The sequence below is a fragment of the Epinephelus lanceolatus genome, chromosome 14 (assembly GCF_041903045.1).
Source record: "Epinephelus lanceolatus isolate andai-2023 chromosome 14, ASM4190304v1, whole genome shotgun sequence".
In the NCBI taxonomy this organism is placed as follows: Eukaryota; Metazoa; Chordata; class Actinopteri; order Perciformes; family Serranidae; genus Epinephelus; species Epinephelus lanceolatus.
Genome location: NC_135747.1, coordinates 39131993 through 39204081, shown reverse-complemented (window position 1 = coordinate 39204081; position 72089 = coordinate 39131993). Strand labels below are relative to the sequence as shown.

At 39.8% G+C, this 72089-nt stretch overlaps 2 protein-coding genes across 3 annotated transcripts; both read left to right on the top strand.

Annotated features, from left to right (window-relative positions):
- Positions 1-33268: 33268 nt before the first annotated feature.
- esd (esterase D/formylglutathione hydrolase) lies at positions 33269-38075 on the top strand. The gene is made up of 9 exons (XM_033615505.2): positions 33269-33387; positions 34399-34473; positions 34984-35072; positions 35439-35537; positions 35659-35783; positions 35862-35981; positions 36101-36199; positions 36452-36619; positions 37651-38075. Exons 2-9 carry the CDS (start codon positions 34406-34408, stop codon positions 37729-37731), a joined length of 849 nt encoding a protein of 282 aa, XP_033471396.1. The 5' UTR covers positions 33269-33387; positions 34399-34405; the 3' UTR covers positions 37732-38075.
- A 3616-nt stretch (positions 38076-41691) lies between these two features.
- On the top strand, positions 41692-71697 carry itm2bb (integral membrane protein 2Bb). 2 transcript variants are annotated; one of them, XM_033618061.2, is made up of 7 exons: positions 41692-41920; positions 61870-62037; positions 65409-65477; positions 66904-67053; positions 67664-67774; positions 68407-68557; positions 70868-71697. In XM_033618061.2, the coding sequence occupies exons 1-7, from the start codon at positions 41837-41839 to the stop codon at positions 70954-70956; spliced, it is 822 nt and encodes a 273-aa protein (XP_033473952.1). In that variant the 5' UTR covers positions 41692-41836; the 3' UTR covers positions 70957-71697. The 2 variants fall into 2 exon arrangements, with proteins under 2 accessions (XP_033473952.1, XP_033473953.1); XM_033618062.2 differs by having other exon boundaries at positions 41699-41920; positions 61870-62001.
- Positions 71698-72089: the final 392 nt, after the last annotated feature.

Genomic DNA, 72089 nt, shown 5'->3' with positions numbered 1-72089 from the left:
TCAGTGGACTCGCAAGAATAAATTGTGTTTCTGCAAACCGCAGATACCTTTTATAACTCTTTATTTAAAGTATTTTTAAATGTTTAGACAAAACATAAACACCATAGAGAACATTGTGCGGGGGCACACCGGTTAAGTAATCATGAGTCCACGTGTTAAATGTCTTCATGGTAAAGCTGTGTTTATGTCTTCTGAAATAAAGATGGTCCACTTCTCTCATTTTCTGGGAATATTGCTGCTCTAGACCTCAGGGAAAAAGTCCATTATAGTCCATTAAATTAAATATCTCCTTGATTATGTCCATCCATCGTTTCAGGCTTGGAGGCTCAGATTTGAACCAGTTCTTTGTAAAATACTTTTTTGCCAGCAATTAAGTATTTTACACAGATTTTTATTCATCACATCTTCCCTTATTGTATCAAAATAAAGGACGTTAACATCACTCGGTATTTCATATCCAAAGATCTCTTTTACAACTGAACATATTTTCCCCAAAGTATTTTGATTTTTTGGACATGTCCAAAAATGTGAGAGTGATTGGCATTCATGTGTCCACACTGTCTCCAACACTGCTGTTGTGACTGGGATACTTTGCCCTTAATGTGGGTGTGACAAGGAGCAGATCAAGTTATTCCAGCCTAATTCTCTCCACCTGCAGATACCTTTTAATTTGTACATTACTTCTTTATGTTTCAACAACGCTGTGGTTAAGGGTGGCTAAGTTTAGGCACAAAAACCACTTGGTTATGGATAGGATAAGATCATGTTTTGGCTTAAAAAGTCAATTTGGAAGCGCAGTCCTTGCTGGAAAAGCAGTGATGTCTCTGTAGAAAACTAAACGTTTTTTGTGACACTATCCACAGTGGAAAAACAGCAACAGATAACTGAAAAACACCCATGTTTGGGGGCTAAAAAGCCGCTGAAAATGCAGTAATGACTTGCTAAGAAATAACCTGCTTAGTTGTTTGTTGGCCTTTAACATATATTGTATAAATAATAGACATAGCTAATGTGATGCCACCCACTGGTTTGTGGACTCTATTTTTGAAGTCCCAAGTTCAGCATTTTGACCATCGTCACCTGTTTTTTATGGTGCCAGAAGTGACCATATTTGGATGAGAGGCTGGAGCTGTGGAGGAGCGAGGGGTGGATCTGACTAACACACTGCAGCTATGCTTCACAGACAGCCTGTCAATTAAGCGTTCCCACCTTTAAACATGTGTACCTTTGGGCCTTAATTTAAAAAAACAACAACAATGTATAGTTGTCACTAATGTTGAAATTAGCTACAGAGACTAAATCTGTTTTTGGTACCAGGCTGTAAACATGTTTATTTCTGCTGTAAATTTGGACATCTTAAGATGAGGGTCTATGGGGATTGACTCACTCTTGGAGTCAGTCTCAAGTGGCCATTAGAGGAACTGCAGTTTTTAGTTTCAGTGTTGGCTTCATTTCTCATCCTTGAAGGTTGCTGCTTGTTCTTTACTGCAGCCTGCCAGGCATCTCACCTAGGTGTCCAACTGTCCTCTCCATCTGCTGATGACAAAGTCAGCTCATCTCCTACATCACTTTAGAGACACTGATATGATACGTATGAAGCATATAAGGGATAATGTCCTTGGAGTGATCTATTATTAGTTTTAATGGCCGATGTGGAGGCGTGAACAGATGGTTGCCTCTCGAAGGCCAGTAAAGGATGGTGAGTGACTGTGGTATAAGTGGGATAATGTCCTTCAAGGTGTCCATTATCAGAGAAATAAAAAGTGAGAATATCCATCTGTATTTTCATGCTTCACGTAATCAGACTGTAAAGCTTTTCACAAGCTGCCGAGGGTTTTCCTGATACCTGGAACAATCCTTACCTCCCCATAAAGTTCTTATGCAATGAAAACGTATTCATTACTTCAGTATATAGGACGAACCTTAGATACAACCTATCAGCGAGAGATATTTCTAGTCCGCTCAGCTCGTAGAACCCTTTGGTCCAGCTGTTAAGAACTGCTATTAGCCAGAAAGCTAACATTATGCTAGCAAGAGTCAAAGTCAGTTATGTTGCGTACAGTTGACGAACAGTAAATATAATTTGATGGTATGTTAAAAAATAAGATTAGCTAGCTTTTCAGCCACGTCATTGTAACCAAATCAATATCAAGATTTTCACGAACAAAAGATACACCTTGTGTGACGTTACTGTCGGCTGCAGCCTGAAATAGCGAGCTGAATAGCAGATGAGATGATGGCTTGTGTTCAGAGGGGCAGTGTAGTACCTGCAGCGTGTTACAGTCTCCATCCTGTGGTGTTCAGACGGTGGCAATTCATTCAGATGACAGGATAAGTTTCTTACATTGTGTAAAATAGTTATTGCAATTACCAATCTACACTCAGAGGCCACTTTATTGTATGCACATGTAAAATCTGATGCAGCTCAGCCATAAATTCTGCCTTTACAAAATAATAATGTTCAGAGAGGTGTTAATTTAACTGTTGTGGTTTGTAGTGTCCTTAAACAGAATTTTATTACATTCAGAGTTACAGAGAAGAGGAGAAGAGAAGATTAACAGAAAGACATTTAACTACGACACCACCTCTAACTGCGACCGAAGTCATCAACATCTTTTGGCTGGTATCCACCTCCTCCATCAGCTGAAGCCAAATAGACCATATGAAGCCATTTTGTTCTCGCCCCAGTCCGAAGAATCAGCAGAATACAAATGGGGCACAGAAAAGGTCGGGAAAGGTCAGAGCTCTTATCGAAATTGTGTGGGTGTGGAGATGATGCCATTTGATGTCCCACTTTTACAGCATGTCAGTGGCATTCCTGCCTCGCTTCGTTTCTTGACTAACAAAAGTGTATCCACCCTCAGACTGCTTCCTTGAAGCATCTCCGGCTATATCACAGGTTGTGAGATACGGTCAGAGTAAAGGCAGTGATGGAAGCAGACCTGGTTCACTTCCTGCACTGAACTCCCTCTGAAACCACTTCTGTTTTCACACATTTGTTCCTGTGCGGATGCAGTGTTTATTTCATTAACAAGCACATCGACCTGATTTTCCATGGTGAAGATGAGTCGTTGACGAGCTAAAAATAGATCTTTGATAATATGGAAAAATACTTTGTAATATGTTCTAGGAAGTGGAGAACCGGTGTGCGTCTCATTCCATATGAGCGGTATGAGTTCAGGGCACCAACAGCTTGATAAATGCCAGAAAAGTCGGTGCCAGGATGTTTTGCTAGCCTGCAAACACTCGGACTACAGCATTGTCATCCTTTGGGTGCGAGCTGTGAGCTGTAATTCAGCAGTAAACAAGCAGCTGTATCTATTTTTGTACATAAAAGGAGAATAAATGAGCCTTAAGATGTAATGATTTTTTGTTGACTGAAACTGGTCTAAAACTTTGAAGGTTAAAAACTAAAATAATAATAATAATAATAATAATAATAATAATACATTTTATTTTATATAGCACCTTTCACAGAAATAAAATTTACAAAGTGCTTCACAAAATACAATCAAACAATCACATTTCTAAAGAGACCACAGACCAAGAAAGAGAGTTCCATAGTGATGGAGCCATGACTTCAACTGCAGGAACACCTTTTGGGTTGAGTCTGGAGTTCGGGATAGCCAGCAGGTCCTGAGTATGTCTCTAAATGAATCCTGAACCTGATAGGAAGCCAGTCTAAAGAAACTAAAATGGAAGTGACACGTATTGTCCTGCTGGACCTGGTTAACAGCCTTGCAGCAGCGTTCTGGATTATTTGAAGGTGGTTCAGATAAGATTTGTTTTGACGAGTAAAAAGGGAATTACAGTGGTCCAGTCGGGGGAGACACAAAATCATGAATAACCATCTCTATCTCAGGTTGAGACACCACAGACCTGAGCTTCGCAATAGTTCTTAGTTGCATAAAACAAGTATGATTTAACGTGATGATCAAAATGCATGGCCTAATCAAAAATAACACAAAACTCCTAAAATGTGACCACACAGCTGACAAAAGGGCCCAATACTCTGGGCAACCTCTGGAGCTCTACAATCTGAAGCAATTATCAGAACCTTGATCTTGTATGTGTTTAATTATAAGAGGTTGTTTGATATCCAGTCCTTGATGGCTGTCAAACAGTTGTGAAGAACAGCAAGTTTGTTGGGCTTAAACAAGACATACAGTTGAATGTCGTCGGCATAACAGTGAACTGGCTAATAATTTGACCTATTGGAAGCATGTATAAAGCAAACGATATAGGACCTAAGACAGAGCCCTGAGGTACACCACAGGGAAAAGGAGTGGTATCAGACCTGAAAGGACCAATAAACACAGAGAGGAAGGTGCAAAACCAGTCAAGGGCACTCTCAAAAATACCTACCCACTGTCTAAGCCTTTCAATCATGATACTGTGATCCACGGTATCGAAAGCTGTGCAGCAGCACCAGCACAGAACATTCACCCAAAGCAGAGGACATCATTATGTCATTTGAGGGTCTAAGAAGAGCTGTTTCACTTAAACTAATAAACATCTTCATCTAAAGACTGATACATAATTTTGGCAGCTATTTTAGATTAACACTGTATGTATGAAACAAACAAGATGCAAAGTATTAAAGAAACTGAAAAACAAACTAACACAATCAGCTGTTAGGTATTCACACATCCCTCACTTCTCTCCAAGGCTTTAATTATGGATCACAGGAAGTGTCTACATTCACAACTGTAACTGATAATTACAAACTTTATTTCAACAAAAACTTTCAAAACAAAGTGCTTTACGTGTGAAAATAAAGATAACATTAAATAGAATCAGGCCGGTGAACGTACAGAGAAGATATAAAGAGTGAAGTAAACAAACCGATAAAAGTAGAAGTTAAATAAACGTGTGTCATTAACGAAAGGCTTTTTAAAAAGAACCTGCAGCTACTATTTGAGAATCGGTAATTATTTCAATATCAGCTCTAATTTGATCTTTTGCCTCGAGTGCTGTTAAAGCGTGAAACTCGTTCACTCACATTCAAACGACAAATTATGAAAGAAGAAAAGCAGGAATCCAAGAAAGAGACAGAAACAAAAGAACAAGAGAGTACAGATAATAAAGAATAAAAAGAAGAAACTGGGACAGCAGTATATTAGGGAAGAAATGACTAACGGGTGGAGAGGAAACAGCTCCTTCAAATACAGTTTTGATTGAAACCTTTCAGAAGCCTTTGAGTCAGCAGCAGATTTGTGTCTGAGAGCGACTGATGAACTCAGTCACTTCAAATCCTGCAGCTGAAATCATTCCTTCAGTCTTTTCCAGCTCATTGTTGAAAGAACAGACTGAGTGGATGTCAGATGATGGAAACTTCAGTCTGATGATCCCAAATTTAACAGGCTTTTCTTTCTGATATCCCACCTTCAACACTGAAGCGTGGCGCTTCCTGGAAGTTCGTCTTCCCACAGTGATTCCCTGGAATTCACCTCCTCCGCCGCCGTCGCCGTCGCGCTGACACGTGGGACAGACGGCAGCTGCTGCGGAGAAGGAATCCTGCAGAAGAGCTGAGTCTGTGTGCACTGCTGACCACTGGAAAACACTCAGCCTGCAGTTAGCTTATTTTAACTCTGCTGACACCTCACATTAAAAGGAATTGTTTCACATTTTGGCAAATAAGCAGGTTTATATTCTTAGTTACAATACGGCTCAAATTACAACAAAGCACCAGCGAAGACGACCTACCACCACAAGAAAAGAGAACAAAAATTGTCACAGTATCACAAAAGCTACTTGTCTTATTTTTTCTTGTATTTATTGTCTTATGTCTTAGGTGTGCCCAGAGATGTTCCTCGTGTGAGTATAAATAAGTAAAGGACTCTGAAAATTCTGCACAAAAGAAGTGTAAAAAATGACAGTTTGCTGTTTCATGGGGGATTATGCGCCTGACTGGGACCACCAGTGACTTAAAAACAAACATGATTAATGAACATGTCAGTGAGCTTTAGAGGTGCTGGCTGACTTCAAACAGAGCCCCTGTTTCCAGTCTTTATGCTAAGCTAAGATAACAGCTGCTGGGTGTAGCTTCATATTAGTGTATACAGACCTTGGGCGAGGAAATGAACTATTTCTTTAGATAACATCCAGTTTAAAATGGACACATTGGGACCATGATGGTTGTGGATGAAGGGACTTCGCTGAGGGAGGTGCTTAAAGGTAGTCCAGATACATTTCTGTCCATGATATTGAGCTTCAGGAACAGTAGGTTTTCAGGTTTTCCATGTCAATAACAATCATTTACCGTCCCTGTTATATAGCGGCTGATCTCGTCCTCTGCTCACAGGGCAAAGAGCTCCTGGACCTCATTGTTTTCCCAATTTGCAGACATTTTTGGCCACTGTTTTTCTTCAAGTTAGCTGCTAACTGCTACTTTTTAAATGTCCCGCAGTGGGTCTCATATATAACATGCCATCACAACATCACACCCTTCCAGTTCATGGTCTTGTCCTATCAGCTGTCCTGTTTATACAGACATTGTTGCAGAATTGTACTACCTCCGCTGCCACGATTGTACCTGTAATAAAGAACATCCATCCATCCAGCCATTTTCATCCACTTATCCAGGGCCGGGTCGCAGGGGCAGCAACACTTTCCAGCCCTTCCTGGGGGACCCCGAGGCGTTCCCTGGCCAGATGAGATATATAATCCCTTCCGCATGTTCTGGGTCTGCCCCAGGGCCTCCTACCAGTGGGACGTGCCCAGAACACCTTCAACAAGAGACACCTAGGAGGATCCTGATCAGATGCCCGAACCACCTCAACTGACCCCTTTCAACACAAAGGAGCAGCGGCTCTACTCCGAGCTCCCTCCGGATATCCAAACTCCCTACCCTATCTCTAAGGCTGAGCCCAGACACCCCACGGAGGTTTTGGCCGCTTATATCCATGATCACATTCTTTCAGTCACTACCCAGAGCTCATGACCATAGGTGAGGGTTGGGAGGTAGATGGACCAGTAGATCAAAATCTTCAGCTTCCGGTTCAACTCCCTCTTCACCATGATGGTCTGGCACAGCGTCTGCATCAATGCAGACAACTCACCCAAACAACTGATCCATCTCACGTTAACAAGAACCTGAGATACTTAAACTCTGTTTTGCTTGAGGCAGTAACTCCCTCCCAACCGGGCCGGGGCCATTCACCAGTTTCTGGCTAATAATGAAGAACAGTGAGGCGGGATAACTGCACGACATTCCCGTGTTAAGCAGGCTGTGTAAAAGAAGCTTCAGGTTCTTTTTCCTGAAAGGCACAAGAGTTGTAGCTGTTGTACTTTAAACTGTTTCTTTAAATGTATTAGTGTACTTGTATTTTTAGTCTAATTGATGTTTAAAGAACATCGTCTGTTCCGTCTCAGATAAACTCCTGCACTTTGATTTGAGCCTCAGCTGTCACATCACTCCCAAAATTTCTCTGTGAAATTCTTCCTAATGAAGCAGCAGCATTCATTATTCACTGCAGAGGACAGAAGTGACTAACAGCATCAGCTGGATGTATGGTGTAATGAGTCGAGCAGAGTATGTTTGAGTTTAACAAGTCCCTGTGGGCTGGAGTCCATGTTGCCTCCACCTTCCTCTTTATTAGGACCCTGTTTGTTTTTTTTGAGACGGTCTGAAGTGAGTCAGAAGGAGGTGAAGAAGAGATGGTAAAGAAAGGAAATGGACTTCTCCTTTATTAACCGCCAGTGTTTCTCCTCAGAACCTTCCACACTTCCCAGAAGCTGCTCACACACAGCGCGGCTGGCGGTCACGTGTGTTTTCACACCTACGGCTCATAAACCTCAGAGACGATCTGTCACACAGAGTGACAGAGAGGAATTTTCACCGAGCGGATGTTCAGAAATAAATCTAGACTGGAAGCTTTCTATTTCACATGTGGGAAACCGCGTCCTGTTGAACGATTTCCACAAACTGACCCTGAACTCTGAAGCCTCCACCAGTTCAATCATATCGCTCTAACACACAGGTAGACACAGCAGAGGCTCTCTAATGAGCATTTACTCTGCATTAGTGCTGCAATAATAATATATCATAGTTGCACCATCCCTTCTCTTTTTCATAACTCAATGAAACAGACATTAAACACATGTTGATATCGTTCAGTGGGACTTAACATTATCACTGATATCCATCCAGAATAAACGTCCAACAATACACTTTGTCATGATCCGTCAAGCCATCTATTCATGTTTATTTGTCATCCCTGTGTTTCCAGTTTTATTTCGGTAACCATTGTCTCGTCTTGTGTGAGACCCCACGTCCTGTCAAGTTTCCCTCCCTTGTGCCTACTTGTCTCGCCCTGATGTGTTTCACCTTTGTCTCATCGTCTCCCTTGTCTTAGTTTATTTAAGTCCCCGTCTTCCCCTCCTTTGTTGCCAGATCGTCTTTACCTTTGAGTGAAAGTTCCAGCATTTCTCAAGTGTTCCTTATGACTGTGTTTTTGACAACACATTCTCACTCTGACCTCGTCACATATTTACATTTGGTCATGGACTTTCCACGTCCAGATACAACGTCCAAGGTACCCTGGGTGCGTTGGTTGTGGACATTCTGGGACACCTTGTCAAGTTCTGCCTGTTACATGCATTGTCTTCTTTTAAAATAATGCACTGGGAATTGACTTTTTTTTCTTCAACAACAAAAGCACATGGTTCAGTTTAGGAAAAAAGAACAGGGGTTGGCTTTAGAATCTCACGGGAGGCAAACCCCACTCTAGGGTGAAAGTTGGCCTTTCGCGGCCTTAACTTTCGTCTTTGTCCCACCACGTTTCCTCCTGTCGCTGCTGGGCAACTGGCCTTGTATCATGCCGACGTTAAAGGATGTTTTTCGTTTGTTTCTAACACCACAAGTGACTACCCAAGCGCTGGATTTTGACGACTTCAGAGTGAGACCGGTCTCGTTTTTTACCGTCCTTGCTGTTTGACCACCCTTTGTGCCTGTCGATTTGGATACCTTTACCTGTTTTACTGACAGTTGTGTACCGACCTGAGCCTGATTAAAGACCTTGAACTTTTATCCCAGTCTGTGGGTCTGCTTTGTGAGACCATCTCCAGTTTGTGCTTGACACATTGAGAAATCGGACAAAAGTTTTATTTTCAAGTAATCCAGTGACAGTTGTCTGAATGTCCATGAGTACACTGCAGACAGGAGCTACTGACATGTCATTCAGCACACTGTGAATGGACACACTTCAACTACATGTGAACATATATAAGATTAAATCTGACCAGCCTAAACACTGGAAAAATATTGGAATTGTACATTTCAGCAAACCACGGATACATTGCATTTGTGCATCATTATGTAGTGGATACATTGAATCTTTATGTTTCAACCACACTGCAGTTAACATGGTTAGGTTTAGGCACAAAAAGCACTTGTATGGTTTGGAAAAGATCATGTTGTGCCTTAAAATGTTTTCGGTTTTTGGTGCACAGACCCCACTGGAAAAGCAGTGATGTCTTGATAAAAAACAGCTTTTCATGGCACTGTCCACAGTGAAAAAAAAACACATTTCATGGCTATAAAGCTGCTGGAAACATAGCACTGACTAAACTAAAACACAACCAGTTTTGTTGTTTATTGGTGTTGAGCAGTGGTCTGAAGCTTTGCAGGCATCTCGCCACAGTGTTGTGCCATCCACCATCCCATCCAGCTCCTGATAATTAGGTCTATACTAAATCACTTTAGAAATGTTAATATGATAGTCATGTAAACGTACAAGGTTAATGTATTCATGGCTGCAGATATGGACAATGCCAACATTTTCTTCTTGTGACTGGGCTGAGCCGACATTATAACAACACATGCTCTCCTGATGGCTTTAGTTGTTTCTGTCATCAAATTGGTTCCCAAAAGTTTTACAAAAATCAAATTACACAATGAACTGATGATAAAATAAAGAAGAATAAGCAGCTCTCCAAGAGGAAGAAACAGCATAGAGATCTGCTTTAAGTACATATTAATAAAGATGGGATTTAAATGACCAGATGAGGCAGCCAGGTCTATTGGCTGTATCTAGCCAGCGGTCACTGTGGCTGCTATTATTACTGAGAAATGATCCCCATATGAAATAATAAAATCACTGACCAGGACTGGTAATGTGCTCAGGTATCAAAAGAAATATTACCCACTGAAAAGAGTATAGAGAAATGAAAACTGCAGCTAGTTTGGAACTTTTTGTTCACTAGCTTGCGAATAAAACAGCTTAGGGTACAAATATGCAAAATATGAAAGACTGTTATTTCAGCCCGAAGTCATCATCGCTTGATCAGTGATTTTGGCAACAAACACAGTGTAATGTGTAGACTGGCAATATGTGACAACTTGGGATGAGAACGTGCTGGTTTGATCGATCCACCTCCCCTCCTTTCCAGCCTACACTTGCTCTTTCTTTCTTGCTCTTTATACTGCATCATTTACTCTGCTGCAGATGGGCTTACTATGAAATAAGATAAAACCCTGGTGTGTCTCACAAAGACACAAAAAGGTGCCTGTGGCGTCAATATCGCACTCAGAAGGGCGTAACAAAGCATTGGTATTTGATGACCTGGGCAGGAGAGTTGGCTGGCAAAAACTGTGGTTTAAACAAAAGCAAATGTGTGAACACTGAGATGAGTTTGTTCAGGCTTGTTCACATATACACCTGCTTTCCTCTTGTTGTTCTTAATTGTTGCTTTTTAGTCATAATTGCTTTAATTACTGTCGACGTTATTGTTCATCTCTCTGCTTGTATCTGAGTGTTTCATCCCATTAAAGTCATCAGTTGCATTTTAATTAAATGTAAGAATGCCCATATGTGTTGTCCCTGTGAAGGGAAGGAATAAAATGAAGTGAAAATATATTTAAAAAATGCTGCCTCTAAAGTCCTGCTGATATTCTCAGCACATTTCACCCCACAGACACATTTCATGTGAGGCAGGCTGAGAGTGGAGCGAACACAGCACTCCGTCTCCTCCAAATTAAATAAAGAATCCTTTTTAGGCTGAGAGCTCAGCAGGTTGTCTGTCATTTCACTGTCACCACGAGGACAAAAGCTCCAAACATAGAACATCCACATCCACTTTGTCCATACACTGTGATACTGTATGCATGGGCTCTTTTTTTTACCCGCGCCTGCAGCGAGATGTGAAATTGGAAACTAGAATACAAATTAATTTGAAAAGCACAGCGTCATGAAACAAGACACTGTTTGTAGGCGCTGCGGGGAAGCTGCTCACAGCCAGAGATCCCAGATGTGATGCTGGTTTATTTATCAGACACCAACAACCTGGAGAGTGGAGATGACGCTCTGTTAACTCAACATCTCTGCGTCACATAGAGAAACAATCAGTGAGGAAACTTCCCTTTCTATCCTTTACTGTGCTGCTGTAAATATACATGATGCAGAGTAAACACAGTGCTCCGCTCTTCTATTCATTACTGCTAATAACCATCACACACTGCTGAAGCTAAGAGCTAGGTCGCCCTCCATCTCAGACACTTCATAGGCACTGGTAAAATAATATATGTATATCTATACTATTTAACACCTAGTCCACACGTACATGGGTATTTTTGCCCTCAATCGCGATGAGCCAATCACAGTGAGTATAGCCATTCCCATACACTCAGACATTCTCTGCCTGGACGTCCATTGAAATGCATTACAGAAAGTCAGTTTTGTTCGGTTTTATGAGCTTTTTTGGAGATTTGACACAAGGTATCCTGAGAGGCTGGGCGACCAGGTGTATTTTTTACACTTTAAACCACATCTCAACCAAGAAAAGTGTCTCCTTTGGATAAAGTTGTGTGGTAACGTTAGACCACAACATCAACTCAACGTGAATAAGATTAACAATGATGTCTACATCTGTTCTAAGGTAAGTCAACATTGTGTTTGAGGCAACATATTGTCACTTTGCTGGAAAGAAATATAAAGTTATCTTTAACATCTCTAGCTAACGTTAGCTAAAGTTAGCCTAACGTTAGCTCCTAGCTGCGTTGTTCATCATGTCACCTTGTTTGCTGGGAGTTCATTAGCCTATTTTGTTCTAGTTTTGTACTTTGGTGATCGTACATCATTGTTAGCTGTTGTCCAAAGGGCTCTAGTTAAGCTAACGTTAACTTCTGGAGCTTAGCTTCATTAACTTATCTGTAATGGCAGAGATAACAAAGGTTGGCAAACGTTATGCTGAATGATTCAGTGTAAATACTGTAACACCAAACTAACGGAGAGACACTCTTGGTAAAGATGGTAAAAAGGCCGTTATCCTTTTCTCATATTCTGAGCCAAAAACCTTAACTTCAGTGGCACTTTAACTTGTTGTCTTTGATGGCGACGGCAACAAGATGCGGTTCACAAGCGTACACTGTGACCTGTAAATTTTGGCTTGTAATTTAAGCTTTTCATCGACCTTCTCAACAATAAAATGATGAATATATCCCTCCAATGCGTAGTTTAGGCCCTTTTGGTTACTTCTCAATGACATCTGATCGTTGTGTCTCCAAAAATCATCAATTGCCTCCTGCGAAATGTCGTGTACTGTGACACCTGCCATAGCGCAATTGGTGAATCTCATTCAGGGCGCCCTGTTTAAACTGCTCTGGTCTGCCTACTGTTGCTGCTTCCTCTGCAAACCACTCTGCAACCTGCCTCCAGCCCAGCTCCTCCTTTTCATGCTGTGTCTGACTTATCAGTGTCATTTCTTTTTGTCATTGATGCTGCTCTGTTCCCGGGGGGTCTTTGCTGCTGCTCTCCCTGCCTTAGGCTTTCCTCATCTGCACATGGAGGGGCAGAGAGGGTTTGCTCTCTCTGCCTCAGGATTTCCTTGTTTTGAAGGGCAGAGAGGTATCCTCTCTCCACCTAAGGCTTTCCACGTAGGCGCGTGGAAGAGGCTTTCTGCGTAGGCCCGAGGAAAGGCAGAGGGGCCCCAGAACAGAGCCATACCGCCAAATATAATACTGCAAATGGAAATAAAGTTTTCTTTGACTAAACTGTTTCAGACTGAAATGTTGCCTCATTTTGACACCTCACAAAAGAGAGAACGGTGCACACTCTGACATCACCATTTAAACATTAACACTGAGATTTTCTGAGATAGAGTTTTTTTTATAAGAGTGTGAACAGCACAAATCACGTGGAATCTGATCTTTTCAATTCTGATTCATATAGGAATTGATGCAACTTTTACATCGCTGTAGATCGACCTTACTAGAAAGAAGTCATAACAGAATTCATTCAACTTTTACATCACTCTAGATCGACCTCAATCCGAACAGTCATATTGGAGTTCATGCAACTTTGACATTGCTCTACACTGACCACGGCTGGAGAAGTCATATTGCATTTATGCAACCTTTACATCACTCTAGATCAACCTAAGTCTGAAAAGTCGTACTGGAATCCATGCAACCTTTTTCATCACTCTAGATCGTCCTTAATCAGAACAGTCCGATCAAAACTGATGCAACTTTGACATCGCTCTAGATCAACCTCAGTCTGAACAACTGTATTGAAATTCATGCAACCTTTACATCAATCAAGACTGACTTTAGGCGGAACGGTTATCACACAAGTTATATAAGTTTTACATTGCTCAAGATCAACTCCAGTCTGAACAGTCATATCGGATTTTATGAAACATTTACATGCTCTAGATCGACCTTAGTCTGAGCAATCAGAATTCATGCAACTTTAACATTGCTCTAGATCCACATTAGTCACAATTCTGCACTGGGGGAGTCACTAGGTGAATAGGAACATGGCAGACAGCTGCGTTGGACGAACGTCACTTCCGGCTCCAGCTGCACATCCACGTTTCTCTTCATCCTCGTTGTCATCTGCTCACAAACTCCCCGGCTTTCACGTCACATCAACTTATTAATGAAACCGTAAATGAACTTCAGAGGCTGCCATGTTTACTACAACAGCGTGCTATGTGAAACTTTTTTGTTCTTCTTGTGCGCATGCGGGTTAGCACAGGACTGAGACCACTGGATATTGGCCACATTAAAAATATATATACATATATAAAAATATATATACATATATATGAACCGCCAAACAAAAAAATCAGATCTGTGCAATAAAGCTGAATTCAGCACCAAGGCTTGCAGTGTGAATGTTGTACAAGTTATTCAGGATTTCACTGGGTCTGAATTCCAGAGCACACGTTGGCAAACAGCAGCCACGGCTCAGTGTGGTACATCATATTTAATATTTTACCACTGACTGTTGAAACTGGGCAGTTTGTCAGTCTGGAGGACAAGATGTGGATTTGTTCAGTTTGCTGTTTGACTGGTGTAGAAAATTAAAATTCCACTTTTCCACACGTCGTTTTCAGTGGTTGTTTATCTGCAGTTAATGTTTCCTGTTAGACTAAAAATGTTCGGGATGTTTTTTAGAAAAAAAAGGTTGACACAGATCTTAAAATACTCTTTCCTCTGCAGATATTTTCTCTCCCGATCTATTCAGTCTGTCTCATCATGAATATCTTTTCTGAGTGATATGATTTTGGGTTTTGACAGAAATCGTCTGGCCAGAGTAATGAAGCAATTTAAGATCAGTAGTTGTGAAGTCACACTCATTTGGCTGTGACAGAAAGTACATGTTGTGCGTAAGGCGGATAAATCCCCCAGAATTATTTATAAACTCATCCATATTCATGCTCTGCCTCGTAGCAGATTCACTTGAGCTCGCAGATTCACTTGAGCTCAACTGTTCACCCCGGCTGATCCCTGTGTGCGTGTGTGTGTGTGTTTCTTTATTAAACTCTTTGTACATGACTTCTAAATAATACTTTGACATTAAACGATGAAACCACAGTGAGCAGGTGTTTAACCATCGTATTTAAATCTATTACCTCAGAAAAGTACTGACACCACAGAGGTGGAATGTGACTAAGTACATTGACTCAAGCGCTGAACTTGAATTAGTAGTTTGTAGGATTTAGTGGCATCTAACAGTGAGGTTGCAGATTACAATCAGCTGCATATCACCTCCTCTCCCCCCTGCTGTTCCAAGCATGTAGAGGAAACTATGGTGGCCTTTAAGTAACATTAAAAAAGCAAATGTCCTTAGTGTTTTGGTTTGTCCATTCTGGGCTACTGTAGAAACATGGCGGTGCATCATGGTGATCTCCGTAGACGAGGACCTGCTCTCTATGTAGATATAAACGTCTCATTCTAAGGTAACAAAATTACAACAATTCTTATTTTCAGGTGATTATACACTAAATAAAACATACTTATTATATTATATCATATTTCTGCCAATATATCCCCCTAAATCCTACACACTGGAGCTTTAAGTACAAATTTGAGATTTACTTCACTTGAGTATTTTTTATTTCAAAATGGCCAAATATATAAAATTAGGTTTCAGAATCCAAAAAAAAAAGAGCAGTATTTTGCTCTGAGATGATAACGGCATGTCCACGGGAGGAGCTGAAATAAAGATTAAGCCGCTACAAAAGGACGGACTTCGTTGGGAGCTGAGTCAGTAGTGAGCTGAAGAGCAAGCTGTGGCCAGGGCTTAAATATAGACAGTGCAGGCAGTGCGGTTGAACTGGGGCCAGTGAGGTGGGGGGCCCATAGAGATAGTGTTTTGTGGAGAATTGGCCAATATGAGTGACTGCCACCTCAAAAATATCCCTCTGTTCAAAGAAGAACTCTCATTAAATTAATTTAATTTGCTATAAATGCCATCTCTGTCATGTTCACTCAGTCATTAGCATCTGTGACAACATTATACTCTTACTCTATAATTACAAATCAACTATTAAAATGTTTAAATTAACATCATCATTCCTTAATTTTTTATTTTCTTTGGTATTTTTTGTTATACATAGATATGCAATGATGATTGCTGGGTAATATGTATGCTGAAGTTATCCAGTGTTAAGTCTCTGAACATGTGACAAGACGATATTTGCACGGTAGCGTGCACCAGGGCCCGTCATTATAACTACCTTACACTATTGCCCGCGGCACAGCCACAGACTCTCCTTAGCATTAGCAACTTACGGAGTCGCACAGTAACACAACCCCGGAGCCGAAATCTTAAAGGCATCTTTTCATGCAAAAAAATTAATGGTTCCATTTCCTCAAATATGATTTCTTTTTTTTTTAAATTAAAATGATGAAAATAACTGTAAATGACTGTAAATAATTAAGTATATTTTCTTGACTGTACTTTCATGCTTTTATTTAAGTAGCATTTCTAATGCAAGACTTTTACTAGTAATTTTTACAGTGCAGTATTATTACTTTTAGTTGTGTCTTGTGTCTTGATCTGAATACTTCACCACTGCTCATACCACAGGGTAGAAAAACTCTGTTACAAGTAAAAGTCATGCATTCAAAAATGTCCATAAGTAAAGATACCAAAGTATTAGCATCAAAGGTTCTTAAAGTACCTAAAATGAAAGTATTTGTTTTGCAGAATAATATATATGTTGATACTGGATCATAATTGTTCATCAGTTTAATGTGACGCTGGAAAAGGTGGAGCTCATTTTGATGACTTTATAAAGTGCTGGGTAGTTTCATCTATAATAAGACGTCATTTATTTATTTATTTATTTATTATCTATATTTTTTTTGGCATTTTTGCCTTTAATGGAAAGGACAGGTAAGTGTGAAGGGGGGAGAGAGAGATGGGGGATGGCGCCTGCTGTACCCACTAAGCCACCGACGCCCCATAATACATCATTTATTATTAGTGGATTGTTGTTACTATTGTTGTTCTGTTGCCACATAAACTAACAAGTATGAAAGACAAATAGCAGAGTTTGAATAAATGTTTATGAAATAAGTATTATTTAATTCATGGTGAGAAATCCTGAGGGGAGTGAGATATTCTCAGGAGGTAATGACTTAAACTCACCTCAGTCCTGATCTGTGCTGAGAGTGAACTCTGCTGAATGAGAGATAAAGTGTGAAGGATGTTGTTGTTGGTGCGCAGACGACCACCGATCATCTGCTGACAGCTCAGAATCCAACTCCGCTCACATTAATCCTTTGTGTCAGACTGATGACGGAGCTGTAATCATTCCAGAGGATCCTCCTCAGCTGCTGAACCCAAACACGCTGATGACTTATCGATGCCTCGGCATTGATTAGCACAGACACACCTCGTCCTGCTCTTAAACTATTTTCACTTTGGACACATTCAATTCATTTATCCTCAGTGTCCTGGAGGAAACATGACAAGAAGTCCACCATCGGGGGGGTCCCGTGCCGCCTACTTTGTATGTACGATCAAATATATTCACTCTAGATAACCATAGTCGTATTTCTTTTATTGTGAAGTGCTGGAGGAAGTGTTGCAAAACCATCTGTCACTATCAGAGTGGAAACAAGACGATGTTTACAAAAGAAAAGAAAAGAAATACCACCAAAGCTTGCTGCTGTATTTATACCCTACACCTTGATGACGGCGATTACAAACAGAGTTAGACTCTCTGATGGAGTGGGAGTGAGAAGGCTCAGGTTTGGGAAAGGCCCTGACTGTCAGTACGACAGGAAGTGAACAGCAGCCTCCCGTTTTGTTGAGCCGTTCATGACTTTTCACTCTCTTTTCTCATCTGCTCCAGATGATGTCACAATAACTGCAGAGCTAGTTGAGCTCCGTCACTTGAATGTAAACAGAAGTCATTTAAAGTATTTAAACAGTGTGTTTCCCCTCATCTTAACCTGAACCCCAACCTTAAGCCACAGAAACTGTCATTCAGGTGAGACAAAGTTCGATGCAGGACAGCACCAGGTGTCCCAGGACATATGTGGTTTCACGGGTCCGTCCCTCACAAAGCAGCAGTGAACTTAGTCTCAACAAACACAAAGAGGATATTTTCTAAAATACAGAAACCTGTCGTCACGTCATTCGGATTCAATTATATCGATTAAAAAGTCATTATTTCTGTAGATCTCCTAACAGCAACCTGAAGAGCTGCATCCATCTCATCACTGTTGAGCAGCAGCCTCTGTACGTTTGTCTCCTTCGCCCTACACGGGTCTGACGTCTCCAGCACCCTGCAGGTATTGATGTGCACAAATGTAGAAACTGTACACTCAACTGTGGGCTCAGACAGATCGACATCACCTTGATTCACGCACCAACCTGCAACAGAATCCACTCAAATAAATGTAAACATTAAAAGTCCACAGTGTGACAGACACATACTGTAAACAGGACGCTGTTTGGTTCTGAGGTGCTTCCAGACGACAAGGGGGGAGATGAGTGACACTCAGCTCGCAGCAGAGGGTCTTTGATAAAGCATGACTACGCTGCAGATTGAGCTTTACAAACTCCTACAGTGAAGTCAGAGAACACATGCAGACAGGAAACAGGGCTTGTTATTAAAGTGTAAGTTGTGCTGGCACATCAGGGGTGAAATTTTAAACCCTGTAATGCTCACAAGCCTACAGTGAACCTGAATAACAGCCACATTACTGTCAGTGATCTGCTGCCACAGAGCCTGATGTGCTCCAGTCAGATGTGTGAGAGGGTTCCTCTGTGTGTCTGGATGATCTTCACCACAGAGACAGAAGGTTAGTCTGGTGTTTGCACTGTTGGGATATCAGCTGAACAGACTATGGGTGCACAAACCACAGTTTATACCTCTTCAATCTCACCTTTGAGTCGACTGCAGTGGGCCCACAGAAGAACACACGCACTGAATATTTAGAGCTCAGCTGCACCGTTGTGGTTCAGTTATGATCCAGGGTCACTGACGCTTTTCTGGACTGAAAAACAAATTCAACTTCCAACTTCACACAGAATTCTCTCAGTCCATTTGCCAAATAATATTGGCATCGCACATTTCTGCAAACTGGTGGTATGTTACATTTGCACATTATGAAACTTTACATTTCAACAATGCTGTTAACGTGTGGTTACGTTCAGGCACAAAAACCACTTGGTTATGGCTAGGAAGAGATCATGTCTTGGTTTAAAATACCCTGTTTGGTGGGCACTATCCCCGCTGGAAAAGCAGCAATGCCTCAATAAAAGACAACTGCTTTTGGGCCACTATTCTAGTGGCAAACACAACAATGTCTCTGTGAAAAGTAACTGCTCTCTGGGCCACTATTCCTGACGGAAAAGTAGCAATGTCCTGATTAAAAACAACCACTTTTGGGAAAACTATCCCAGCGTGAAAAGCACCGATGTCTTGGTAAAAAATAACCACTTCTCGAGGCTCTATCTCTGCAGGAAAAGCACCAATGTCTTGGAAAAAAGTAAGCACTTCTCGAAGCTCTGTCTCCACAGGAAAAACGCCAATGTCTTGGAAAAAAATAACCACTTCTCGGGGCTCTATCTCTGCAGGAAAAGCACCGGTGTCTTGGTAAAAAAAAAAAGCACTCCTCCAGCCAGTATCCTGTTAGAAGAAGCAGTGATGTCTCTGTAAAAAGCCAGCTGCTTCTTACGCCACTATCCTGGCAGGAAAAGAAGCAGTGCTTTGGTAAGAAACGGCCACTTTTCGGACCATAATCCTTGCAGACACAGCAGCGCTGTCTCCGTAAAAAACAACTGCTTTTGCAGCAACTGTCCAACAACCATTGTGGTTAACGTGTGGTTAAGTTTAGGCACAAACAACACTTGATTGTAGTTAGGGAAAAGATCATGTCTTGGTTTAAACTACCCCATTCGCTCGGTACAATCCCCGCTGGAAAAGCAGCAATACCTCTGGCCGCTACTCTGGCAGAATAAGTAGCAATGTCTAAAAAAAACACATCACTTTGGGGGAAAATATCCCAGCAGGAAAAGCAGTGATGTCTTGGTAAAAAACAAAAAACACTTGATAATGGTTAGGAAAAGATCGCGTCTTAGTTTAAAATATTCTGTTTGGTGGGCACTATTCCTGCTGGAAAAGCAACAATGCCTCAGTAAAAGACAACTGCTTTCTGGGCCACTATCCTGGCAAGAAAAGCAGCAATGCTTTGGTATAAAACAACCACTTTTCGGGCCAAGAAGCAGCAATGTCTCGGTAAAAAAAACAACTGTTTTTCCAGCAGCTATCCAACAACCACTGTGGTTAATGTGTGGTTAGGTTTAGGCACAAAACCAGTTCGGAAAAGATCGTGTCTCTGTTTGAAATACCCTGTTTGGTGGGCACTACCCTGCTGGAAAAGCAGCAATACCGAAGTAAAAGGCAACTGCTTTCTGGGCCACTATCCCAGCAGGAGAGCAGCGTTGTCTTGGTAGAAGATAACCGTTTTTCAGGCTACTATCATGGCAAGAAAAGCAGTGATGTCTTGATTAAAAAAAAAAAAAAAAAAAACAGCTGGTAAATTGTTACTGATTTTGTTGTTTGTTGGTCATGAACAGTGGTCTGCAGCTTGGCAGGCGTCTCATCTAGGTGTCACGCCATCCACCATTCCCTCCACCTCCCGACGACAAAGCTCATATATTATGTCACTTTTTTGAAACATTACGATACGTATGAAATGTACAAATATAACGTATTTGTGGTTTGCAGAAACGCACAATGGAAACATTTCCTTCTGGCGACTGGGCTGATTCACTCCTGTCATGCAACACCATGAGAAGATTAACTGAAAGTTTGGATCATTTCATTCTTCCTCTTTTGGTATGTGAATAAGACATTTAGTGTCTGAATCACACTTTATTTCTGTCACAATAAAAGAGCATCAATATAACAGCTGATGTAAATGAGCTCTTCACACAGTCAGAATGCAGCCACAAACCTTCCTCCTTACTCTGCTATCTCCTCTTTATGCTGCTCTTAATTGAAAAATACTGAGAGCTCAATAGTAGTGAGTGACCAGAGGGAATTAGGTCAGTGAAGTGATAACATATAATAACCCTGTTGGTTCTTAATAGATGAGACAGGTGAACATCTATTATCTGAGGCAGCCACTCCCTCTGGCTCCTGCTGCTAAAGTGATAGCATGTTATTTGATTAACATGCTGGAACATGTAATTAGCAGGCCGAGCTCAGACAGGAGCCTCCATCCATTCACCATTCAGTCCAATCTGATTAACTCCGCAGGCCTCAGGACTTTGATAAGACGGCGACATCCTGTTCCGGGACAGTAACTCATGTCACAGATCACGTATTCCCTCGCTCCACTTATGACTTCATCTTAATGTCTTTGTCTTTTCTCTTTTGTCCTCTCACATGACGCTCCGTGAAGGACTCGGATCGTTAGTGGAACGATGTCGATGAAGGTTCAGGTGTGAAAAACCCAACAGGTCCCAAATCTGAATGTTCAGCCTGTCAGTTTGGATTCTGCAGACGTCTGTCTGTCCGTTGGCAGTCTGCGCACACAACACAGCATTTTGAAGAACTTCCTTTTTATTATGGAGTGTGCCGCTGGAATGATTATGGTGTTAATTATAATCAATTAATAAATTGATCTTTGGAAAAAAAGCAATTAGGAATTGAATAATTAGCTTTGCATTTAAATGAATGCATTAAAAATGTCAAATGTCAAATTATTAATTCATCATTTAAAGACAGAATAAGGAAATTAGCAAAGTGAATTTTTAATACATCATTTATATGCAAACAATTTCAAAGTCTATAATTATTCTGGTGGTGCGTTCCACACTCCGTACCAACTGCAACAGCCTCACTAGAATTATTCATTGTGCCAAACTCACGGCATTGAAAATGAAATAGTTACTGTAAAATGATTTTATTGTTTTGTTCTCAACTGTTTTATATGTTGAGTTGTTTTTTGTTTTTTTCGGTGAGGGTTGGACTCCGCCAGGGCTGCCCTTTGTCACCGGTTCTGTTCATAACTTTTATGGACAGAATTTCTAGGCGCAGCCGAGTGGTGGAGGGTGTCAGGTTCGGTGACGGGAGGATCTCGTCCCTGCTTTTTGCGGATGACGTGGTCCTCCTAGATCCATCAAACAGTGACCTCCAGCTCTCACTGGGGTGGTTCGCAGCCGAGTGTGAAGCGGCTGGGATGAGAATCAGCACCTCCAAGTCTGAGGCCATGGTCCTCAGCCGGAAAAGGGTGGATTGCCCACTCCAGGTCGGGGGGGAGGTCCTGCCTCAGGTGGAGGAGTTTAAGTATCTCGGGATCTTGTTCACGAGTGAGGGTAGGATGGAGCGGGAGATTGACAGGCGGATTGGGGCGGCGTCAGCAGTGATGCAGGCGCTTAGCCGGTCCGTTGTGGTGAAAAGGGAACTTAGCCAGAAAGCGAAGCTCTCAATTTACCGGTCGATCTACGTTCCAACCCTCACCTATGGTCGCGAGCTCTGGGTAGTGACCAAAAGAATGAGATCACGAGTACAAGCGGCCAAAATGAGTTTCTTCCGCAGGGTGGCTGGGTTCAGCCTTAGAGATAGGGTGAGGAGCTCGGACATCCGGGAGGGACTCAGAGTAGAGCCGCTGCTCCTCCACATCGAGAGGAGCCAGTTGAGGTGGCCTCTATTGGGAGGTGTTTCGGGCGTGTCCAACCGGGAGGAGACCTCGGGGCCGCCCCAGAACATGCTGGAGGGATTACATCACCTGGCTGGCCTGGGAACGCCTCAGGGTTCCCGCGGAAGAGCTGACGGAAGTGGCTGGGGAGAGGACTGTCTGGGCTTCTTTGCTGAGGCTGCTGCCCCCGCGACCCGGACCCGGATAAGCAGAGAACGACGAGGATGAGGACGAGTTGTTTTTGTCACTCACTTTAGTCCAGACTGAAATAACTCAACAGCTATTGGATGGATTGTGATGAGTTTCTGTACAGGTATTCATGTTCCTCTGATGATGTATCTGTATGATTTTGGTGATCCTTTAACTTTTTATCTGGTGCCATCCTCAGGTCCTTAGGTTTATGTCATAATACCTGCAGAACTGATGACATTCACAGAAGCCTCAGCTGGACTCTGCATTTACAACATGTTCTCTTCTCAGGTCATTAAATACTGACAAACTGTCTCACCCCCTCTGGTCTGAAACACTTCACATGTGGCCAGTGTTGTGCTGCGGTTAGGGTTACGCAACAAAAGACCTGGTTAGGGTTAAATCAGGTGGAAACCAAGTGTATAGTGTCACAGACTGACGTAAAGTTAAAACACTGACTTCTGGTTTCACACAGGGAAATTAATCGCAGTCTCTTGGTTTAATGTTTAGTTTTGTTTGACCGTTCATCTCCCTGACATCCCACCATATGTGTTCTTTGTCACCCTTTATACTACGTCAGTTATTCTCAGTGTCAAGTATTGTTGCGGATGGGTTGATATTGGAGTTAGCTGAAAACGCAACACATCCAATAGAGACATTGAAGGCTGCCTTCGGCATCGATATCAGATGCCAAGGGGCGTGACAAAGTGTCGGCACTCAAAGGCCTTGGAATAAGAATTGGTGGGTGTTTCCTGACGCAAAAGTTCAGGTAAAATAAAATCAATGATTTCTTTCTAAACAAATCAAACACATCAGAAAATACTCTCAATGGATGAAGAAAAATAATCTTACATTATGGAACAAGTTTGTTTTGGTCTCCCTCCCTCTTGTTTGTTTACTTTCCTCACTTCTGTTTTCTCATGCGCTGAGCTGAACTGAAATGATTTCATTCACCAGTGGGCTCCAATGTTGCCAACGCTGTTTCAACATGCTCAATCGGCAGTTGACTAGCATCGACTAGGACCAATGGTGCAAGACACACTGAACTGAAGAGGGTTGCAGACGCTCACCAGCGGCCCAACTTTGACCGACAGGTGACTGTTGGCTTTGTGTGTCAGAGTCTTTAAACGCTTTTCTCTGTTTCCAGGATTTTTTGGGTGGGCCTGAAATCATGGCTTGATGACGGACTGGAGCTATCCTTGACAGAATGCCTCTGCTACTATATGTAAACTATATATTAACTACCTTACCACTAATGTCAGAGGCCATGGTTCCTTCCCAGTGAGTTTATTTCATCCCACAAGCTCTCTGAGCTCTTTCAGTCTAATATATATACAAATAAACATCTCCATTAGATAAACACTATCATATAAACACAACCTAAACAGACGTACCTTTTAGTCTCTCAGTTTGAATCAGCTACCGGCCCGCTGCAGGTTAGTGCTCACAGCTGTGTGTGTGTGTGTGTGTGTGTGTGTGTGCTTCATGATAACGTTAGCTGCTGAACAGGAGGCTGTCTTTGTGTGGCGGCTTTCGTTCTTCGACGCATGGTGTGTGTGTGCTACTGAGTTAGCTGCTAACAGGAGTATGTTCATGTTTCTCTGGTCACACGGTGTACAGGAACACACACACACACACACACACACACACACAGTGTTATCATACATAGCCCACTCTCATTAGCAGCTTATTGGATTCTGCTTCAGTCTGATTGAACTCACGACATCCTGACATGTACTGACAGACTAATGACTGGCTCCTCCCATTCAGTGTGTGTGTGTGTGTGTGTGTGTGTGTGTGATCCCTGTACTGTCTGCCCTCAATGAACCTCTGTCATAGATACTAATCAGAAGAGGAAGTATCTGGATCTTTTACATGATTTGAATGAAATATTTTATTTGTCACTCCACTCTAGACAGTTGGCAGCTGAAATGTGACTTTTAGATATCCGTCTTATTACACACAACACACACATGAAACAAAAGCAGAGGGACAGCACAGGGTCAGGTTATTATACGGCGCCCCTGGAGCATTTCGGGGTTCGGTGACTTGCTCAGGGGCAAACTAGTTCTTCTCTAGCTGCCAGCCCACACTGAACACTTTACAGCCACTCGCTGCATATGAATAATGTGTCCTCTTAATGTTAATTTGTCTTGTGTTTTTGTTCAGTGTAGAAATAAAGTCTTTGAGCTGCTCCAGCTTTTGCAGGTTCATCAGGAAATGTCCCTTTAATTATTCATGTGTTCCGTCACTTGTGCCACAGACAGGGTGGTCAGTGAACATGAGATGATCTCCAGACGAGCAGCTCAATCATCCAGAGAAGCAGAAAACTGCATCTCATTGATCTTAAATTCATCAGCCGTTAATTTTGAAAAACCACCGGAGGACTTTAAGAAATCTGAGAGTGTTTTAGGGGGAAGCAACACTTGTGGAATATTTATCTGTGGTCAGAATTAAAACTGTGGAAACATACAAAGTGATGTGATACAGTGACGAATGACTGGAGGCAGGTCCTCATAGATTATTACAGCACAAATCATGAATCAGCTCTCCTGGCCTGGACTCTTTCCCCACATATAAATTATACATAAATATTCAAATAGGATGTTTGACCCCTGCAGCGATCATCATTATTTTAGATTTGTTCAGCAGAGCCTGTTGATTCTAATGACTGCAGAGACTTTACAGAGCTCTCCTCTGTATTATAACTGTGAATATCTACAGTTCATACTTTTTATTTTAATATAAAGGTGAAGAAAATATAAAAATAAATTCAATTTTTAGATCTGTACTGATGAAGCAGTAAAATAAACTAACATTATAAAAAGTAAAATAAAATCGAAAACTAAAATATAATTTGAATAAAAAAATATAAATACAACACAATAAACCAACAAAAATGACGTTAAATTTAAAAATGTACAAAAATAAAATAAAATGCAACGCAATGTAAAATACAATAGAAATATCAAAAATAAATACAAAAATAAAATAAAATTCAAAAAAGTGAAATATCAGAAAATATATGAAAGTTAGATAAAATACAAAAACAAACAAAAGTACAATAGAATAAAATACAGAGTAAATTACAATAAAAACACTAAAATAAATAGGTAAGATGAAATAAGAATATGTTAGATAAAATACAAAAAAATACACAAAATGTGTAATAGAATAAAACACAAAGAAAATTACAATAAAAAATATAAAGAATGAAAAATAAAATACCAAAATAGATTATAATTTGAAAAAGTAAATGTAATAAAATATATAATCATATAATATAATCAAATATATACAACATATAAAAAATAAAATACAGTAAAATCTAAAAACAAGATAAGATATAAAGATGTACAAAAGTGATTAGGCACAATTTAAAATACAATAAAAAAATATATATTTTAATAAGTAAAATGCAACAAAAATATAAATGTTAGGTAAAATACAAAAATATACAACAGAACAATAGAATAAAATACAAATTAAAAATACAATTCAAAATGTTCAATAACAAGAAATAAAATACAAAAATCAAAAATACTAAAATGCTCAAAATAAATTGTATTAAAGCACAAAATAAGAAATGGGAAAATAAAATTAAATGCATTAATTAAATTTTAAAAAAAACTGTTGCCACCCAGTCAAAGCTCCAGATGAGACTCTCACTGCAGGTGAGGGTGATGAGGGTGGAGGAAGAGGAAGCACTGATAAAAGAAGCAGAGAGGAAGGAGGATGCAGCTGACGAGCTACCTGTCACCCAGATTTAGTGTCTGAGACCAGCCAATCAGGACGCACCGTCCAAAGATGTCAGTTCAGGACTTAAATAAAAGTTTGTGCAGAGTCGTGCTGCGGGACATCAGAACTGTCAGGTAATAACAGGCACCAAAGGTCTAAAGTGTCATTTGTTATTGATCATGTCATCAGATAGTTCCTGAATAAACCAAACATTTTGCAGCTCTTCAGTTTTTCCCTGTTTAGACAAAATAAATTATCGTAAAACTTTTCAGACTGAAATAGAGATTTTTGTAGAAAAACCTCAAAGTAAGGCAATAAAAATGTCTGTGGTGATATATGAACACCAGAAACGACATCTTCGGGCGACATCCTGCTCGGAACAAGCTAAATTTATTTCCACATTAAGTGAAAATCCTCTGAGACAAATCTGATCAGTCTGATAAATCTGACTCTATTTCACACTCTGAGCTCTGTTAATACATCCGTACATGATGCCTCCTGTCTGTCATGTTTGTTAATCGTGTTTTTGTTTCCGTCTCTTGTTGTGTCGTGCCAACACACACCCCATCTGTCACAGTTAGGTGACCCAGGTCATCAAAGGTCAGCAGGTCAGAAACAGAGCTGTTAAAGACGGTGGATGATCTGTTTTAAAAAAGAAAAGCATCTGATCCTCAGAATGAACTGCAACAAAAGAAAATCTGCTGTTTATCTGCAGCCCTCATCTTTCTGACAGAGACATCGTGTGAAACACACATGCATGTTTTTAGGAATAAAGAGTGTGTGAACTTTCCTCCAGCTGTTTGTTGCTCCGTCACATCAGTAACTTCACAAACAAACAAACCTGTAACACGACATAAATTCCTCAAATCAGTCCACACTGACAGATTTAATCAGAGTTTTAAAAAAAAGACCACAGGAATAAAATGAAAATATCTGAAATGAAAACATAATGACAAAGAAAACCTGATGTTATGATAATAAAGTCAAGGTATTACAAAAAAAATCTCATTACTTTCTGACTTATTTCTTTGAGCTTTTTTTTCTTCAGATTATTTTTTGGGGCATTTATTATTTGACAGTGAGAGGACCAGAGAAGAGGGCAATGGCATGCAGCAAATAGTTTGGCGTGTTGGGAATCAAACCTGTGAGCTGCTGTTCAGGGAATTAGCACCCACTGGAATGCACCAAAACTGCTTGGTTAGCAGGCCATCCAATTTTACAACTTTAAGCTAAAATATTCCAACTTTATTTTAACAATATCATGATTTTATTCTTAAAATATTTCAACTTTTCACTCAAAATAGTCAGACTTAATCCTCAAAATACTCACAGTTTTACTCACAAAAATATTATGAGTTAGTTCTTATTCTTTTACAGCTATATTAGGACTTTAGTCTCAAAATATTATGAATTTTTATCCAAAAAATATTGTGATTTTTTTTTAATTCCAACTTCATTCTATAAATATTATAATTTTATTCTTCAAATATTTCAACTTTTCACTCAAAATATTCAGACTTCATCCTCAAAATATTTCAACTATATTCTCAAAATATTCTGATTTTACTCCCAAAAATATTATAAATTCGTTCTCATAATTTTACTGAAAAATTAAGACTTTACCCTCAACATGTTCCAACTTTACTCTCAAACTATTTAGATTTAATTTTTAAAATATTATGATTTTAGCCTCAAAATATTTTGACTTTTTTCATATAATTATACAAAAATATTCCAAATTTATTCTCAAAATATGACAAATTTCCCCTCAGAGATAATACAACTTAATTGTCAAAATAGTCACACTATTTTTTAGAATACTATGATTATATATATATATATATATATATATATATATATATATATATATAAAAGTATTATGAAATATTATGCTTTTATTGTCAAAATATTTCAACTTTATGGGGTGCCCAGTATCTCAGTAGATCAGGCAGGCGCCCAGGCACAAAGGCAGTGTCCTTGCTGCAACAACCGCAGGTTCAATTCCAGCCTGCGTGCCTCCACTGCATGCCGTCCCCCATGCCCCAAACTGTCCTGTCATTAAAGGCAAAAAATCTAAAATAATCCAACTTTATTCGCAAAACATTTTGATTTCATTGTCAAAATATGATTTTACTTTTAAAAAATATGACTTTGTTCTTATAATTTTACAGATATATGATTCACAAAATACTTTAACTCTATTCTCAGTTGTTGTTTTTTTTTATGTTATCGAATAAATATTGATGCTTTACTAATCCTGGTTGTTTAGTTGAATTGGAGGTCAGAGGTCAGCGGTTGGTGACAGAGCAGCAGTCTTGGAGCTGGCGAACATCCAGCTGCTCAGATTTATCTCCGTACACATGCGTCCAGTTAAAGAACAGCAGCCTTAAACACTGACGGACTTCCTCTGCAGCCTCACAGAGATGACGAGCAGCAAAACAGAAACGTGTGACAAATCCAGTTAGAAATGAATCTTCCCAGTGCACATGGGCGCACGGCTGCAGGCGTCACCATAATCATGTTTTTTTTTTGTCTTTTTTTTTAGGGAGGTGGGGGCGGGAGGTGGGGGTGGTGGATGATTTGAAACGGTCTAATTTAGGAAGCAGCTGCAGAGACAGACAGGACACAAGTATTGGTGTAGGCTACTGTAGTAATAAATAATTTACAATCCAGAGTCTGCTCTGCGACCCGGTGAGGGGGAGGAGGACTGCTGAGGAAACTGAAGATCAGGGGAGCAACGTGGAGGAGATGAATGTTGACGGGGGGAGAAGAAGGAGGAAGGAGGAAGGAGGAAGGTCAGGTGGTGTAAAAACAAAGAAAAATACATACAGACAAACAAAGATGCACTTTATTTGAGATGAATGGGACTTTCCACAGAACACAAACCGACAGGAGGACAGTGAGTTAATTTCACACTGCTCATACTCGAGACGAAGTGGGTTTCTTCTTTTGAGAAGTGGTTACCATGGTTACAGATGACAGCCAGGAAGATAGGAGATGGCAAACATGACGGCTAAATGGCGTATTGGACATTTGATTTGCAAAGCTTTCAGCAACTCTGCGGTGAAGTTTTATAACTATTTGCTTCTGAGAAACTTTCATGTCTGAGCTCTTGGTGGAAAACGTGTTTTTGTCTCCAGACGGCCTTTAACGACAACGTTTCATTTTAAAGCTGCTGGATTTTCCGTCACTCTGTCTGTCTGTTCTCAACCACGTGCTTTTAGTAAAGCTGCAGCACCGCGGTGGAGAATGTGCTGTCACAAATAAAAATGCTGCATGTAAAAACTGAGGTGCAAATTTTCTCCAGCTCAATGAGACAAAAACTAAAGTTAATTTATTTCAATCAGGAGAGACAGGAGAGTGAAGTAAAGATAATATTTAATACAGGATATGAGTGTACAGATTAACAGATGATTTGTGCTGATTGAGAATTAACAGAAGTCTTTGGCGCATTTTGGGATCAAGGGACATCTGAGCAGCAGCAGGATAAATCCACTCATGCAGTCCAGACACTGGTGGTGGTGGCTGATGACTCTGAAGCTGATGACTGATGAGGCTGATGAGTCCGTAACTACTAGATGGTGTTGGGGAGGTGGAGGGGGTGCATGATGGCGGCAAGAAAGAGCTACAGCAGAGAAAGAGTTATATTCAAAGTGTGTTGCTGCACTATTGGTTGATTGTGAATCGGCTGATGACTCAATTGACCTACTCAGACAATAACACCTGGAGATAGTGAGTGAGCGTAGAGTCGTTGAAATCCAGCACTTGGACAGTGACTTGCGGCGTCAGAACCCATCGAAAAAAGGCGTCCTTTAATGTCGCCATGATACGCCACTGGTTGCCATTTTAGTTTAACAGCGGGACAAGGATGAAAGTTAAAGCGACGAAAGTCCTAGTGGGGCAGGCGGTAGAGGTGGTGGATGGGTCCAACAAATACCGACTCTCACATGAGAGACGTGTTAGCGTCCCGTAAAATTAGAAAACCAAACCCTGTTCTGTTTTCCTAAACCCAGCCACGTGTTTGTTGTTGAAGGAAAAAAAACATCAATTCGAGAGTTTTAACAAGGTCGAAAAAGATCGACAACTGAGATTGTCTAAACAAAGACTTCTGTTTGTCCCAAGATCCAGGACTAAGTATTACAGCAATATATAAAGTCATTAAAATGAGCTCCACCTTTTCAAGCAACACATCAATGCATCAATAATTATGATATAATATGTATTATTCTGTATAATGAGAGCATTCAGGCTACTTTTGGTACTTTCGCTTAAGTTTAAATCATAGAAGTTAGATGAATAAAATCATTTAAATTCAATTTCATTTATTTGACTCAAGACGATATCATATGGTATAAAATACAAACATAACACACAATTATAGCTGCTGCGCAGCGATGGGTCGGGTCCGGGCATTTTTAGGCAATTCTGAGCAACAAGCAGAAGAACTGGAAGACATTTAGGAATTTAGCAACACAATCTGCCTTTTGCATCAGCTGAGGCTTGAACTCACAACCTCTGAAACTAAGAATCAATTTCTATCTCACTGAGCTAATTAGTCAGTGACAATTCACGTGTAGCTTCACAAATTCACTAAGCCAGACATGCAGCTTTAGCAGCCGTCCATGCATGGAAAAGCAGATTTCAAACCACTGTAAAAAATTCAGTTATCGAAACAAAAATCTGAAAATCCACATATTGCATCTAGACTGCATGGAGATGTTGGTAATTTGTTTTTAATAATGATTTATTGGCTCCATAAGTGAAAAACTGATGTTTAAAATTGCCATTTTTACATTGACTCCAATTGTTCACATGAGAGCAAAATTCAAAATGCTGTCAAAAATTCAGTTTTTGAGATAAAATTCTGAAATTTGCCACACATCATCTACCATGACTCTAGAATTTTGTCTTTTTTTTCATGAACATTGAAGATTTATTTAGCAAGAATTTGCATGTATATGTTTACAGTACCGTTTACAGTCAAACGTTTTGATGCACTGTAGGCTCAATTTTTGATAAATCAAAAATCTGTGTGGATTGTTTTTGTAGGACAGTCTGAAGATGCTCTGTAGCAAGTTTGGTGTCAATTGAGCAAAAATTGTGGGAGGAGACAGGTTTAAGAAGTTTTACAGTTTTTGATAAAAACAGTGATGAACTTAATAATTTTTAATAGGTTTAAAGGTACAAAAGTTTCTTCAGTATTGGGGCTACAGTTTGATGAAAGTTGTGAAGTTGTAGCACATATGGTTGATTTGTTATGAATTTTCAAAGTTTTGAACTTTAGACGCTTGCTGTAGCGCCACCATTAAGACTATTGGCTTGAGTTTACAGCTGAGGATATCTGGCATGAGACTGGACCTTTGTGCAAAGTTTGGTGAGTTTTCACCCATGGGAAGTATGATTTCCTCGGAAGAAGAAGAAGAAGAAGAAGAAGAAGACGACCTAGGATTATAGTGTTCTGGCAGTTTAGCTGCCCGGACCCTAATAACAGAGCTACGGCACACAGCGTGGCTAACGTACAACAAATGTTACTTAAACAAAGGAAAGACATTCTCTTTCAGCTTATCTGATTGTTGTAACAAAACTAATTTAAACATAGATGGGTGATTTATATAATACTTTTGCAAATACCTTTCTCTGTAAGTCATTAAGCTTCTGACATTCAAACTAAATATGATTCTCATCTCCCACAGATTATCATCACAGAGGCTGCAGATCCTCTGGTTTCTGTCCAGCTCTTTATATCTTCCAGTGACTTCAGGAATTCTGCTGTTGTTTACTCCAAAATGACAAACAGCCTGTCTGTACGTTTGGTTTTCATGCAACAGATACCTCTCCAGTTTAAACTCTTGTTTAATTTCGACATATGTCATACTGCTGAGCTCACTTTGCCACTTTTGTATAAACTGATCTTTTGGCCTCTGTTCAACAGTTAGTTTTAATCACTTCTGTGTGAGACGAGCCACATTCGTCCAGTATCTGCTGAACCTGTAGACCCATGGTGACACATATACACCTGTATCGTGCAGGCTGTCGTATAGTTGTACATTATCTGACTGTGTTTAGGTACTCTGCCCTCTATCAGCCTCTTCCAGTCACCAGTAGTTCTCTTTTTAACTGTAATACAGACTGGATATCTTCATTACTTGCCATAGACCAGAGGTGTCAAACTCATATTTACTTCGGACCAGTATAACCACTGTAGAATAACCTGGAAAAAATAACAACCTTCACATTTTTCATTTTATTTTAGTGTAAAGTACACATACATTTTAAAAACATGTATGTATTAATAACAGATGATGCCTGAGATATCTTGTGCAAATTCAACAGTAGGTCTCAGTTTTTCCACATTCAGTCAATGTACGACTCGCTGTCGTTACATTTTTCCAAACATTTCCATTCTTTTGCAGTAATGCTGTCATCAGTGCACCAAAGTAAAGTGGAAGCTATTGAAGAAGCAGGTTAAGTCGTCCCCTGCCTCACAAACCATTTACATATCTAAACTTTTGGTAGTGCCTTAGCTGCAGGGTTTCACCAGAAGAGTCTGATGCAGATTCTTTTGTACTGAAGCTGCTGGTTGACAATAATTTGCACAATTCAACATCTTTAAATATGACCACAGTAAGTATTGATTGTATTTAAACTGTATTCTGGTCAGTGTGTAAAAGCCTCTGAAGCAGCATTTTACATGAAGTAGGATACTCTTTTAACTTGCTCCTGAAAGCTGCACCTCTTAGTCTTAATATATAATTAGGCCTATAATAAAAAGATAAAATAAAGTAATAATAATAATAATAATAATAATAATTATGTTGTAAAAAAATAAAATAAAATAAAAAATAAACAGAAATATACTGTATTCTTTCTAATAAACAACACCGCCATCTTGTGTCTGAACGTCCGCCTTACATCCTAGACGTAAAGCGTGGAGGGGGCGTTTCTTGTGACGTCATCACGGTGACCCCGACGTTGTTGGACTCTGGACGCTCTGGACTGCATCGGCGGGGAAGTTAGCAAATCAGTTGAGCACAACTTTCAACCAAATCCTGCAGTTTAACAAGGTGAGCACATCGGAATTGTTGTTTTAATCAGTTTATATTCACTGTCACAACTTATTAAGAGCTTTAATTTAAACAAGACACTCGTAAAATAGCGGCTAACACACGAGCTAACTTGCTAATCTCTGCATGCACGCCCCCTGATATGGGACACTGTACCCCGAACCCCATTTAAAATATGAGATTTTAAAATTCATTTGCTTATAAATAGAGTATAAATCCAGTTGAAGTTATGTTAATATATTTTTTTTGTTCCGAAAGATGTTTTGGACAATTCGGCATGTAGAAGATTGATCTAGCAAAACGCTGTTTGACTTAACAGCCGTTTTTGTATGTGCTTCATTGTGGTCGCTACCAGCAGCTTAACTGTTAATTAGATAAATTAAAATAGTGGTAAACAGTAGTGAACAATCGGCTGCAGGTTGTTGTGCAGAGTTTGGTCAAGATAATTTAGTTTTTAGCTAATTATTGCTAACTTAGTTTCATATTTGCAGTTACAGTCCGCCTGCTATTTTTACATGCAGCTGTGAGGTGACCACACGTCACGTTATGGTGTTATCAAGCTGTGCAGAATGAGACAGTTTACTCACACTGGTACTGTTAAATCATAGCAACCTAAAACTTTTGTTTTAGGTAGGTATTGCTATTGTATTTATCCGCCTGTGGAGGAGAGACTGTATTTGTATTGAGTCACTGTAAGCTTAATGTGTCACTCTCATAAATTCCCCCATGGGACAAAAGATAAAATAAATATGTGCTGGGCTTTTTGTTAGAAATCCCACAATGCAACGCTTCACCTTTGCTCCTGAGATAACAGACCTGTGTATTACTGTTATCTGACACTATATTTCACAGTTTAAACTCTAAATGAGTTGTTGAAATGGGTGTTTGTTGCTGTGCCGCTGTATTTTGAAAGTCTAACAACAAAAACAAAACACTGTAAACCTCATTAAATCAGTTGAAACAGCAGTAGTACAATAATGGACTGTGTTAATTACTCTGCGTCTTCCACAGATCAACGATGGCTCTCACACAAGTGTCCTCCAACAAGTGCGCTGGCGGCTTCCAGAAGGTTTTCGAACATGAGAGGTGAGATCACAGCTGAACCTTCACGTGTTCTAAGAACATCCACACCTCATGGTACGTGTCCACAGGGGCGTTTTTGGATGCGAGGGGGCTGCACTGTGCCCCAGCATTAATAGGTGTACAACTAGGTATGTGGGCTGTCTGCTCCCAGATTTGAAACTGGACCAAGATGGCAGCTTGTTGGCATTTTTCTTTTACATTACAAACATTTGAGATGAGAAATAAGCCATGTGGCTGCTGAATCTGAGTATTTTGGAGGTTTCCCGAGGCAGCGAGACATGCTGAACGCGCCTGATTTGCATGAAGTCGTTTAGACTCAACTTTATGCACATGAGGAGCAGACGCCCCGTCTCGAAACAAAAAAACACCCAGTGCTACCAGAACGCACTGCACAGCTGCTTACATAGACAATAAATGGTAGACATGGAAATGACGGATCCTGTGAACACGTACCATCTCGACGCACACAGCTGTGGAGCTATGAACTCGTGTGTTTGTGTTTTCTCAACGCAGCACTGAGCTCAAGTGTAAGATGAAGTTTGCCGTCTACCTGCCTCCCAAGGCTGAGACCGACAAGTGTCCCGTCATGTACTGGCTCTCTGGTGAGTGAGCAGTCTGTCCCAAGGCCCCTCAGGTGTGCTGGTCTGCGTCTTTTAACTGCTTTTTTCAGTTCTTGTTCCTCTACTTAGGAACAGCCTCCCACTGAGCATCAGATCAGCTGACTCTGTTCACGTCTTTAAATCTCATATGAAAGCTTACTTTACAGAATGGCCTGTCCTGACAGTTGATAGACTTATTGTGTGTCACCAGACTTACCATTTTAATAGGTCAAAACTAAAACCAGTTTCCTTGAAACAAGTTTAATAATTTAATGCGGACAGTGTTTGACAAAATGATTTATCTTTGACAAGTAGAAATAAGATTAAATAATCCCAGAATAAGAGTTTCCATTCTGTGTTTCTCTGCAGGCCTGACGTGCACGGAGCAGAACTTCATCACCAAAGCTGGCAGTCAGCTTCCTGCTGCAGAGCACGGCATCATCATCGTCGCTCCGGACACCAGCCCACGTATGAAAACACACACGCAGTAAAACAACAGTAAAACAAATGGTGCATCATTTCTAGTCAACAAAAAATAGATTTAGATGACCTCCTGTCTCCACCATGACTGTTTCCCCTCCTGCATCAGGCGGCTGTAACATCGAGGGCGAGGATGAGAACTGGGATTTCGGCACTGGAGCTGGTTTCTACGTCGACGCCACGCAGGACCCCTGGAAGACCAACTACCGCATGTACTCCTACATCACAGAGGAGGTGTGTTGGATTTATGTCACCTGAAAAACTCACTTGTCAATTTTACTTTGAGCTAATTGTGACGATTCTCTGTCTCAGCTCCCCAAACTGATCAACGCTAACTTCCCCACCAACCCAGACAAGATGTCCATCAGCGGTCACTCCATGGGCGGGCATGGGGCGCTCATCTGTGCCCTGAAGAACCCTGGGAAATACAAGGTACGACCTCAGAGAAGCTTCTGTCTTCTATCTCTCTTCATTGTTCTGTGTATTAGTACATTTAGAGCAACTTTAAACCAGAGTGTGTGAGCACTCTGACGCTGGTGTGTCTCTTGCAGGCTGTGTCTGCGTTTGCTCCCATCTGTAACCCAATGCAGTGTCCCTGGGGACAGAAGGCCTTCTCAGGATACCTGGGCTCTGACAGGTCCACGTGGGAGGTACAGTAGGAGCTCTGCATGCTGCCGTCCTGATAATAACTGTAATAAAGATGACACACTGAGCTTCTCACAGAGAGCAGCTGCAGCAGTTGCAGCACTAAGAATAAAAGAGTCCAAAGGAAAGAAAACCTGTTGAAACTGTCAGTGAAAGTTTGAATCTGTCTCAGTCGTGTTTCAGCTGTTTGATGAGTGATGAAGGATCATATGAGTTCTCCAGCTTCCTGTTGTCATCCCTCCTCTTTCCTCCTTCAGGCGTACGACGCCACCGTGTTGGCGGGAGCGTACTCTGGCCCTCAGCTCGACATCCTGATCGATCAGGGCCGTGACGACCAGTTCCTGTCAGCCAGCCAGCTGCTGCCCGACAACCTGATCGCCGTCTGCTCCGAGAAGAAGATCCCCGTCGTCTTCAGGCTGCAGCCGGTCAGTTCCGTTAGTCTGTTGTTCTGACACTTGCACAAAGGGTTGGTACTGTTCACATTTGAACTTGCTGGTGCTGGTACCTTGAATTCGTTGCTGGCACCCAAAAGCTCTGTTTCCACCAAACACTGTCAGTTTGGTACCTTTGGAACCAACAGTAACCCTTCAGACATGGTACCTAGACCCTAGCATACATAGAAAATGAAGCAATGTTAATTCTGCTCTTAATTTGTTTCATTTTCTCTCTTAAAATACCCCAAAAGAACCAATAAGAGTATCGTTAAAGTACCAGATCCATAAGCAGTATTGCTAAGAGTAGTAGTATCATTAAAATCTTAATAACACCCATCCCTGCTATAAATAGAGTTTTGCACCTGTATGCTGAACCTTGAGGTGGTGGGACAAGATTTTCATATCTGAAGCGCTGTGGTTTCTGTTTGCAGTCCGAGTTGTATTAACCTGTCTCATTCAAGCAGCAGATTAACAGTTTGGAAAGGCAGGGAGACAAGAAGTTAGCTGTATCTAAGCTTTTCTACATGTATCTGCTTTCATATGGAGATATCTGTTTATAGAGATTAGATTAAATGGCCGTCTCACTGAAGAGGAAGTCTTGAACCATATATCTGCTGGATCAGCCTGAAATATTGTCCGTTGCCCCCAGAGTGTTTATCGTCTTCACACCTACAGCTGATGGAGTCTGAGATTGCAGCAGTAGTACCGTCTCCGTAGTTACTAAATTCAGCTGAAACTGAGTCTAAAAGTGAAGTACTTTATGAATCTGTTTCCTCAACAGTGTCCTCTTTAGCTGCAACCTGCTACATCTGCCAGGTTTGCACTTCACAAAACAGAATTTGAAGCTCTGTGATTAGATGTTTCTTACTAAATGCACCCTGGGAGTCATATACAGCTGACTTTTTTTTTTTTTAATTTCTATCAAGGAACCGGATGTTTTCGAACACGGGTGTTAATCTTTTCTTTTAGGAGCTAGTTAAACATTTCATAGTGTGAGTCTGACGCTGTGTTTCCTGCCGCAGGGCTACGACCACAGCTACTTCTTCATCTACTCCTTCATGAGCGATCACATCAAACACCACGCCAAGTTCCTCAATGCCTGAACTGCTGCCACCACAGAAGAAGAAGACTGTTCAGCTCTGCTCTCCTGACATCAGTCGCATGACTTCCTGCTGAATTAACTACACTAACATCACCTGTTCCCTGGTGATTAAATTCTATAATGACACAAGTCTTGTTCCTTCAGTTCAAACAGAACTTATCTAAAGTCTCTCATAACACCAAGATTTGATTTAATTATATTTGCTCTGTGTCATTTGGAGCCTCGTCAGTCGCTCAGTGTTTCTCAGACAGCAGAGGACAAGTTTTCTGTCAGTGTCGATTTTTAGGAGTGTGTCAGTGAGCAGTCACAGCTGTGTTTTTCAAAATAAAAGCCTTGTTTTGTTCATTCAGGTGTTTTTGTTCTTATTAAAGTTTGTTGAGCTTCAGAGTGAAACTGTCCACACCATCTCCATCACAGTCACAGGGTTTCCTCTATACTAAAGTTTATTATTATTTTTTATCTTAATTGAAAAAATAAATTTCATATACAAACACTGCAACAACATAATAGTACAGAGAAGCACGAGTATGAATTTAAACCTGTGATTTAAACAAAAAAATGTAAAAAAAGAATAAAATTAGGATAAACTTCATTGATATAAAACTATAATAAGGACAAAACATACTTGTTTAAATTCACCCCACAGTTTAACAGTTTCATTACCTGTTTTTAATGTTATAAGTTTGACAGTCTATATATTCCTTAAATTCATATAAAAATCCAGTGAAGTTGGTGTTAACTTTGTGATTTTATGTTGATGTATGTCAGATTCACCATAATATATAATGAGCTTACAACAAATTCAGTGTTATATGTATCTTTTTTAAAAATCTACAGTAGCATTTTTATACTCAATTTTGATTTATGATCAGTTTTACACAATAAATAATCTTTATTTGAGTCCAAAGGTAACTGAATTATATAATAGTAAAGTAAATGTGTGTAAATCTTTGCAGAAAATACATTTGTTTCCAAGAATTTGGAGAAAAATAGATTTGTTGCATGTATTATGAGTAAAATTTTCATGTGTTTCTTTCATTTTTCATGTGTTTTATTTTGAGCACTGAAAATACTTTTTTTTTTAAATTATTTTGATGATTGCATGGTCTTCATTTTTGAGAGTGTGCTCAGTAAGTGCAGCCAACATAGGATTACACTGTAGAAGGCCTAAGCACTCACAACACCCAGTGTCTGATACACACACACACACACTCTGTCCATTGTCTCCATTGGACTTCACATAGAGTATCAGAGTCACACTATGTGAATCATAAACCAGATATTATTAATGTTGCATCACTGCCATCTTCTGGTGTTCATGAACTCCTGCAGGTTCATTAACTCAAGTTCTGTACTTAGCTTTTAATTTTATTAGAGTATTTCCATTTTATATTACTTTATACTTAAGGCCAACTGCATCTCATAAAGGAAGTGTCGTACTTTTTACAGCTTTAATTTCTAGTTACTTGATAAATTAGTATTTTACATAGAAAGCAAAGAGTGAGTATGTGATTTACAATGGTGCAAAATAACAGTGCATTTACTGGAATACTGTGGCTAAACACCATTTTTAGTACTTGTTCTTTACTTGAATATTTTCATTTTATACAATTTTCTACTTTATAAGTAACTTTATACTGATGGGGAGCTAAATAATTGGCTATTATAGATATATGGAGAAGGGGTGGGAATAAATAAGTTTGTACTTCCTCCAGCTCCTTTTTGAACATGTAAATTAAATCAGTATGTTGTTTTCAGTGTTCATGCTTCCTTTAGTAACCTGTTTTTCTATGTCTGTCTACTACTGTATGATTATTTTATTTGCTACTTACAATTTATTTATTTTATTTTAAAACTTTATTTATAATGCAGATTCAGATTTGATATACTAAATTTTATGATAATAAAAGCTTATAAAATCTATTATTAGAGATTTCAAACCAGTGGACTTTCACTTTTTGACTTTTTACTTTCGGGGGAAACCCGCCGACATCTGGCAACCATCCCCGTCTGTCCGTTGAGTTGTGTTGATGTTGTCCCGGAGCAGCTGTGTGAACACACTCATCAAGGTGACCGCAGGTAGCCGGGTCTGTACCGGAACATGAGTGTGTTCGACTTCAAAATAAAAGCCAAAGAATCTATTGTGTGAAATTGTCCCACCAAATTGTCCCAGCTTTATCACCCGGTTTAAAACATTTGTTAAAAAAGTAATCGAAAAAAATCTAATGTAATACGTTACAGTACTTTAATGATGAGTTACATTACATATTACTTTTTTTTTAACGGCGTAACCATTAATATGTAATTATACATTGCTATTACATTTTAAGAGTAACCTTTCCAACACTGGCAAATAGTGGCATCCTAGTTTGACTTCTGTAAAGTTAAAGATATAAAAACTTTATAAACGTACACTGTTAATATTTGCACAAACCTGTACAGAGTGAACAGCTGATCCACTTAAAACACATACATATTTAAGTATTTCTTATATTTTCTCATCTTTCAATTGTAATTTCTTTAAATCATTCCCCCTATGTTTATTATTAACTGCCAAACTACCAAGACAAACTCCCTGGGGGCGGGGTTGCAATACTTTTTCAGTATTGGAGAAGGATTTCTGGTTTTGTTTTGGCTGAGGAGAGGGACGTACAACTTTTAATGGTTATATGTTGCATTTATTTTCTTTTTTTACTTCCCTCTGAACCCCAAAACACATCAGTGACTTTGTATGGCATGTTTTCTTTGAAAAATTGCCAAAATTGCAACTTTTTTTTGTCTGTAAAACTGTAAAAACAGAAAACGGTTTAAAATTCCCAATAGTCCTTGAACACATCAGGTGAGACAAATGCTTTAGTCAGAAAACATGACTCAAGCTAAGCTTAAAATAATAATAATGATATTTTATCAAAACATATCTCACAGAAGATTTTGTAAAATAGAAACTGTTTGCATCACAACATTAAACTATGTGCTCTGCTTACATGACAAAAGTGTAAATATGGTTTTTACCACTTCAGGATTTTGTTTTCATCTTTTGACTTTTAAATCTTGATCACTGAGGAGCACATATTTTGAATTTAACAACAGCTGTTGTACTATGTTACTGCTGTTATTCTTGAGGCTGCTGCCACTGTTGCAGCTGCTTCTGTTTATTTGGGAAAACAGTCATTACATGCATATTTCTAATGCTAAAGTGGTTACTGTGGTGTGTGTGTGTGTGTGTGTGTGTGTGTGTGTGTGTGTGGAGCCTATTAAATGTTATTGGTTTTGTATGGGTGACTGTCATGTTGTGGCATGTTGCATTTTGAAGAAGAAGATGTACTTTATTAATCCCCAAGGGGAAATTAATTCTTTTTCACTCTGTTGTCATAAGCACACAGGCACAAATAGGACCTATACATGCATTAAATGGAGGGACGGATGTCAGAGATGCCAAAGGAGTTGTAGGTTTGATGCCTTCCTTAAGGGCGTTCGGTGGTGCCTATGAGGCAAACTGGCCCCTCTCCAGCCACCAGTCCACACTCCATATTTCGTCTGGACATGGACTTGAGCTGGTGACACCATGGTTTCCAACCCAAGTCCCTATGAACTGAGCTACTGCTGCTGCTTAGCTTATGATATTAGCTGTTTGTTTCTCTGTGCTGTTTGCTCGTTGCATTGGCTTCAACACATTTGGTGTGAGTATAATAAAATATGGTTATTTATGCTGGAAGGAAAGTCATACATTTTCCCTCAGGGAGGCTCAAAGAAATTTGTAGCTTCGGAGAGGGTCAAGATAAAAATACATAAATGAATAAATAAGTCACACCACAGCCACACTTATAACGAACAATCCCTAATAAAAGCCTTTCTGACTCTTCATTCTAACCGGAAATGTTGCCAGGTTTTAGCAGTTGTGCTTATATTTTGAAGCCAAACCGGAAGTAAAGTCGAAGCTCTCTTCCTGGCTTGACGCCGCCGTCCTTATCACAACAGATCAGACTTGGCCGGAGAGAAGTGCGTCCACTTCACTTCGGAGCGAATTCTCTCTGTTGATTTTTTTGTTTTTACAGTTTTTCCATCGTGTTTTTTTCTCGTCGGAGTTTGTCTGCGTCTCTTCCAGGATGGTTAAAGTGTCTTTCAACTCCGCGTTGGCCCAGAAAGATGTGAAGAAGGACGTCGAAACTCTGATTCCCGAGGAGGACAAAGTGAGTAGAAAATGGCTAACTGTGCTAACGAGAAGTTAGCCTCCTGCTCGGCGGAAGAAGACGCACTTTATACACACACACAATGACTTTATTTATATAAACTATGCATATATTTTAACTATATATGTCACTGAAACACTTTAAACAAAGCACACTGCGATATTTTAAAATATATTTTATAGTAGTGACGTAATTAGTGTTTGGCTACTTCATGATGTGGTTGTTAATGTTGTTATACTTCAATCAACTTGTTCATACAGCTGCGTTGTGTTTGCTAGTCTGACTTTTCTGATAATAATTCAAATATTAAAAGTTATAACACTTTTATAAGCAATTTTTCCAAACTGTGGTTAATTATTTTAAGCATGTTTTTCAGTTTTGTGTTTTGTAATACATGAAAATATGGTTAGTTAATGATTGACACACTAAAAAATAGCATTGTCTCTATATTAAAGAGTTTTCATATTATTTTCTAGCCAGAAATTCAGAGTATTAAGTGAAGCAACGTTCTGAAACTGAAAGTGTCTTGTTTTAATATTTAATTATCGCTTATAGTCTTTATTTTAAGCTGTTAATTGTCTTTAAAGTCAGTTTGACATCTGTCCTTTCTGTAATTTCTCTTCTTGTAATCTTAGCTGCTGTGTCTCGTTTCTGTTTTCACCTGTGCTCTTTTGTTTCCTCTGAAAACTGCGTCACTCTTGCACAAGAGAAAGTGGAAAATGTGATGAAATACATCATGCAGTCTGCAGAAATACAGATATATATAGCTGGAGTGGGTACCTTTTTTTTCTAATCATCTTAGTTAACAACATTCTGATACATTGGAAACTTTAAATTAGACAGAAAAGCTGGTGATCTTCTTAGATTTTAAGCCTCTGTGTGCTGCAAACAAAGAGGAAGCTTCCTGTCACATTACCTCACACATTAGAGTCCTGGAGAGGTTGAGAGTCTTGTTTTCCAGGATTGAAATGCTTTGGAAAACTGGGAGACATCATTAAAAGTTAGACAGGAAACATAAACTATAATTGTAGGTTTGTGATTGCTGGAAAATGTCGAAACAGCTGCTGTGAAAACAACATTTAGAGTGATGGTTTTGAAACTTCAATTCTAACTGGATTAATAATTCAGCCATGTGAAGCTGACTGGAGGTTTCAGCCTGCTGACTGCTCAGGCGTGTTGTCTCTCTAGGTCTAAAGTCTAGTTAAAACTCCTCCTGAGACATCCGTCCGTCTCCACCCTGTTGTGAAAGAAGCTGTTGCTGTTTCAGGCTTTCAGAGGAAGTTTCAGCCCAGTTTGAAAGATTTGAAAGAGTTTCTCTGCAGAGTAAATATGAGCTGTAGTTGTATTTTCTGTGCACACTGTCTGTGTTTCTGAGAAGAATTTATAAAAGAGGTTTAAAGTCGGGTGCCGAAGCAGCGTGATTCTCGTTAAACAGGTTTCAGATGTAGGTTTGTGTGATGTGATGCATATCTGCTGCCTTCCTGTGTGGTTACTGTGGTTGCAGACTGTACAGTTAGTTGAAAGCCGGGTTGGTTTCAGTCTGACTGGCTCTTATCGTGATAATCGGAGCTTAATGTTTTCCTTCTGGGGGGGTTGAAGTGGGTGCAAACACAGCAGATGTTGTACATGTTGTTTGGAGAGATTTTCCTGCACATGGCGCATCGTTTCCATTTGCACTGTAAGATAACCATGTGTCTGTCGGAGGGCTCCTGATGCTCACGTACACTGATGACAATTGCTCATTCCTAGGTCTTAAAAAATCATGAAAAATTTGAAAAAGCATGGAGATAAAGGCAATATTCTTCACTCCTGATGCTTCTGACATTGCATACTTTATAAAGTTGCGGATTTACTCAACATGTATCATTAAAATATGTTTATATTTGGGTCGTGACATGAGAAATAACCTCCAGTTACAGGGCAATATGATCTGGTTGTGTCATATTGCTTACAAGAATCCTATAATGGAGTTAAAAAGATAAAGTTCTGATAAATTCTCAACATTTATTGAGTTAGTTAATGTCATTTACTTCCAAAAATGTGAAATATTTCTTAGTTCCAGCATCTTGGTTGCAGGATTTTCTGCTTCTCCTTGTCTCATGTCATCGTAGATTGAATATCTTCTTGTTTCGGACATTTGGTTAGACAATAAAACACATTTAAAGATGTCACTGGACATTAGTTGGGTGTGATGGGTCACACAGCTCCTCCAGGCTTACTCACATACTTATTAGTCAATCAGATGAGTCTAATTTCAAAAGAAAAAGTCATCTCTTGTTACAACTGATGTCTGCAGAGCTGTGATTATCACAGTCTGATCCACGTTGCCTTCATGGAAACATTTCCATCATGGCGTCCATTGAGACAGGAGCACTGACTTTGTGTTAACTTCTGCCTCAGGTGATGATACACCTGAAACCTGATCACATTTGCAGGGCTGACCCAAATACTTTGAAGGTTTGATCGTCGCCACGGTAGTCGATGTCCAAGTCAGTATTCTGATGCTTTGTTTTTAATACCATTACCCCAAAAATAAACAGTTATCCAACGTAATTCGTTCATTGATTAGTTCTTCTCAGACAAGGATATGTAAACTTTGTTATAGGCCGAGGTTTGTGACTCCGCCATGGCAGGTTTACAGATATTCTACCATAGGAGTGTCCGAAAAATCAAGCATCTGGAATAGTTTCAAAATTTACAAAGGTAGCTTTCAAAAAGTCGAGTGTCAGATTCGCCAAAGGAAACTGGTGTACATCAAAACCTCAACGAGTTTGGCAAATCAGCTGAAAACTGTTCGGTAACAGCTCAGCCATCTTGTGTTCTCTCAAACTCAAAAACCATCCTCTTGTCTCCCTCCCGTGAAGCTGTGATCTATCGGGAGTATTTCTTAATGAAGCTTTAATGCCATAAAACTGGTATTCAGGGCAGCCCTAGAAAGTTGTAGCTTGTAGTGTACTGTGTCTGTAATAAGAGTCTGAATGTAGTGCTGCGTAAAGCTACATGTGGACTGTCATGTCTTTAGGATTCTCACTATTCAATCCTTGTTGTCATGGCCTAATTCAGAATACATTTTCAGCTCAATAAATAAGAGAGGAGACACATTTTCCAAACTGAATGTGGTTTTTGTGTTCTAGAGTTTGGACTATGGTACATTATAATACTCTGCTTCAACATTAGTACCAGTAGACCCACTCTGTCTGTCTGTCAGTCAGTTCAGACTCGAAGATGATAACGATGTGAATTCTTGTGAGAGTGGATTTCCCCCGCCTCCACACTTCTGGCACTGTGGGAGATTATAACATGATAATGAATCTGAAAGATTGTCTTCATTGTGGATAGTGAGCAGCTAAACTAAACATCATTTCTGCATTGTGCGTTTTACACAACATGAGCCTAAACATGGTGGTTTTAGTTTCCTAACCTCAGAAGATTTTTAGTTTCTTTTTGTCTCTCTCTCTCTCGTGCTTTCTCTTCCTGTTGTGCTTCTGCTTCTCTTTCTTTTAAATCCCTGGTTTCAACATGAAAATGTGCAAATAATTGTTTTATGTGACGAGTGAGGGGAGAAACAAATACTGTTCTGTAATGTTTTTACTTTAAATCTTTAAATATTAATTTGCATGTCTTGTCTCATCTCCATGTTAATGAGCTCCATCAGTCAGGCACTGAGCGGTTTGTGTTCCTCTGCAGGCTGTTTGTGTTCGTCCGTCTTTAACGAGTTAAACAGAGTTGAACCAATCAGCTAAAGCCTGCCGCTGAGACATTTATAGCCACACAAAAAAATAAACCAAGCTAAACATTTAGGCTAAGCCTGTCGACATGCTTACTTTAGCTTTTCCCTGAGTCAGACATGCTGGGTGTGTCCAAACAGGGACGCAGGTTTCTTCCTGTTGGACATAAGATCCCAGTTTATATCTTCATCCATGGAGAAAAAATAACAGGACTCAGGCAGTGGTGGAAGACGTACTTTGGATCCTTTACTTCAGTGACTCTCAACCTTTGCCAGTAAAGGAATGGAGTTTGGTTGTTAGATATGATGAAGACCAGAATTGTGTAGTTATAATCATGGAGGGATTAAAACCTGTAATCAGTATGATTCTTACTCACACTGGGTTTACTTCTATAGTTAGTTAAGCAGTGAAACTAAAGTAAAAGTACTACTACCTCTCTTTGAATATACTGTACCTCGTCACAAGTAAAAGTCCTGTATTTAAAGTAAAGATACAAAATAAAAAGTTCTCATTTTGCAAAATGGCCCATTTCAGAAAAATGTATACAATATTATTGGATTATAATTATTGATACATTAATGTGTTCATCACTTTAATGCTGCAGAGCTGAAGGTGGAGCAGATTTTGATTTATTTATATTTTATATGTGTAAAATATATTTTATATACAGTAGGGATGCATGATGATATCGGCCAGCATGCTTTTTCTCAATTTGCACAATGAATAAATTCACATACATTGAAAAGTTTTGTATTTCATGTCTCCATCTGCTGGTGGGCCGTCATGATAAGAGTATGCATGTATAATATGATGTTAATTCCACTACAGAAGAGACTTGATGATCACTAAAATCGGGTGGGGAAAAAAGTGGATACATCTATATCAGTATCGGCTGTCCGCCAAATGTTACTAGGGATGAGCGCAATTAGTTGTCTAAATGATTAAACGTCCGCCCCCTCACTAGTCGACACAAGAAATATTAGTCGATTACATGAATTAGTGTTTTATTCATGTACAAGGGCGCGTAACTGTCATGCAGCCCCCCGCCACTAATGGGGGCTACAGAGCTGTCAGACAGCAGTCCCCCTCCCCGCGCTAATGCTCAAGTAGACTGGAGTTTTAAAACGGCAACGGTGGGAAATTGGAGAGACGTCCTCTCGCAAAATCAGCAGTTTGGCAGAACTTTGATCTAGAAAATGTAAACAAGGTACCACATTCAACTCAAGCATTTGGATGTTAACCTGCACAGAATGACGGCTGCTGCTAGCGGTGCTAGCCACACTCAGCTCATCACGACAATGACCCCGCACGATATGCTCCCACTCAACTTTGTTGAAGGTAAAAGCCTCAGGAAGTTCAGTTAGCCTGAATACACCGTGCTGAGACCTTTTTAGACTAGTCGAGTAGTCCTAATTAAAATTTTTGCGTAGTCAACAGGGAAATTAGTCGCTAGGAACATCTCTAGTTGTTACATATCGGATATCGGCAAAAAATCCAACGTCCAGTTTATTAAATTAATTAAATATAGTGTTGTAAAAAGAACAATATTTGCCTCAGAGACATTGTGGAGTTGAAGTTCTCAAGTACAGTCCCTTTTTCATATTTAATCACTTTATTAATCATCAAGTTCCTAATGTCCATCTGTCCAAACTCGAGGCTTTAAAGATCGATTGATTTCTGCAGACACATTTTAAACTTCAGGTCTGTTTGTGTCCACTCTTAATTAATCCACAGATCATTAGAGTTAATCAGCATCTTATCTGCTTTACTAAACCCAGTTTGACTTTGTGCTAATTAACAATTAGGCCTCATCTCCTGCTGTCAGTGTGCTGATTCTGCTCCGTCATTGATCCAGTCTGTAATGAGCTCTGCTCCGATTTACAAACAGAACCATGAGTCAGCTTTTGTTTCTGTGTGCATTTTAAATTCTGCACCAGAAAGCAGAATCCAGTGTGTAGATGTTTATTATATTGACTTCTGTTTGTAATGACTGGAGTCACCAGGCTGTGTTGTCTCTGCAGAGCCCTTAAAGAGAAAACAGTGAGACTAACCTCCAGACAGCTCAGCTGAAGGTCAGCATGGGACGAACACCTGAGCTTATGTTGCAGCACATTAACACGTCACACTGTGCTGTCAGCTCCGTGTAGTGAAGATGACATCAGCGGCTGAGCCCAGGCTTTATCAGCAGCATGTGAATCCAGGTTAATGTTCAGGTTGTGTTGGTCCATGACAGCCAGGTGTGTGTGTGGCGTTCATTAAAGGTCAGTTTTCACAACTCTGTTCTCACATGAAGCACAGCAGCGGCGGGGTGTGAGACATCACTACTTATCAAGTTCTTACTGAATTTGTTGAAGCATCAAGCGTTAAATGCTTCATCAGATCATCAGACATTTCCCTCCTTTATCAAGATGAAGTGAACTTTATCAAAAACCTACGCAGTTTCACAGCAGCGAGGAGGAAGTACAAAACATTAAAGAATTAAAAGAATTAAAGTATACACATTTGTAAAATAAAACTTTAACACAACCTTCACATGAAAATTTTTTGTTTTTTAATTATATCATAATTCTCTCTCTAATATCTATTTTATGTTGCTGTGAAAACATCAAAGTTCTCCTTTTAACAGCTGTAGTTATTCAAGGTTATCATCAAAAACTGCATTTTACAGGATCACATTGAACACATCACGAACATATTCTAATTTACCATCAACCAATACCCATTTTTACTGAATAGAGCTTGAACGCATTGTAATGTAACTCAATGCAACCTCCGTCAGCAGTCAGTTCCAGTCACTAGCTAACAGCTAACAGCTAACGTTAACTAGCTCTCCTCCTGCTAATGTCAACACAGACTTGTTTACATTGTAGTGTTTTAGGGAAGTAACATATACAAAATGAGCATCTACTGTATACAACAATAACAGCAATATAAACGGGAACTGCCCATTGGTTTGACAGTCCATTGGTTCGACAGCCCATTGTTCCGACCATATTAAACTCGTTGTTCCAAAGTCTGTTCCGAAATCATCATGATGCCCTGTGGTTAAGGTCTGGTTAGGTTTAGGCACAAAAACCACTTGGTTAGGGTTAGGAAAAGATCATGGTGTGGGTTAAAGTGAAACTGCTTTCCAGTTTCATTTATGTGAAAATATTTGGGTTTTGGGCTGCTCTCACATAAACACATGGCTTATTGTTTGAAGCATTAAGTTTTACAAGGTTATTTCAATCACATATTTCCTGATTTCAAAAGATAAACTTTATCAAAGTCCCACACAATTTCACAGCAGCAAGGAGGAAGCACAGAACAGCTGCACGGTACAGATAAGAGAAGTTAACTAAAACTAAGAATGTTATGTACATTGTAAACATCTAAATATAACTAAATACAAATGTATAAACAGAGGTGCTATAAACTGAGAGCTGATCTATGGAAAAACAATCTTCAACTATTTTAATAAACAGTTAATCAAATTAAAGTCCACTTTAGTTTATTTAAAAAAAAAAAAGCCAATAAAAATCCCAGTCATAAAATTTCAGTCAGGGATATTTACAGCTTTTCCCTTTAATTTATTAAATTGTAAACTAAATGTATTTGGTTTTGGATTGTTGACAGGACAGAAGAAGACATTTGAAGACATTATCTTGGACTCTGTGGACGTGTATCACTATTTTCTGACATTTTACAGACTAAACAATAATTTGAGTAATTGAGACAATGCTGTAGATAATTCATTAATGAAAATAATCTTTAATTGTACCCTAAACACCATTTTATAATTTGATTGTAGATTACAAACAAGAACTTCGTTTGAACATAAATGCATTTGAGAATCTTAACTTTATTGTCATAACGTTTATAGGTCATAATAATGAAGCTGGAATAATTTATCGGCACAGCACAGGAAACTCCTTTATGTTTAATGATTATTTTATTTTATCAAAACGAATACTGGAGCCTGATTGGCCCACAGCAGCAGTTCCCTTTAATTCAAATGAGATAAACCTGCTGAGTGAACGTGTCACAGTTGACTCTAAATTAATCTGCCTTTTTTTGTGAATTATTAGTTTCCAATCACAAGTCACCTGCTTTTATCTTGAAATCTTTTAATGATGTGAACAAAAGAGAAGTTTGTTTGTGAAGCTTTGAACAACTCGTTGGTATTCCTAACATGAAAACTAACTGATCTGAGTTTATAAATTTTCAGTGATAAAGCCAGCGGAATAAACGTCTGATTGTTGGAGCAGTGAGGAGGTTGTAAGTTGCTGATGGTGTGGGCACCCGTTGAGATGCCTGAACTATAAATGTGTTTTTATAGGAGCCGGATATATTCAGAGATGCTGTGAATGCAAGAAGGAAGCTTTATTAAGATGTGCTGGCTGCTGCAAACCTCGTGTTACTGTGCTGATAATGTGTTGGAGGGAATTATTTTTATATGTGCGGGTGTAGAGCGTTCATATGATACTGCTTTTTTTGTAATTGTGTCAACGGGTGGAAAAAGTGACACATGGCAAACACATAAATGTCATTGTAAATAACAGCTGAATTTACGAGGCTTTGACAAGAAAAGTTTTATGCACATCAGTGTTTTTGAAATATTAAATTATGACGATAGCAACTGTGTTTCTTGTAAAGTTGGAAGTAGAGCTACAACGATAAGTTGATCTGTTGACAGGAAATTAATTGGCCAAATTTTCTATAGTTGCTCCGAGTTGTGACAGTTTTCTGTTTTCTTTGTCTCAGCACCGCAGTTAATTGAATACATTTGTTTATCGTTGTTTTCTGGTGTTTCACTGACCAAATGATTAATCAGTTAATCAAGAATAATCGTTTGCAGCCCCAGTTTGAAGGATTGTTGTTAATATTTATTGTCAGATATCCTTCAGTTATGATTACTAATTCATATTATTGTTGACTTGCACATAGAGACAGGAACTGGTTACAAATGGTCTAATCCATCAGAATAATTTGTTTCAGAGCTTATCAATACCTTTTCTCGATGCCGGCGTGTTTTTCTGCATCTACACTGCTGGAAACTTGCATCCAGATGGACTCATGGCGAAGAGAAACAGTCCAAAACATGGCTTTACTTAATTACAATTAATCTAATTATATCCAACCGGCAGTATGGCCAAGTGCAATATCCAGATCACAGGAGCTGCAATTTTTGAGATAAAGTTAAAATGTGTCATAACACAGCAACATAAATGAAGCATTGTGGTGCTGCAGAGACACCCCAGCCTACACATCATATTCCAGACCTAAGTGAACATCATTTTTATATTTTTTCAATGGAAATTAAATGCAAAAATTACCTTTCTGTCTAAAATCGCAACTCATTGCAATCGTAGTATTTGTCAAAATAATTGCAATTTGAGAGATGACAACAGTGCTGCTTGTAACGCCTGTAAAATGAGAAGTTCAAGTAAGGGTGGAAACACCAGCAGTATTCAGAAATGTCCTTCTAAGCAACAGGGGCTTAAATTCCACGAATGCCAGGCATTTGACACTTAAAGTGTGAGTGTCACAGCGTTTCAGTGGGGAATACCCTCTGTTATATTAACATTAAAGTCTTTTTGACAAAGAAAACCTACATGAAAACAAATAATCTCTCATTTCATCTACACTGTGTTCAGTGCATTTTCCCCCCACACAGAAAACTGATTGAGGAGTTGTGAAAACATCAGACTGATAAACAGAACCGATAATGGCATATCAATTCCCATCCCTACTTGCACACCAAGATCTCCTGACGTGGTTGATTCATGAAATGTTGAAATATTACTGAATCATTTAGGTGCTGATTTGGATGGGACGCAAGAATATTTTGGTGTTGTGGTGGACTCACTGTTGTTTTAATTGTTTCTTGTCGTACTCGTGGTGCACAAACTCAAAGCGCAGACGAAGATGGTTCATTTTGGGGCGGCTGTGGCTCAGAGGTAGAGCGGGTCGTCCACTGACCAGATCAGTCTTTAGACCTATGTCGGCAGGTACCTTACCTTTGTTCTATCCTGTTTTGTGATGACAGAATGAATCCACAGTTGATCAGTGGATTCATTTGGGTCACTGTGTGCAGATCTCTGACCGACAGAGTAGAGATGTCACATTTTTGGGTCAGTCTTCAGCACTTAAGGGTTCAATCTGAGCTGCCATGGTGGTTTTACAGCTGAAATGTGTTTTATGTTTAGACAGTAACAAAATGCATGCAGGTAATTCATTTTTACCCAATGATTTTGTTTCCCTGCTATGAGCACTTTTGCAGGTAACTCAAGGCAACACCAACCCAGTGACCTACACATCACTGCAGGTCTTAGAGCTGAAGCTATTAGTCGATTAAATCAATTAGTCAATCCTACATGCTTAAGTTAATTGTGAGGGCTTGCTGCTTTAGATGATAGCAAAATGAGGACTTTTGGTACTCAGGCTGTTGATCGGATGGGAGAAGCCATTTAAAGACAAAGTTGTGATTGGGATTGCATTGTTGTCTGACAGTTTATAGACCAAATAATGAATTGAGAATGATACTAATCACCAGCACTAACAGGTTTCACTCTGGCACTGAGTATCGTTGTTTGTATAGACAGGTCTGAGCCTGTTGTTGCAGCAGGTGATGCATTCAGACATGGAAATAATATGAAAATCATCGAGAGAAACTTTCTGCATGCAAATCTCACAGCTCCACGTCTGTCTGCTGATTGTACTTCTGTACATTTACCAGACTCCTCCAGTTGATTCATTTAAGAATGATTGCAGGTATGATATGACTGCATACCCGTCTACACAGCTACATGACGGGATTACAGCCCAGATCTGTTGCTGCTGCTCTCCTCCTGTGTGTCCTCTGATCGTCGTCTGAGGCATGTGGACTGCTTGAGAAGGATTACGGTTTAATCAGTCAGATAGAGACTCAGCCGCAGAGACTTAGCAGCCTCCTACAGCGGCGCCGGCCACTAAAACTCAAGAGGAGGGGAGATTATCCAACTAGGCAGATATAAGACCTCCACCCCCCCGCCGCAGCTCAGAGACCCAGACACCCTTCACCCCAGTGCAGACCTGATATGATGTAGAGAATCAGATTTACAGCAACTGGGAGTTGTTTGTGTTCTGTCTAGAGTTGGGACGATTATATTGGCTTATAAAAAGAAAATTAGGCTAGCCTGGAGTTATTTTTATTAATGTTTTAGTCATTTTACAAACAAAATTTGTGAACATACAGTTTATAATTCTCTGCTGCGGCGTGTCTCTCGAGCAATTTCGTTATTGCAGTCAGGTTCTCCTGGTTAGGATTCCTTCAGTGTTCAAGGTTCAGGAGGTTTTTATCAGGAGCTGAATTTTCTGCAGAGGTCTCTTCCTCTGCAGAACAAACAGACCAGGGGATTTAAACTGGTAAATAAACTGAAAAGGGCAGTTTCATGTTCAAATCAGTGTTTCTCTGATGCTGTTTGGTACAGCAGGGGCTGGAGCCAAGCTCAGTTTGTTTCTCTGATGACTTCAGATCCAGACAATTACTAAAATCCTTAATCTGTTCAAAACATAGAGTTTAAAACAATCAAGATCTAAACAGTGTCTTGTAAAGATGTGGCTTAAAGCTGGATGAAAGTCAATTTATGACCCTGACTTGCGCACAAATAGAATATGACGACATTGACAACCAAATGAAAAGGACCATGTCCTGGATTAAAATGACAAATTTCTGTGTTTGAGCATTGTTGAAAATGTTTAGGATAACGAAAAAATATAGATCATTGATCCAATTGTTTTTAGACATTTTGATAGTGAAGTATCTTTGTGTTTTAGGCTGTTGGCTGGACCAAAGAAGGCATTTGATTTTGGACATTTTCTACTGACATTTTAGAGACGATTAACCAAGAATGAAAAGAGCTATTAATTGCAGCTCTAGTTGTGTCCACAGGTAGTTTAGTTCCACTTAAATAATTATAATTACTTTACACAATATTTAAGGACTTCGTCAGGTTAGTTTTTAAAGGTTTAAAATTCAGCAATATTCACTGGTTTATTTCACTTTGCAGTCAGTAAAAGTCAAAGTAAAGCTCAAGTTTGTGAGAGAATTACTGCAAACGGGTTATCTTAAATTCGTGGTCCAACAGGTTTAATGACAAAGAAAGAGGAGTGGAGGAGATTAAACATTTCAGTTGGCTTTGGAGTTCAGTTTCACTCTGCTTTTAGTTCCCATTTTTTGTTTTTATCAGGCTGATGACGTGCTGGACTCTAGCAGGTTTGTGTCATATCCAGACAGACAGTACGTGTGTGTGTCATGCCGCGGAGATCTGAATAAAATAATCAGAGGAATTCCTCTGGTGTATCAGTGCAGCTCTACCCTCGTCCGTGGCAGTGCTTTGTATAGGTTTGTAGGAACACAAAGAAGAGTTTGACAGTAAACAGACGGTGGAAAAGTTATGTTTCCTTTCTCTAAACTAAAGAGGGGTTTCCTGTTAAAGTTTTGAACCCAGTGTTTGGTGTGGGGCCGTATGCAGCTCAGAGCAGAGGATGGAGTTTCAGTGAAACCAAACCTGCGTCCTGGACACTGATACTCACCTGTCTCCACAGAGACAGAAACACAAGCTGCTCTCAGGTGGACCCACACTCAGGACTCTGCAGGCTGATCTGACATAAAGACATTGACCGGAACACTGAGCCATGTTTAGGACCAGGGCGAACAGTCATGTATTCACACTAAAAACATTAATAAGTCTCAGTTATAAAATGGCATCATACAATCCAGATGAGGGAGAAAACAGTACTGAATTGTGGAGTTAGATGGTTCAACTGTTGTTCACTATTTCTATACTATACACTGTTAAAGAGCAAACTCCCATAAAACCACTTTGTTTCACGGCATTTAAACACAACAGATATGATAACACCTGACTCTTTAATTCCAGCACGCACACACACACACACACACACACACACACCCTCAAACCATGTGAGAATCCACCAAAACTTAATGAAGTGTGAGATGTTGGTTGGTTGTGGCTGATTTAAAGTGGTGTCGCAGACACAAAGAGAGTCATTGATCCCTGTTGTAGCATGACTGTGTGATGTGAATGAACCATCAGCCTCCGTCCTCACCACACACACACACACACACACACACACACACACACACACACAATCTCTCAAAATGAGACGAAACAGTTGACAGTAAAGTTGAGACAGATCATCATAGCAGAGTCGGACCGACTGTCTGAGAACAAAGAGGAAGTGAGTCTGTTTCAGTCCGTTGGATCTGACAGTTTGTTAAAAATACAAAAAGGCTGAAGTCACAAGAATCAGTTCCTGTACACAAAACATCTGCACAAGTTTTCATTCCTACTAATTATAAAGCTCAGATATCTTCAGTAGAGCTGAAACACTCAGTCGATTGGCTGATGAACAAATAATTATAATTGGTTCCGTCAGTTTTCTAACAAACAAAAAAAGAAACAATTATTTGCTGGTTTCAGTTTCTCCCATTGATGCTTTTCTTTGTCACACATGATAGTAAACTAATTATCTTCAGTTTTAGACTGTTGGTCACATTAAATAGGAAATATAAATGACATTGATCTCTTTCATCGCTTTATTTCAGAAAATAATTTGGAGATGGATTGTTTTCATGAATTATGCAGTCTTTGTTTTTTTATCTTTTTGTAATGTATGATTATTTTCATTTAATAGGTGAGGTATCTTTGAACCTCTCATGCACTCTTTTCAAACATTTTAACTTCTTACTTTGTTTGTTATACACATGTAAGTGCAAATAAACTAAATAGCTGCACCCCAAATCTGCTATATTCACATTTGTTGCTTGATTTAGATAGTTGTGAATTGTCTGAATGTTTAAATAGGAAAATTATTTCACTCCTAAAACCACTGGGGCTGTAATCAAGCAAAGCAAAGACAATCTTGGTCAACTGAATCTTGACCTACTCTTTCACTAATCGATAAGTCAGTGGGGGAAAAGTTCTGCATGTCATCTGTAGATTAACTAAATCAGCCACAGTGCATTGGGTGCACTCTACCTGATAGTATTGTGTGTCCACTGAGGCATTATTTCCTCTCACAGAGCTTGACAGTAACACTCCACCAGGGCAAGTTAACTCTGTGTTCAGGCAAGTAGAATGCCTCGAGTGAAAAATAGATGCGATCTGAATATAAACTGCAGACTGTCCAGCTAAGCTGCTTGCACGCGTCCATCTCAACGCTAAGCGTCGAACAGGACTGATAAGAACAATCTGACATACTGGACTAAATAAGGAGCACTGCTTGCAAGAGTGAGATTTATTATTTGTAGCGCAGTAGGTAACGTCAGCCGTCCTGCTGCTCCAACTGAGGGTCCGGTGTGATTGTTTCTCTTTCAGAAGGTTTATAATCCAGACTTGAAGGGCAGAATCTTTCTGGAGGCTTCGTAAAATAGATCCAGAATGAAAATCTGACACTGACCGTCTTCTGTGATTATTTATTCAATTTCTGATTAGAAATGAGAGCTAAAATATGTTTAACTTTGGGTAGAACAATGCGCTCATCACTGTCACCAGACGTCCAATCACAGTGGAGAAGGGGTGGGACAAATACCACAAAAACCAACTGACACAGGACAAATACAAGTGCCTAACAACAACAACTACTGTGGCGGACTCACAGACTTATTAAAGTAACACCAGCGACTGTGCGACCAAGGACAAGAATATATTGACCAACCAACTGACCAGAATGTGACAGCTCTACAAGTAGTTAATCAGTTAAATATTGAAAACCTTCTATGGCTTCAGCTTCTCGAAGATGAATATTTGCTTCTTTATATAATTTATAATTTTTCGTGACTGTTGGTCAAACAAAATAAGACTTTTGTAGAGATTTTTTATCTTTCTGAAACCCTGTACTACATTTTTATTTCTGTCTTTGTATCAGTAATGGGAATAATCTTTTAGTTGCGGCCTCATCATTCACTCAGTTGATCAAATAATCCTGAAAATGCCTTTATTCCTTGAGTGTGTTTCTGACTGTACATATTGTTCCAACTGTGTGTGACGTCGACATACTTCACTGTGTTGACACACGAGTGTGTTAACGAGGGTGTGAGTGTGTCGTAGTTATGAAACGTTGGTCTGAAGGCCTGTCCGGTCTTGTTGGTGGTGGTGATGAAGCATCAGGAGAATGCTGAGAAACAATGATCACTGCATCAGATGTAATATTTGAACTCAATGAGCTGCTTGATTTCAATATTTACAGTCTGAAGTAGTTCGCCTTGACGTTATTTAAATTCACCGTCACCTCTACTTCATGGCCAACCAGAAATCTGAACTAATAAATAAAATAGAGGCGAACACCAAGCCATGCTGACAGGATAACTCTGATGTGATGATGAAATACAATCATGGAAGTCCAGTTTGAGTAAACAGATCAATGAGTTTTCAACTCAGCATGACAGTTATTTGATCTTATTGCACTGGTCACCTGGAAACAATAGAAACACAATATTCATCTTACAAACTCATCTTCCTGCACTAGATGTATTTAATTCAAATAAGGCGACTATGTGTTTGCATGCAGGTTTGAACTCGGCCTTCTACCCGAGTGGATCCAAGTGGACTCTTAGTTAAGATCTTCTGCAGCCCTGCAGATTGTAACCAGCAGTTCTTTGAGCTCCTCTGATCAGGGTTGGTCGGTTGTTCCTCGTTTCAGGTATAAAATTAAAGGAGACTTTTTAGGTTGTGGTTCTTAAGGCCCAGACACACCAAACTGTCTTCAAAGAACTAGCATCAACGAAAGCTAACTGTTGCGTCGCCTCACATTGCCTGTATCTTGGCTAAAAAGTTGGATATGAACACACTGCGAAGACTACAGCCAATGCCCCAAAAAACATGCTCGTTCTGCGCCTGTGTGTGACGAAACAAGTCTCCACGCCAGCAGGCAGCAGTAGTCTGTATTCATCATTCAAAAAGAGAAAGAGGAAGATCACCAGGACAGATTCAAGACACTAGTTAGCACATTGACAGCATGACCTGATGTTGAAAGAACAGTTTACCGTGCTCCAGTGAAGAATGACACAATTACTCACTGTTTCTGTGGAAGAGCGCGGTGGCTCAAAACACATTGTTACCCAATATGAGAAGTTTGTTTAGATCTCACGGCCCCTTGACCTCAGTCATTTGTTTACTTTCCTCACTTATGTTTCTCTTTTTGTGTGCAAGGCTGAACTACCAATCAGAAGGATTTCTCTCACCGATGGGCTCTGCCGTCTCAGAGTCCGATTTAAAATGATCAATTAGTGCCAGTGTTGGGGACACATTAAAGATTAGGGTGCTAGATGCTCGCTGACAGCACAACATTGACCAACAGGTGACTATCAGCCAGGTGTTTCAGGGCCCTTATAAATAAAGTTACTTGCTAGAATCAGAATCAGATTTATTGCCAAGTAGGTTTTCATGTACACTGAATTTTCCTTGGTGTTTTGGTGCATATGAATAAACATGATAAAAGAAGATTAAAAAAATAAAGCAGTAAATAGCAGTAAAATAGAAAAATGTGCAATAAACATAAGATAAAAATATAATGTACCTGTTTTGAAATGAAAGAGCTGAACAGTTTTGTGCAGTAATGTGCAAAATATTGACTACAACTGTGTAACTCATATTTGAAAATAACCCTCATATCAGGGTTGGATTAGACCCCGATTATACACTGATATTCAAACACATTTATTTTTAAAATCTAACTTTCTCACCTTAAACTAGAAATAAAACTGGATGTCCTCCACCTGCCTGACAGCTCCCGACACAGGGCCAAACGTCTCCTAACTAACCTTTTTAATATTCTCGTGTCACCGAAGATGTCCAGTAGGTGAAAAACATCCTCTTCTACTTTCTGCTATTTTGCCTTCACTTCCTCTTTTTTGTTTTCCTAGAAGTCAAAGTCAGTGTGAGTGTTTGAAACAAATGTCCGCTCAGCAGCAATGACCTGAGCTTTACAGCTGATGGAGAAAAGCCTCAGGAAATGTTCCCTTTTAGTGTCTCTGTCAGCCGCTCGGCCTGTCAAACACACTTCGTCTAACACCGCCAGTGTTAGCTGCTCAGCACTTTCCTCTCTAAAGGTTTCACCCTCACTTCCTCCCGTCAGACCGCTGTTCTTTGGTTCCTCTTTTCTCAACGTTCCTGCTCGCAGAAAACAAAACATTACACAATGTTCTGGGAGTTTTGTCTTTGCTGGCCGCGAATTGAGGTGAAGGTCAGAAAGGGCTGACTGTCAGTGTTTTAGTTGCCTCCCTGCAGTTTCCTCCTGTACCCGAGGTGTTCTGGAAATGCTGACTCATAGTCCACATTTATCAAGTTATAAAAGCTGCATTCACTCAGATGGCACAGCTTTACTGACCACACTGAAAATACAAATATGAATGTTTAACAGGAGGTCGACTGTCTGCTGATGTCAGGAAATATGTTCTATGTGTTCTTCTTAAAAATACATTTTGTTTTTTGGCTGCTATATTGAAATTGTAGTGTTTATAGCAGCTGTGACAAAAGGCTGTTTCTCTGTCTAATATTTTAAAAGTAATTATTTAACACTACGTAACTATAATTCCCTTTGTTGCATTTTGTCGTACGCTGTTGACAAAACTGTTCCTTCAAGATGTACGTGAACATAAAGATTTACTGCAGAAGTCTTTTTCATCGTAACAAAACCGATCACACCACGAGGGCTGATATTTCTTAGTTTGTGCGGTTTCCTCTTTGGCTCAGGCGACGGTTTCTGCTAGGTGTTGCTTGGCTGATTACAGGAACACGAGGAGGAAGTTTGTGTGTCCGGGTGTTATGAAGTGTTGCATTGTGGGGAAACCAAAAACACTTCTGCATAGACATAATGTCAGAAATCAGCAGGCTCCTAAACTGGAAACATGAGTTGATGAATTGGTCGTTAAAGTCGCTTGTTGTGCAAACATGTCATAAAATCTCTCATTCCACATTTTCATTGCTTTAATATCAGAATAAATTCCTAATGTTATTAAGAAATTGCTTTGAGTAACATCACAAGTAAATGTTCTACCACAAAAGTTGCCAGTCGCTGTCGTTAGTCGGCACAATGAATTAAATATTTTTCTCGGTCTATAGCTTCTGTTAGCGGCAGTAAAACATCCTTTCATTTCATAGTTATAGTTTATTGATGTATGAAAAACTAGCCATGGTATGAAAAGCAGTTACAATTCAACATTGAGTAAAGACGAAAACACACTGGTGGCATTCACCGCTGCAATGTACAGCCCTACATTGGCGGCGGATAGGCGCGTGTCGGCACTCCTGGATGTGTCCCCGTGCCACTTCACATCACTGTCCTATTTCCAGCCTTGTCACTACCAGAATTAAAAAGGCAGGAATATTAAAGGCATTTTTCCCCCCACTTGTTTTCTGCTTGTACACACCAGCTCCTGCAGCAGCTCTTTTTCTCTGCTCCAATAGCAGCTTGACTCCTCTCCTCATCATCGATGTATTAAGAGAGCTTGAAGTTGAGAAGTTTGTGATGAAGAATGGATGAGGAGAGACTTGTTGTTGAGGTCAAGAAATACCCCGAGCTAAAAGACCCACAATCCCGTCATTATAAAGACAATAGCCAAAAAGATACTTCTGCGGGTGAGAAATCAAGTTTAATTAGGGGCTGTCTGCACGTGATTTGAAGCTAATGCAAAGGTGGAGGAAGTACAGATCATTCAGTGAAAGTAGTAAAGACTTTGCGTGGTCGTCTGTTTACGCATGCTAGGGGAGACACGACGTGTTTTCATTAAGAGAGATGGTTTGCTATTGACTAATCAATGGACTGCAGTGTTTCTAGCTCCACGTTTAGTACGGGATCAGTGTGACCATTTAAATGGTGCCATCCACAACTTTTTACAATGAAAACCGAAAAATAACCACTCTGATGTGCAACAAAGTGAACTGAACTGATCCGTACTGCTTGGTAGAAACGAGGCTAAACAGTCCGAACTCACACCGACACCAGAACCCTGTCATTAAACCTGTTAGTAACCATAAGGTACGTGGTGTGTGACTACACCCAACTCCATTCACATTCTAGGTATTAAAAGAAGTATTCTATTGGTATCAGCATCACTTTAAGGGTACTGTTAACATCATTTTTTTAAACAGTACCCAGCCCTAGTTGCAGCTCTTTCCACTAACGTCAAGAATAGGAGAAGTTGTTGGTTTCTAATAGTGATTCATACATGACAGAAACAATTCATACACCATAAGTTCTCAGTACAAGCACTTCTGTGAATTCAAAAGAAGGGTGTGTTGAAAATTAACGGTAAAAAGCTTGTCAGAGTTTCTGTAAGTGAAACCACAGGTTGTGTTTCAAGGCTCAACATCAGTTAAACAGATGTGATGGAGGTCAAAGGAGAGAGAGCTTCACGTTAATGACTCCTGGCTGTTTATCTTCAGACGAAGTGTCTCTTAGTCTGACAGAGGTTTTCAGTTTTTAGCAGCAGGAGGAGACGAGTCAGGTCTTGTTCTGAGAGAAGCTGCTTCTTCATCCTGCTGGCCAGAGTCCAGCAGCTGATGTTTGTCTGATGAAAATAAGCCCGAGTCTATTCAGAATATTTACCCACAATCCTCCTGGCCACTCAGATCAAAGTCTCAGGTTTCTTACAAGAGCTTCTTAAATGCACAACGTTGATATTTGACAGTTTTATAATGTTATCCATGTGACAGTCGGCCTCAAAAAAAGATCTACAGATTTAAGATGTATTTTTTTTTAATTGTAACCACTAGCTGATATGTTATCGTCCTTATCAACCAGCACTCGCTTGCAACTTCGTGTCAGTAACAAGATCAGAGTCCACAGACACGCTAGCAGCTCTGTGAGCCTGCACTGAGGCTTTTTCTCACACTTAAAACTTCCCTTAAAACCACCCTTAAGTCCAGCATTGTTTGCACTGATGTTTCCCTGCTGGCAGTTGTCCTCTTCTTCTTCTCTGTCTTTGTTGGTGCATTGCTGCATCTCACAGCAGTGAAAATAAGTGGTGTTTTCTTGATGAAATACAGAGTGTTGCAGTGAATGGATACGTCTGAGGAGTAAAGGAGGGAAGAGGTGTAGAAATAATGGCGGAAGAAGTAGAGAAATAACCAGAGCAATAACAATCAGACACGTTTTTTCCTTTTCTTCGGAGGAGGATTTAATATTTGAACATCCTCACTGATCCCATCTTCTTCTTCTTCTTCTCTCTTGCAGGATGAGGAGGCAGCTCTGCCGGTGCGTCACCAGTCCCGGGCCTGGTGCTGGTGCATGTGCCTGGGTCTCGCCCTCATGCTGTCTGGAGTGGTGGTTGGAGGAGCCTACCTGTACCGCTACTACATCCTGGAGGTGAGCTACCAGCCCCAGCGAGGGTGGGAAGGAGAGGTAAATTTAACAGTAATCATATATGAAAGGATCAGTGAAGGCAGATTAGATTTGAAGCAGGACGACTTTCAGCTTTAATGTTTGCTTATCGTCAGGGGTTGACTTAGGCAGCCCACTTACAAGTCCTCTAGAGACACGACATTACAAACTAGCAGACAAGGAAATAAAACCATGTATTAAATAAATAATTATAAACTAACTCATAGGGGTGGGGGAAATTTCCGATTCTTAGATGCATCGCGATTCGGACGTGGACGAATCTGAATTGATTCACAAACGTCCAAATTTCGATTATTTAAATCTGTTAATTAGAGTAATACAGAAGGTTCTAAATAATGCGGAACTAAGAAGCACGGTACGTGTCATCTCCGGGACACTTTGGGATGCGCACCTGGAGTGGATATGCCGACACACACACAGAGGAAAACAAACATGGCTGACCGCCATCCACCTCGCCGTGAGATCCGAACAGCTCCTTCTAATTTAAAAGCAGACGAGTGGAAACACTTCGGCTTCTACAACGTTGACGGCGGAAGTGAACTGGACAAGAGCCACGTTATATGTAAGCTGTGTCGTGCTAAAATAAAATACTTTGGCAACACAACAAACATGAGAAGCCATGTAACTCGATTCCACCCGACGGAGGAGTCAGGGAGATGGCAGGCTGTTGTTGCTGCGGCTACTAGTGGCGCTACCGAACAGAGAACAATCGAGGAAGCAATTAGAAAGCTGCCACCCTCATCGGAAAAGGCGAAGCGAATTACGAAGGCCATCGCGGCATTTATTGCCAAGGATTTGCGTCCTTATTCTGTCGTGGAAAATCAGGGATTTCGAACACTGCTGCATACACTGGAGCCCAGATACACCATCCCATCCCGACGCTATTTCACTAACACGACCATCCCGACACTCTACAATCAAACCAAAACAGAAGTCATGGCCTCGCTGTTGAAGGCAGGTAGGATCGCAGTTACATGTGATGCGTGGACGTCTGTCGCCACCGAATCATTTGTTACTCTAACTGCACATTTTATCTTGTGATTTAAGATACCTGTTGTTACCCTTGGTTCCATACAATGAAGTTGTAACTTTCCAGTTTGCACGCATTTCCATTTATATGTTTGATAAAATATAATGGAAATGAATTCAACTCTTTCTTATTACAAATGCACTGTTTTTAAAAATTGTGTTGAAAAAGTGTTGAATGCTTATTCAGTGAGACAAAAAGAAATGTGTGTTGTGAAAAAGTGCATCAATATACATAAATTAAAGATGCATCAATAATCGTTTTATAATCGAATCGTAGCCCCTGAATCGTAATCGTTATCAAATCGTGAGGTGCCCAAAGATTCCCACCCCTATTAGCTCATGACTTTCACAATAAAAAAGCATCTGATAATGTCAGTATTTGGGTTGTAGTTGTCGATCAAGTCCAAAAACAACATCACAAGTATGAAATGTGACACACTGGACATGTCGGAGCAGGTAAACTGCTGCGAGCTGCTTTTATGTCACGTGCTGACTCCGCCTACCTCAGCAGGTTTTAAAGAGCAGAGATGTGAGTGATACACAGACCTGTCCTCCTCTCTGTATGGAGATTAATAACTGCAGCAAAGTGGAATCAGACAAAACAGAAACTAAACACAAAACACAGCCGTGAAAGTCGAGGTGATTTAAATCCTCATGCATAAAACACAACCATAAGTCTACAGACACATGAGGCTCTAACACTCTGTTCACAGTCTGGTGTAAACATTTTCAAACTGGTTTGATATTAAGCCAAAGACAGGACCGGACTAGTGTAATGAATTTTACCAGGTGTCTCACTTGACTCAGCAGCTGCTCCTGAGGGGAACATAATGACATCATGTCCCAATAGAAAATTAGCGTCTGACTGTCACGTAGCATCACGTAACTTCAGTGCACTTCTGTTTCTTCATGTTAACAAACCATGTAGGCCGGGGGTGTCCAGACTTTTTGGATTAGATCCTGGGAAAGTGTCTGCGGGTCAGCTGCTTCTCGCATCAAATGGATTATAAAAAAAAATCATACACAATTCGACAAACACAGCTGTTTCATCATTCAGTGAAAAAGTATTCATCTTTCCACTGCTCCTCAAAGCAGCGGCCCTCGCTTTTGACTTTACACTTCTCTGCTGTGGCCATGTCCGCCACCTAGCAGGAAATGTCTACTGTTAGTTGACCTGTGCTTGTTTGGTTATGAAAACATTAGTTCTGCCTGTGTAGTTCCCACCTGGTGCATGTCGACAAACTGTATGATAGTCCTGCCATCCTGAGGTTAAGGGAAAAACGCAAAGTGAAATTGCTCAAGGGAGGTTTAAATGAGTCTGCTGGGCCATGATTGACAGCAGGCTCAGTGTGGACAGAGAGCGTCTGATGTGTGATGTGACATGATAGTCGAACACGTTAGGATGCCGTGTTAAGATGGATTTATATACAGCACATATGTAGCTGCAGCTACAGAGAGAGTCATGTCAAAAATGCCCAAAATTTTCTTTAAAGGGCTTTTATATATCTATAGAGTTCTGCACCCCTGGATCCAGATAAGGAGGAACGGAGGAAGGTAGACAAAGATAACGTGAATGTAACATGGATCCAGGAAGACGTCAAGAAACCTCCAGGTGCTGCGACCTCCTCTCTGCCGCAGACACACAATACACAGACTCAAGGACATTCACATAAATGGGAGCAGAGATGAGGGCTGGGTCTATCTCCTGGAGGATGGAGACCCAGATATCACATTGAGACCACGCGTGCTGTGATTGGTCAGCTAGTGTTTCCCTCTACATGTTTCTGATGTCAGTAATTATCATTGAGGGTGAAGATGAAGAAAGACCACCATCATCACCACTCTCTGTTAATAAATAAACATACACATAACAGTTGCATGTTGGGACTAACGAAAAAAATAACCAGATGTCAGTGTCTGTTTCATCAAGTTAAACACTGACACATCATCCCATTGATACAAAACCCTGTAAATCCAGTTTAACCATGAACTAGTCCTGGTGACTAATTTGAAATCAGACTAACAGTGACTTTATACAACCTGAGATATTAACGTGTCGGCCACCTCAACACTTCTTATTTGTTATTATACTCTACTTCCTGCGCTGTGAAAAGTTGCATTAAACATTTTGTCACTTTGTTTTAAGGAGTTCTGTATTAATAAAGTTTATTATTATAATGTTTTACAGCGTGGAGCTCTGATTATTTTTTAAAAAAAGCAGAAATGTAATGTGTGACAAACAGGCCTTGTTACAGTTTACAGCACTCAACACATTCACATCTGCTGCACAGACTCAAACACTCACTCCTTCATTTGTGTTCTCCTCCTCTTCCTCTCTGCAGGAGGGTCAGGTGTTTGTGTGTGGTGTGAACTACCGTGAGGAAGACTTCATGATCCAGGAGGAAGACGAGGTATGAAGCTGTTCAACACATCAGCTCAGTTTCTCTTTCTGCTGCTTATCAGATGTTAGTGTTTGTGTTCAGAACATGCGACAGGAAGTGTTTTATTAATCATTACAGACTGGGTCACTGATTGATTTCTGAGTTAATGACTTCAGGCTGAGCTCACAGTAGAGTCATCTGTATCTGTGTTTACACACACACACACAGACACACAGACTCATGTTTTTATTAGTTTTAACTTCAAATCACGTTCACTTTACGTTTTAGTCGACTATTTTCAGACTGTTTTCTCTACAGGTGGAGATTTTATTTCTTATATTTTTCATTATTTCTGTTTCATTACCACACCATATTAATATGGAGGATTAAAAATAACTTTAATATAAATAAATGAATAAATATATGAATAAATAAAGAAATGCATTGATTAAAATACATGTTGAAATATGTAAATAAATGAAATAACCCATGAATAAATAAAATGAATAAAAAATAAAATAATAAAAATAGATAAATATGTAAATAAATAATTAAATGCATTAAGAAATGTATAGATAAAAGTATGTATTTTAAAAGTACATGAAGAAAAATCTGAAATTTATTTACACATTTTTGTACAACTACATTTATTTCTGAATTTCTGTGTCTGTATGTTCACATTTATTTATTTATTTATTAATTTATACATTTATTTTCTTCTTAAATGATACCCATTTTTTTCTCCATTTTTTACATTCTGTTCACACTTTTGACAAATATAATAAGATTTTTTTTTTTTTAAATTGCGCTGTAATTATTTGCTGATTAATCCGTTACAAAAAACCAGACAGAAAATAAATCCGCAGCTATTTTGATAATTGACTGATTATGTCAATTTTCAGGAACAGTGCAAACATTTGATGTTCACTTGAGAATTCTTTTAGTTTTTATTTACTTACATTATAGAACATTAAATATATCTTTTTAACTGTTGGGCAAAACAAACATTTGAAGACGTCACGTTGTAGACACATTTCTGTTGAATGATTGTGGTCATTTCTAACCTCGATGACATTGTTTCCTTTGACTGTGTCACAATAAAAGCTGTCCTGTTTTTGTCCAGTAGAAGCAGGAAGTGTTGTGTTAGCATTACCGGTATCTTAATCTGGCTCTAATACATCTGTGAACAGTAAACTGTGAGTCTTATATCAATCAGATTAAATTATAAACAGTGACTCTGGATTACAGTCTGCAGTGTTTCCTGTCAGTCTTTCATGGTGGTTTGAATCCAACACAGAATTAATTACATATAATTAATTTAAGCCCATTTAATGGCTCTTGCTATAGAAATACATTGAGTTCAGACTGTGGAATAACAAAGGAAATAAGTGACCAAATAACTGTCAGTGTGACTGGTTGTGTTACTGGTTAATGAACTGGCTGAACTGGTTTGTAGTTGGAGGTGGAGCTGCCAAACCAGTTCCAGCTGCGGCAGCTGGAGGAGAGGATCAGGGTGCTGGAGAGGGAGCAGGTGGAGCTCATCAACGTCCCCGTGCCCGAGTTCGGAGACGGAGACCCAGCAGACATCGTCCACGACTTCCAGCGGGTGAGACAGATCCCCGGCTGCTTCCTGTGTGAATCACTAACAACTTTGATGATAAATAGATAATTATCATTTCTGTTGATTGTGACTTATTTATCATCAGCAGTAAATTATAGTCACATAAATGCATCTTATTAAACATAGATTAGAGGGAAAGATTCAAGTTAAATTCCAAAGACTTCTATTGCAAAGTCTCATAGAAAACACGGCATTCAAATGACAACTTCCTATGGATTTTCACATTAAAAGCCTAACATTAACAGGCAGGCTGGAAGACTGAAATGTATTGAAATCAACTGGAAGTGTTCATTCACAGTAGATTGAAAATTATCAGCAAAATAAATGAAAGGTGAAAGAATAGGAACTGATTTATCAACACAAATAAACATGGAGGAAGGGACCAGTTGTCATTTACTGGGAAGAAGGGGAAATGAAAAATAAAAAGTGTGTCTCTAACAGAGGCCTGCTCCAAACAAAGGCCTGGTTCTTTCTGACTTTTAGGTTGGTAGGGGCAGAATTTGTGAAACAGGTTTATTACTTGTTTAAAAAGAGGAAATTACAGCTGTGTAGATGTTAGTTTTGTTGGTCTATAAATGTTTGTCGTGTGTCTCAGAGGTTGACCGCCTACCTGGATCTGAGTCTGAACAAGTGCTACGTCATTCCACTCAACACCTCCATCGTCATGCCTCCCAGAGACTTTTTGGAGCTGCTCGTCAACGTCAAGGTAAACCACTGAAGTTTCACCTTAATCTAGACGTCAACGGCAATCCTTCATTTAATTAAGGATTATTACATTATATATTTAATAATAACTATATATTTTGAGAAATAAGCAAGTTAAATGAGACGATTGACACCTTTGCACAGAGCCAAGTGTCTCTAGTCTTCATGCTGAAGTGGCTGTAGCTTCATATTTGTGGTTTTAATCTTCTCATCTAACTCTCTCCAAGACATTAGATAAGCATGCTTCTTAAATTGAGTGTTTCTTTATAAAATAGAAAGTAGACATCAAAACTAGCACCAAATAAATTTGTTAAAACCACCGAGTAGTTTGTTTTAAACTGATTTTCACAGACGTTTTGATGGATGAGAGACACAGTTGATGTCAGTTTACAGTAAACAGACTCCAGTAGTGGTGAGGACGGATCTAACGACATTAAAAACTGTAAGAACCAGTTCCTAAAAACAAAACTGGTAAAACCAGCAAATTAGAACAAGGGTGCAACTTCATTGATGTTATTTCACATACTAAAAATAAGGTTTGCACTGAGCCCTGAGGAGTCTGAATGAGGCAGCTTTAACTCTATCAGTGGTGATCATGTATTCATCCCTATCATCTGTCCTCTCTCTGCGCAGGCCGGCACCTACCTGCCTCAGTCTTACCTGCTCCATGAGGAGATGGTTGTGACAGAGCGTCTGCAGCACGTCGACCAGCTCGGCTACTTCATCTACAACCTCTGCCGCGGCAAAGACACCTACAAGCTGCAGCGCAGAGACAGGATTCTGGGTAGGAACAGGAAGTCACTCAGGCCTCTATTTATGCTTATTAGAAGAGCTCTTTTACATTTAAGGTCATAGATGTGTCTCTGACAAGGAATAGATGAAGTTACAGCGGCTGAAAACACTAAAGGCCCAGCTCACACCTGTGTTTAAAACAGCTAAACCAGGTCATATAATGGATGGTTCACACACACTTAGAAGACAGGAGTTAAATTAACTGTGTGAACTTATTGTCGCGTTAGCAGTTTGCTCCAGGCTGCACGTCAGCTAACGTTCCCTTGTGTCGTTCAGAGATCTTTCAGTGTGTGTTTCTGTTCGTACAGATCAGAAGGTGTAATGTCCATATACACAAAGAAGCAGTGCCACGTTTAGCAAACCACAGTGTTAAGTAAACATAGAGGAAATCAGGAAACAGAAATAGTTTCAGCCCAGGGACAGAGTAAACAAACCTGAAAGGATTTCAGTTAAACCACCTAACAATGGACGAAACATGGGTGACAGTTTGGAGTGCCTTAAACAGGAATGTAGTTCCCTGTGTAACAGTACACAATAGTCACGGTTAGGCGCCAGTTTGGTACCGCAAAAAAAAATATTCATGAGAATCCATTTGTTTTGATTTATTGTGGAAAGACAATTTAAACAAGTTAGGACTGGGTGATAAAACGCCTGTACGATATGTTGATATATTTTCAAGCAAGATTTAGACCACTCTGTTTATACTGATATAGGGTCATGCTGGGTAACATCACACATACCAGTGTGCATCTCACCTCTCTCATACCCTCCTCACAGCTCCACCCCACTCACTCACTCACAGTTTCTCCTTCAACACTCAGAGAGACACAGAGCAGCTGACATCAGTCTATATGTTGCACGCACTACTGTAATCAGTCTGTGAGATGAGTGAAATGAGCGCAGTACACGTGCAGTACAGCGCTGCGCTGCATGTGTGGGAAACAGAGCTGCTTGATTGTGTCAGCTGAGCGTTTGTTTGCTAGCTGTTCTTGTTAGTAGTTGTAGTGTGACAGTGTGACACTGAGACAGCGCCTGGATGCAGGTGACAGATCTGTTTCAAAAATGCAGTGCCAACACAGATGTTTCTTATACGACAGAAATAAGATTTAGGCCCCATTAATAATAGATGTAGATCATTTTCCAGCAACAGATTCATTTGAAACACCACAGGAAATTACTTTTTAAGGCTCTGATCACACAGCAAGTGTTTTGCAGGTTGCAAAAAATAAAAAACGGACAGGCAGAGGGTACTTGTCAGTAATTAGTTTGTTGGTCACAGATAAACGGAGATCTGTGTGAGTACATGAGACCCTAAAAAAGAGGCTGGATCATGGAGAGTACCACCAGCTGGTCCAGGAGCTTCTCCTCCATGATGGCTGTTTCCAGGAATATTTAAGGATGAGTCAGGGACAATTTGAGAACCTGCTGTCTATCATCAGGGAGTATTGCTCTGGGTATCCAGCAACCGCTACCACCAGTTTCTCCTCCATTGTTTACCAACTGTAAACTTGTTGTCATGACCACCACAGAAGGCCCGCCTCTCAAATCATCCAATGGGACAATGGGAAAAAAAGATGACGTGGGGCGCTCTTATGCTCTGAGTTGAACGTTTTTTCAACTTGAGAAGTTCAAAGCGCTGCGGCAAAAACTCCATGAACGTGAGGTGTGGCGCGTTGCAACACAAAAACAGCGACCAAAATGCTTCATTCTCGTTAAAAACAATTACAAAATGGCGCCTCCAGTTGCTAAAACACTTTCTGTGTGATCAGGGCCTAACTCCGCCCACAAAGATTTTTATTGTCTCAAACCTACTTCATACGTTCATACTCATGTTATAGTTTAGTGTCCTGTGCTGCAAACCTTTCAACCTCTGAAGCTCCAGTGCTGTGTGCAGAAAGTTCACGCACAGCCCTGCTATTGATTTTATATTGTTTCATTTCCATGTTGTGCAGCTGTATCTCAGTCTCAAATGTGGCTTTGACTTGACTCTGAACATGTCACCCATTTCATAGAAAATACAGAGATATATGTTGTGTATCACCGTTCAGCCTGAAAATACAGAGAGAGGATTTTTGTCCATATCACCCAGCTCTAGAACATGTGTCAAAGACAGGCACAATCCTCCTCCTGGAGACTGAGGGGACATTTTGCCCACTGATAAACTGTCTTCATTTTAAAAGTCAGGAACATTTCAAACACTTTTGTATTAAACTGTAGATACAACAAAGTATGAAATAAGTAAACATTAGGTTGTGTTTACTGCCTCGACTCAGCGCATTAACCCCCTCTTCTTGTCTTACAGGTATGCAGAAGCGCGAAGCTCTGAACTGCCACAAGATTCGTCACTTTGAGAGCAACGTTGTGGTGGAAACTCTGATCTGTGAGCCTTAAGAGACCTCGTCGCCTCACTTTAACTGCTCTTAAAGTCACTGGCGTGCAGTGAGATCTGTGTTTTAATCATCACCTGTCTTTTTTCTTTACTTCAGGTAGTCTGAGTGAGTGAGAGGAGTGAAATGTGAAGCTGTTTGCTAAAATATTCTTTTGATTGTGATAAAAACAAAAGAGAGAGTTGTGTATTTTTCCACTTTTCTGTTCGGGGATCTTCTTGGAATCTTTTCATAAAATAACTAGTTAAAAGTCAGCTGAGTTAAAAATAGTAAATTATTTTAATCAAATAACTGCAATTATAGCACGAACGTATATTTTAATAGACGGGGGTAAAATATAGTTTACCTTTCTTTCAGTTCAAACATTATAAGACTTCAAGAGAAACTTTTGTACCACTCATCCTGATCAGTCCAGGGAGATGTTTTTTGTTTTTTGTATTTTGTCTGCTGTAGCTATTAATACACTGCACCTGTTCTTTCTTAACTGGAAAATGATCTTAAAATAAGCGTGTGGATACGTGCTCCTCCCGTGTAGCTTTAAAAATAACTTTGTATTAAAGACGAGTGAAATTCCCAGCGGAGAGTTTAGACACACACTTATGTTAAAATCTTTTTCTCGAGGGTTGTCTGTCTTTTTTGAATGTGTAATTTTTTTGGATAACTCTTCCTGTTGTACTAATTTGTGTATATAATCTCTTTAAAGATATGAACAGACCAACACAATAAACAAAATGGAAAAAACAAACACGCTGCTGTTGTGTGTTTTTATTAAAGTGCTTTTTAAGCTGCTTGTGTGCCTCTTCAGAATACGCTGAGCCCAGTCCAACATTCACACCCACTTCCTGCAGCGATCAGGTGAGAAAAGAGGCGGGGTTTGAACCTCCCTCTCATCTCTTCAGACATATCTCACACTACTTTTCTGTTTAAGCATGAAGCGGGATTTGTACCTCTGCATAGAATCAACATAGAATCTACAATGTAAGCTCTGCAGAGCCTATGTCATAGCTTGATGTGTAACTCCCCAGAAATGTAACTACACAGCGCAGCAACGCAGACTTCCTGTATCTTTGTAAACGTAAAACCATTTCCCTCAGCCCCACAAAAAATAATTTTGTTGTTTGTGATTTACTCTGACTT

Bases quoted from the DNA above. Each gene is read 5' to 3' on its own strand.
- esd (XM_033615505.2), top strand. From the start codon at position 34,406: ATGGCTCTCACACAAGTGTCCTCCAACAAGTGCGCTGGCGGCTTCCAG. The intron at 35,073-35,438 runs GTGAGTGAGCAG...GTTTCTCTGCAG, and splicing joins CGTCATGTACTGGCTCTCTG to GCCTGACGTGCACGGAGCAG. The intron at 36,200-36,451 runs GTACAGTAGGAG...TTCCTCCTTCAG, and splicing joins CTGACAGGTCCACGTGGGAG to GCGTACGACGCCACCGTGTT.
- itm2bb (XM_033618061.2), top strand. From the start codon at position 41,837: ATGGTTAAAGTGTCTTTCAACTCCGCGTTGGCCCAGAAAGATGTGAAG. The intron at 41,921-61,869 runs GTGAGTAGAAAA...TCTCTCTTGCAG, and splicing joins TGATTCCCGAGGAGGACAAA to GATGAGGAGGCAGCTCTGCC. The intron at 68,558-70,867 runs GTAGGAACAGGA...CTTGTCTTACAG, and splicing joins GCGCAGAGACAGGATTCTGG to GTATGCAGAAGCGCGAAGCT.